The 72,089-nt window shown below is 36.0% G+C and overlaps 2 protein-coding genes across 2 annotated transcripts; one reads left to right on the forward strand and one right to left on the reverse strand.

Moving 5' to 3' along the window:
* Positions 1-255: 255 nt before the first annotated feature.
* Positions 256-8,745, reverse strand: TOP3B_3 (DNA topoisomerase 3-beta-1; the record flags this gene model as incomplete). The annotated part of the gene is made up of 3 exons (XM_035733176.2): positions 8,631-8,745; positions 1,991-2,777; positions 256-798 (listed from the first exon to the last, which is right to left on the reverse strand). Exons 1-3 carry the CDS (start codon positions 8,717-8,719, stop codon positions 256-258), a joined length of 1,419 nt encoding a protein of 472 aa, XP_035588469.2. The 5' UTR covers positions 8,720-8,745.
* An 8,092-nt stretch (positions 8,746-16,837) lies between these two features.
* Positions 16,838-54,381, forward strand: PDCD6IP_2 (Rhophilin, Rho GTPase binding protein). The gene is made up of 15 exons (XM_051219008.1): positions 16,838-17,075; positions 20,455-20,555; positions 20,592-20,719; positions 30,162-30,312; positions 30,352-30,458; positions 30,491-30,607; positions 33,418-33,761; positions 39,833-40,010; positions 40,746-40,889; positions 44,040-44,295; positions 46,894-47,213; positions 48,703-48,817; positions 49,439-49,585; positions 50,270-50,299; positions 53,918-54,381. The coding sequence occupies exons 1-15, from the start codon at positions 16,879-16,881 to the stop codon at positions 54,145-54,147; spliced, it is 2,565 nt and encodes an 854-aa protein (XP_051069458.1). The 5' UTR covers positions 16,838-16,878; the 3' UTR covers positions 54,148-54,381.
* The last annotated feature ends 17,708 nt before the right edge of the window (positions 54,382-72,089 follow it).

Below are 72,089 nucleotides of genomic sequence, written 5' to 3' on the forward strand. Positions count from 1 at the left end.
CATTCAATATATTAATATTATTTCTATAACACGCTTATCATTCGATAGATATCCCAAATACATTTAAAAGAAAAAGATATTTCAATCGTTCAATAGTTCATTTGTTTAAATGTTTGTTATTTTATATTTACTTTTAAAGTTAAAATCTTATTCACCGTATTTAAAAATACAAGTTTTTTTCCAAAACAAAAAGTAAATAAATAAATTGAATAAAATTTGAAAATTAATTCATTTTAAAAGTAAATTTTTTTATTATTATTTCACTGATAATTCAGATGATGAATTAAATGAACTTGAAGATGTTGATGATGTTGACGATGATGATGATGATGGACGATTATTGGAAGATTGTTGTTGTTTAACAATGATTGGTTTATTGAATTGTTTTGAATATTTCACTTGATGATTCAATGTAGAAGAATGTGAATCATGTGATTCATGTTTAAATTCAGAATTATAAGAATTTTCAAGTTTTATTTTTCCTTTCACATATTTGTTTGATCGCTTCAAATTATTTTTATCATTATTATTATTATTACTCGTTTGGTATTTATTGTATGATGAATTATTATTTACAGATTTAGATGTGAATTCATTTGGTTTTAAAGTATTAATTTGTTTTTTATTTTTAATAAGGTTTTGATTTATATGAGAATTTTTTCGATAAGAAATAAATTCAGATTTATAATAAGGATACAATGAGTTCGGTGTAATAAAATACTTTTTATAATCTCGTAATTGTTCTTCTTTAGTCATACCAGTTGTTGGTCGAATTTTTTGTAAGCGCTTAGCTAATTCCTAAATATTATTGAAAAGAAAAAATAAATAATAGTTAAAAATAAAAGAAGTTGTTAAAACAAATGTATATTTACATATTTCGTTCCATTGGTCATGGCTTCTCACTAGAACTTCGAGAATTCCCTCACAAAGCTAGTCACAAGTTAGCATGTCGTAATTATCAGTATGTGGTTGTGGAGATTATTAAGTTTTTGATTGAGATCATGAACTGATTGATGTTTGACCAGCATTGAAAACCTGGAAGCATTGGACGATCATTTCGTCCTATTGTGGAACTAGTCAGCAGTGTGCATTCACGATCCTGCTCGCGGGATTTGAACCCAGGGCCTTCGGTCTTGCGTGCGAACGCGAGTCATGAAAAACATGTTCTTTGTGTTTTCTCAAATTCCTACTACTATAGTACCATTCCTTTTAACGTGCTTTTAATGAAATTTATTTTTCCGTATCCTCAATATATTTCAATATAGTTCAAATCCATTTGTTTACAGATAAAGAAATAATAATAATACAACTCTCTTTTAAATGAGTAAACTTTATAACCAAATTAGTAGATTTACCGTAACAAGTTTAATTGCACAAATGCACGATTATAATACCTTCTTGTACTTAAATCTTACACATTTTTTATGTCATGTATTTTTTAAATACATCTTTTTGTGAATTGATTATTAATCTGTCAAAATCAAAATGGGAATAAAGTTTCATGGTTTGACGACATTTGCATGACATTTGAGGGACCACAAAGTGACCCTGAGAAAATTCACCTGCCTATTTCGATCTAAAAAAGGATATAAATGTGCGTAAGGAATCACTATCGGGATCGAGAGTCGAAAGCTAAGGTTTTAACCATGAACTCACATCAAATATAAGGCCTAAAAAGCCATTTAGCCATATGCATGAGTAAATCTAACATCAAAACCCAAGATTAGCCATCTTAAATATGGTTGATTCACTTTCAAATTATGGTCTCGTCATTTACAAACTTCACACTAATAGAAAAGAGAGCAGAAATTAGGAAAACACTGAAAATAATATTGAAGACCTAAGTACATATAGAGCGAGTAGGTATAAAGTAGAATTTCAATTCATTATTTCGTGTGTCCGTATCTCAATAGATTTACAAACATCCTAAGAAGACTTGATAAGCTTCAAATTGAAATAATAAACCATATTTAGTTCATGACGAACTTACATAGTTTTCCAGCTGTATTTTTTCATTTTGACGCAAACGATTCAGTGTTGAATGGTACAATCTACGCACAGCTATTTCGTCATTCAAACATTTTGTTGTTGAATATCCTAAACTTGACAATGGTCGCTGATTTCGATATTTTAAATAATCCTCGTACATGTTATAAAATGCTGTTGTTCGATCACTTGGAAGTGGTCTTGAATTCGGATCTTTCCATGGTGGACGAATATGTAAACGATGTATTTTTTTGTCAAAGCTTTTCAAAGCATCTGCAATTTGTGCAACATTAATACATTCATTGTTCATATTAAAAATATCAGAATTTGAAGCAATACGAAATGAGGGTCTGGTTTGCTTTTTCCGGTCATTATTTTTATTTGGTGATTGTCGTATTGGAGAATTTCTAGATGTTACATTTCTGTTTTTATATCTAGGAATATTAGAAATATCGCCAGATGAAATTGATTGTTCTTCTTCGTCATCATCATTCACTGAGTCACTGTCAATATCCTTCACTACAGCTTTATTTCTATTACTTTTATCAGAATTGTTAACTGATTTGTGAAATGTTGGACTTTTAACCCAATTATTTTCATCTTCTATCCCCTTCTTGTTCTTTTCTTCCTCTTCAGTGCTATGATATGTTTCATCGCTTAATTCAAGATCTTCATTCCGTTTATACAGGTCGCCTTCCTGTTTTTCTTCTACTACAAAAGTTTTATTGTTTGCTTTAACTAAATTTGAGTTATTGTTGTCATTCTTTTTCAATGATCCCGGTATAGACTCTCTTTGTTCGTACAAAAAAACGATACAAATTAAAATTACGAAACAGATGGTAGAAAGAGTAAGAATTGTTAGCTGTCAAAATATTAATTAAACAAAAGAAGCTTTTCTGAAGTTTTCGAAGAAAACTGTCTATTTGAAAATGGATGATATCACTTAGTTTTTAATGAATTAATTACTATCATCTAAATAAACTGATAAACAAATTAGTTCAGCAAAGAAACCTCTTTTCATTTAACCACCCATTCGTCTTTTCATCTTTAATGGTCATTTTTCGTTTCAGCCAACTGCTAAATTCAAAATCCTTTTAAAAGAATTCTAAATTTTTAAAATGAAATCACCGAGTTGTTCAGGTATCTATAACATATTATTATTGAATTTCCTTTACTGAATTTCTTCATAACCCTCTACAATATATATATATATATATATATATCGTGATTTCTGAAGTACCTGGATATATATTTTAAATTAAAATTATATACCAACATTATCATCCCGGATATTGCCTCAAATAACTATAAGAGTGTTAGCACTAAGGCCTCAGAAATGTATGTAATTTTATTAGTTAGTTTTCGTTTCCATAAACGTATTGAATCATGTACACGTCTTTTGTTAAACTGGACATGGGTTGTGAAGAGGCTAAAAAACTGTCTATAAAATGATTAATAGAATAAAATATTCTGATGCCTAGAATAAGATTATTTAAATATACAAAAAACTGAGTATGTTAGAAAGCTCTCAGAATAAAACATAACCAATCTCATTTTATGAAAAATCAAAGAAAAGAGACCCTTATACATACTAAATCATAAAGTTTAACACCCATATGAAATATAAGTACCTTATTTTGATTATTTGTTAAAATTTTATCAAACGTTATATATATATCACATTTTTAATACGTGTAAAGTTGGCACTTTAAAGTTTTTATTAACGGATTTTCATTTATTGTTAGAATTTCCTCTATTACTTAGATACAACAGAGAATTAGTTAATCTGATGGTATTATTCAAAAGAAGAATCCATAATACCCGAAGAGAATTGAGACTTAATTCCTCATCATTTTAGATATTCTCAATAGTTTCCACCTACGATCGTAACATCAAGTCAATAACAGAATTTCTAAACCTCTTAAAGAAAACAGTATCATTTAGATAATTAGTCGGAATTTAATGATCCAATGTCTGTAATGGTGTTTCACCTCCCATTTCAGTAGTGGATATCCAACCTAGAATTAGTTAAAAATAAATGGTGGAGTATTACTTTTTAAATTAAATAACTTTACAGCATGCAAGTACGACTGATCTTTCTTCATAGAGATAATATAATAAGTACTCCGATTTATTCCTATATCTTTAATCTCCATAAAAACCAGGCAGTTAATCTGTTAAACTGTGGAATTTTGTGATCAATAATAGAGGATGCACAAATATTGTTAAATAAACTAATAAAGTTGAAATTGATGCCGCCTAATGACAACTGCTCATGAGACCGAATTATTAACGCAAGTCACCGAATTTATAGATATTAAAAAACAACACAACTGTTGAACAAAACAAGTTATTTTGTTAGTAAATTTACGTGCTTGTATACAGAATATCAGACAAAACCAAACATGATTAAAAGTATGTTTAAACGTAGGTGATTTAAAAGTAAGTGTTTTTCAGATCAACTAAGTCTGAACAACACTAAGATCTGACCATCATGCTTATTTCTTGATTAACTGTGGCATTTGTACGAGCTAATGACTCCTTTGTACTTGATTGCCTGCTTATTACGAATTCCAAATGGAATACTTTCATTTGTGCTCATCTAGTTCTACTTACATCAAACTGCACTATTTTGGGAATTCCTTGTCAGTACAATAATTCGAAGAATTCTAATCACTATATCAACACTCAAAACAAAACGATATGGGATCTGTCTATTGCAATATTGATTAAGAAGTGATAATTTCGATTTATTTCACACCTTCCCCAGTTTTCACGTTTTATGTCTCATCTATGGATTCCAAACTCATCACTGACTCAAAGTTTAAGGCCATTCTCTGTCGGTGCGTGATTACCGAGAGTGAATAAAAAATAAGGTTCATTTGCTGCTCCATTGTAATAATGAAATTTTACTAAATAACTTGGTCTAGAACCACACGAACATCCTATTAGTTTTACTTTTATAGCTAAGTAAATCAATGGTTTTCATGAGTTTGTTTTAGGGGAAATACTTAGTTGAATATGCTGAGACCACACTTATGATTCTGTATTTGAAGTTGTATTTTTTTGAAGATTCTAAGTGTAATAATATGACTAATTTCAGATTATTAAAATTAAGACTCTCCATTAATTTTATTTTATTATTGCTTGTAACCAATCTATTATTGCATTAACTGAGCTTTTCAAATATAATGCATTCTTCTTAACTGCATTTGATACTAAGTTGATAACTTGTGACTGATATTCAGATATTAATTCATTTGCAAGTATATCTATATTTCCCATTTATGGTTCCTTAATCAGTAAATATAAGGATTTCTACCAATTGAATTAAAATATCATTTTGCCAGTCGATTCTTATCACAGACATAAGTGCTATAAATTATGATCTGTGACAACAAACAGGTCTTATGTTATTAAAATGAATGACTTTAATGTCTTGCTCCCGTATAAACAATGTTGCCTTGAAAAGTTTGAAGTTGTGAAGCTTGTAAAGGTCATAGTTTCAAATGGACATTTGCAACTAATTATAGGAGTCCGTGATCGACTAAATTGCATATGCATACAATTTGTATACTTATAGGAATAGTTACACAAATTCCCGTTACCATCATACCATAGTTAATACTTTAATTTCACTAAAATTTGCAGGAATTCGAAAATTGTATCTTAATAAAAAGAATTCGTATGACGAAGTTTCTTTCATTTTCGTTTGAAACTTCTCACCAGACATTTTTGAAAATAAGTATATCAGTTAAACTCTAACTAATTACTCAGTTAAAGTACTTATAGAAAAATATTTTTACGATGAAATTCAACATGGCAATTTACTCGGGTTACTATTTTGCTACCGTGTAAATAATTCCATATGCCGCTGTACTTAACATATGCTAAAATAGATTTGACTGATTTTGTATTACTTACTGGAGGTTATTGAGACAATGAATAATAGGAAGTAAAGACAGATAGCATGTCTCACGATACATTATTTTGTCAATTTTGTAAATACTTTGTGTACTAATATTTAGTGTCGATTAAAACTATTTTTCCTTATGTGTATTGCAGTACACTACAAAAAGTGAATTGATTTTTTTTCGGATTCTATATTACTGAGATTGTGATAGACACAACCAGTGATCTAACTGCTGATTCAAAGACTATTAACATTACATTCAGTCATACATGATTTAATTACGTGGTTATCAGGCAAATGTAAACAAACTAGACTGAGCAGTAGTTGATATAAATTAATAAACAGCCAGTTGAATATATAAAATTCACAGCATTAATAGATTAAGCAGCTCTAACTAAAGTATACATCAAGATCACTGGATTATGTGTTTGCTTGTTCTTAACATCAAGCATCTCAATTACTACCTGGTTAAAATTCAACCAAAGCCCTTAAAAAATGTGAAGAAAGCAAGCAAAGTACAATTCGCAGAATAAAATGAATTCATTCTATTTTACGGATTATCATCAGCTGCATACAACCAAAAATTACAAGCACATGGGAATAACAGAGAGTAGGACCTTTACAATGTTTTCTGAACACATTCCTAGGAACATACGGCTGAAAGAGAGCGAAATATTTACAAGTGTAAGCGCAAGACATTATTTGGGTAGTCGACGTGAAGTAGATGTGAGCAGTGTATTCAAAATGGTTAACAGACAAAAAGCATGAATTTTACTCCGTTAGGCAGAAGCATTCGCTATCAAACGTTTCAGACCTGACCTATATATACAGAAGGATAGTGTGATTAGACTTTTCTTCCCTTGGTAGTCATGGGTTCACCTAATTTATTTTAACTTTAATCTTTTTCAACCCTATCCCCAACCTTTCATAATTATTTCTATTTGATCATCTGATATTTATCTCTCACATAGTTTGATTGTCCATATATTTGTTTATTTCATCATGGGATTACTCAATCACTTACTGATTTTCTTAACTTTACGTGACCTCTAACTTATTACTCCCCGACTTATAAATACACATTGATCTTAAGTATGTCAATTCATATACTTTGTATCCCTGTTCTTTTTATTATTATGATTTTGGGTCACGTTTCGAACATTTATCTAAACTACACATACCAAAGTATGCTAAATATTCGTTAATAATTATATTGATATTATTAATTGTAATTTTGGGTTGTATGCGGCTGGTAAGAAACCATGAAATGGGATGAATTGATTTTATTCTGCAAACCGCGTTATTCTTGCTCTGTTTAAGTATTTTTTTGTTGCATAGCACAGTGTTTATTCAAAAATAAAATGCACGTAGTGACAGAAAATGTAGTAATTTTTATAGCCCTGGTAAAATAATTTGTCCTCTCTTATATTTGTGATATTTCATGTTTAGTTATATAGATGTTTAGCATAGTTCATTTGTACATAACAATTGCATTATACATATCACTTGTCATGTTTATCATACGAATTTTGATATCGCAATCGCGTGTTGAATACACCGTATTTTTCTTGCCTCAGTCTTCTGTTCAGTTAGGACTAGAGCCTGGCCGTACACTGACTACAGTGTCTCGGACATTTAATTCGCACATAACCTTTGAGAAATTCTTGGCTGAACGTGAATTAGTACGGTCTTGAAATATAAATCTGAAAATCCAACGTCATCTAGGCGCTTTTAAAAGCATAGGCAAGAGGATGAACTTATTTGTAATGTGCTTAAAGAAATATTCTACCAGATGATATTTGTTTTCAAATTCAGCATTATGTGATCATTTGCTGTTAGAATTTCATTTATATGTTAACCATTCCCGTTTTTTATGTAATTACTGATATTAGTGTACAAACTTTTGCTTAGATCTGGCCCATTACATACTCGTACACAAATTTGTAAAATCGTCTCAGAAACAAGGGGAAAGAAGTACAAAAAGTGTTGTTATCATAATTTAGGAATGTTTGGTAAGATAAGTAAAACTAATAGACGAATTTGGCTGTTATGGACGTTCATAAAGGACGTACTCGCAGTACCTCTTATTGTGCCGACATTGCGAAAATGATCTACGTTTAACAGACCAATACCCAAGTAAAGTATGTCAAGTATGGAAAATAATGAATTATTAATAATAGACTCATTCAAATAGTGAAATATATTGACATCTACCGCTTGAAGTGCTATGTCCCCACTAAAATGAAAATCCAAGGCAAACAGAGAGCTCAAGAGGAACGAAGGAGACTCGATGAAAAACTTAGACGATAAAAATGAGGAAACACTCCAAGATGATTACTTTGTAATCTGCTGGAGAGGAAAATCGAGTGGTATTATCCGTCAGACAAAAAGGCTATGAGATGCGCCGAAATTCAAACAAAATTTTTTCAAATATATGCATATGTTTCAAATCAGTATTTCTGGTGAAATTCCATCATGATTAGAATAATATTACCGATTGGTGATGTTATTCCATTAATGTAAAGACATTTTAGAAAATAATAGAAATTTGGGGCACATGACGACCAGCCTCAATGTCAGTGAAAAGGATTTTGTAGAAAAGTGGAATTACCTTAGTCATCATGTTGCATGATACTCACACACATATATATCACATGGTAATAATTAAATTATCTTTTTAATACTACATTTCGTTCGTATAGCTAAAACATTCGTCATTCCGATCACCTACCGGTGTTCTTCGAAAAATTCAAAGTCCACAGAATCTTCTTGATCACCTGGATTGTCACCAAAATTATCGGACGGTCTTATAGTTGACATGATGCTTGGATGAGGCGGGAGACTGTAAACACCGTTCGTATCGATGATTTAGAAAAGTGAAACAATACAGATATTTTTAATTTCCAAATAAGTAGATAAAAGACATTGTTATTCAGTATTCTCTGAACGAATCTTTTAAGTGAACATACACCACGTGTTCCATCACTAAAGTTTCCTGTGACTTTTCAGCGGAATGAGTTTCATTAAACATTAGATCATTTTACTGTTCAGCTAAAGTCAAAATATGCCCAGAAATTGAAAAATTTCAGCCTTTTATTTCTATGAACTCACATAAGCAATTATATTTTGGCCTGCTACAAAACTATATAATCCACCCAACGAAATGTGGTACCGATCCCAGATCTCAAGTGGTCATGCCATACTACGCATTCCATGCAACTGTCAGCTAGCTTATACCAAACGCTTCTCGACATATCGCTAGCCTTTCAAACATATCTTCGAACTTTTTTGTTTCCGACTTTTGATTTGATTGGATTGATATACATCGATTATAAAGGTGTCACGTGTAAAGGCGATATTAAACTTGAAATACACGTGACATTTTTAAATCGTTTGGAAATCCTGGAGAATATGAAATGCACACGAGAATGCCATGGCCATCTAACAGCGTACCTTGAGTTAGTTGGGTGTTCTACAGAAAAAGGTATCAACGTCTGTAAGAAGATGTATCGTTCCAATGCAACTTCGAAGACGGACGGAAATTTCCTCTCATCATTATTCACCATTTATCACGCGCTCATTTTGATCGGGAAGTTTAGTCCTAATTTGACTTGCATTTTTCAAACTTTTGCTGTTTCCTCAAGCAACGAAAGCACCAGTTCTGATCTGAAGAATCTGTCCTGAGTTTTACGTTCAGTAGATTACTTTTATTTTTCACATCTTAATAGCTAACTGTGGTTTTGCCTCAGCTTACTATTCGGTTTTTTCAGTTTCTCACTCCAAGGTTGGTTTCATTTTATCCTAACCTTTCGTACCACTCAATTTTATCCATTTTTGTCCGTTTTTAGTGTACTGAATTTTTTCGTTTTACGGTCGTGGACTTGTGCTACGACCTGTATGACAATTTACGTCAATAAAGTCATGAAAAATTCATGCAAGAGACGCGATCGCCTTTTTTCTGTTGCGTCTGGCTTGAAGTGTGACAGTTGCAAAGGTTAGTTCCACGAATCGTGCACAGATTTTACAGTAACCGCTTACATCAGACTCAGTAAGTCGGATCGTAGGTGTATATGCATCACGTGCAAAGCGAATGCTGAGGTTTTGCTGGGCAATATTATCATTCTCCTGACGGTTCTACGGAATAAATTGTGAGCAAACCTGAAAATAGGCAGTCTTAAAACGGGTGTACATACACACACGCGCAGTGAAAGCAAGAAGAGGGATCTCGACAGCGTTTCTATCTATGGGGCATGTAATAACGCTTGTGAAGACATGATGAAACTCTGCACCATCATAACACCAACGGCAATAGGCTCCCTCAGCAGATTTGGATCTCCCTGCACAGGATCCCTGAATGCAACGGTGGTTCCCAAAAAACTCTATAGGTGATTGAACCCAAAGTTAAAAAGAACTAGGCGTCACCGTCTAAAAAGCTGAACATTCCAAGTACTGTAGTGAACTCAGCTGGCGATTTGACCGCACAGTCTACTCCCAAGAACGTCCAAACGGTCAGCAAAGAGCGTAGGATTCGGAAACGCTCCTCGACTTCCAAACAACAAGGTCCTCAACCTGACCATACTTGAAAACCTGAGAAAACAATAGCAGTGAGTGCTGATTCTCTCATTATCATGGGCCATAAAGACAGCCCTAAATTCCTCCTCAGTTTGCAGTACAAACATGATAGGATGCTCTGAGAAGAGGCTCGAACTTATCGGAATAGAGCGTTTGACGGTCACACGGCTCACTCGAGGCAAGAACTCTAAGTATCAAAATCATCCCAAACTACTTCGTGAAACACTCATTAGCGCTACCGACACAGAGATATCCTGACCACACAAACTCGGATATTAGGGAATGGAAATTCATCAAGTAATCCTTAGAGCTCAAAAACGTACTGGCTCAACAAGTGATGAGACCAGCCATGAAGGACGGAGATTCTATATCCCGACTAATGAAGATAGCTTTCCTATTCTGTCACATAGCGACTGCAATGCTGGAAGCATTTCATGTCAACGGACGCTGGTTGCCAATTGGAGTTCATATGTATCCGAATGGCTGCCATTAAACGCAATTCAGTTTCGTAAATGTGGCCTCCAGCTTAGCAACCAATCAGAATGAGCCGGGAATTATTACACTCGCCATTTTTGTGAGCAATGGAGGTCGGCCTTCTTCGCTCTGTGCTTTTATCAGCCATTTCTTTTACATAGCTACAGAATTAATTGTCTGAGTGTGCTAAAATGCAGAAGTTCGTGTAATACTCTGAATGTTGGAGCAAAATTTGTCCTCATTTTTCTTTTTCTGGGTTTTGACTTGTTTTCTAGATATCCAAAGCCAAAGCTCGTTTTTTTAGCTAGGATAATTGTTGCTGCCGCCTGTGACTAACTGTCCGCATGTTCGTTCCTAACTGTCCTTTATGATGTTATCGGCAAAATGAAAGGAAACAATCTCCGGTTTTCAATTTTCTTCAGTACTATGGACAATACTATCCCACCAACGAATCAAACTAATATAGAGTGCCCAGCAGTATGGGATATCAGTATTGTTTTCGAAAGGACTCAGACTTCCGATAACCATAGATGAAGTCACAGATGCTACCAATCTATTGCAGAAGGTTTGTTATGAAAAATTTGCCATATAGCAGTAATAGAGGGGTTGTACTCATTATGTCGTGCATTAAAGTAAGCTTAACATTGAAAAGACGGAAATCTATCGGTGTGTAGTATATGTTTGCTGTTTTGGCCATAAAAGGAAGCAGAAGGGTCATGATCAGAGAGTAAAAAGGTAATTAACTGTTATTAAGCTCACTATTTTATACATCATATTTCACCACTCGCAAATTTGTTTTTTTACGGTATGATGTCAACCGGTACCTAATATGTTCACCCTTACGGTGAAAAGTACCTGCAAATTTTCACCTTCATATTCGAATTATTTTTGGAAAACTGTCTTACTGTTTGAGTGATTCGTACGCCCTGGTTGACTAGATTCCTACATTATTCACAGTTCCAGTGTAACTCTCTCATGTAGTAAGTTCAAAGTAGACACTAGTCTTTCTAAATAAGCCTGTTAAGCTAATATCCGTATTCTCTTTTTCAGTTAATCGATGAAGACATGTACCACGTGCATCTGCTGTATACTGCCATTTTACTCTAATTCTGACTTGTATCTTACTTCAGAAAAATAAAATTTATATATGCAGCAAATATAGACTTTTTTGTTTTGATGGAGATAGGGGGGTTCATGGGGTTTTTAGCAGAACTGTAGCAATATTCTCACTAAAGAGCTAAGCGAGTGCGTAGAAGAATGTTGGGCATCATACAGGGTGCCTTTGAGTTACTAGTGTTCCATTTGTGAGGGTAGGGGCATTGCTTGCTTACCATATAGCATTTGAATAAGGAGCTATAAGATTAGACGCAGGTACGGTTAGGATGTGTAACGCGTGTCCATCCATCAGCTGCCGTGACAACTCATGGTGGTTAGAATAAGTTATGAGAGGACCCGAGTCTGTAGGTTTCCCAACAAAATGACGAAGATATGTACTAAATCACTTAAATTTACTACATATGAACTAGATGCTGAGAGGCTCGTATATCACACGTTTCTTGCAACGATTAAGCAGATAAGACAAAATAGCATTAGATTCAAAAATTTCAGGAACTTTCATTAAAAATCGAATGTCAAACAAAGGTTTAAACCAAGTTCCCGTTTAAAAGTTGTATTGATAATGTTAAGCTGCAGTTTTTGTTGTTTTTTTCCAAACGAAAGAGTAAAAGAAGTCAAAAAAAATACTGGAAGTGGTTGTGAGACTAAACTGGACGTCCAGCATCCTTTTTATAATCTGCTGTTAATTGGGTCTCCCGTAAACAGTTCCTTAGGGCCATAGTTCCAAGGACGAAACAGTTTTTAGGGTCTGTGAAGGCTCACTACTGTTGCATTCTAAATGAAAAAATATTGAATTTAGTCAGAAATGTGGAATATATAAATAACCAAATCACATGTTTTTTAGCAAAGGATTTATTCAGTTGTGATTTACCTTGAGTTCATGAATATTAGATCAGGTCAGCTACTATTATTTGTGCAAAGCATAACATGGACTTGGTACCGTATCGCAATACTTTTATTATTTTGCTCTCATTTAAGTATTCCCATGCATCTGCGTCTAGTTTAACAGGAAGACATACAAACAGAGTTAGTGGTTGATAAACTAAAAGTCCCAGTTGTCAAAAAGATTCTTAACATTTGTCCACAGCCAGCTGCATTTAATTGAGACACAGAACACTCATCTTCTAAGACTGTATACTACTGTTTTGCGGGCAACTAAAAGCTCAGACATTTAGCTATCCTGTTACTGATATATATTGCTTTCAGACTGAAGACAACAGGCAGTAACATCATGCACTGATGGTCTGTCTGGAAACAATAAACTATGTGATTAAACTAACTATGACTTGAGATATCATTCCAGAGTGCAATCAACGTACAGTGTAACGCAGTCAGACGTGGCGAATAAAAATTAAAAACAGAGCAAAAATAACAATCTAGTTGTTTAATTAAAAACACATTGTGAAATGACAAAATCTGTGGTTACTTGAACGCACAGATGATCGTTATTACACTGGGCGATATATTATGTTTACATGGTTGCGTTGGATAAATTCACCCTATCCGAATAGACCACATGACGACGGGATCATGCACAAAGGCCAGTTGGAGCCGACCATTCCACTTGTGGACTGTATTGATCATAAAAACACATGGAAAGGACAGGAACTACTAACTTGGAAAACCTTCTATAGGTAGGCTACCTGTCCATTCGCATAAGGCTTATTCAGACAAACAAGAAGGAGAAGCTCACGCGTTTCAAATCGAAAGCATAAACTGCTTATACATGAATGCCGCGAGTTTGCCGAATAAAACCGATGGGTTCCGTGAACTCAGCAATTCTAATAATGCTTAACTGATATGAATATCTGAAACTTGGATATCTTCTCAGTTATCAGGCCACGAGCTAGTAGTACCTGGGATGCCCTTGTTTCGCGACGACAAAAAATCAGGAGGTGGGGGTGGAGTAGCTGTTTACATACGATCTTGCTTGGAGATACACCAAGTTCATAACCTCGAGTTTAACAATCTTGAGGAATCCATATGGTGCTCTGTAAGATTGTCTAGTACTTCGAGGTGTCTAGTCGGAGTCATATATAGGAATAGCATTGCCGACATCGAATATGACAGTCGTATGCTGGAAGGGCTATTCTGTTCTACTCGTCTCGGTTTCACTCATATCCTGATTCTAGGAGACTTCAACCTCCCTAGAGTCAACTTCGCGGAACATACGTGTAATGGAGGTGAAAACTAAACTGAAGCTCGGTTCTTCAACCTCATCGATGACTTGTGATTATACGAAAGTGTGAGGTCGGCAACTCGTTGAAGAAACAGTCAGACACCATCGCGCTTAGACTGTGGATTTACAAACGAAGAATTCCTAGTTGGCAACCTCTCAATCCTGGCTCCCCTGGGAAAAAGCGATCACGCCGTTGTAGCCTTCAGTTTCGTCAGTAAAACTGAGCTAAGATACCCCACCAAAAACTTGCGCTGGAATTTCAAACGGTTGAATGTGTCAGCTCTGCAGGACTATCTACAACAGGTGGATTGGTATGTTCACCCTCAAATCGATGTGAATGCTCAATGGGACTCCTTACTGCACACGCTCATATGTGCTACAAAGAGTTCCGTTCTTTAAATGGTCCCCAAAATCTACAAGCAACATACACTTATCAAGAACCGCACTCTTCGTTTGTTAAGTCGCGAAAGGCACTGTTGGGCAGAATACAAACGAACTGATAACAACGGCGCATACAGGCAATACAAACATAAAAGGAACATATGCACGAAGGCTATAAGAGAGGATTGGCTGCAGTACCAGATAAAGCCTATTGGTAAATTTGTCTCTAATCCGAAAAGCTTATTCCGTTATGCAGTCTCTCTTCGTCAAGCCAAAACTGGAGTTTCCCAACTGCTAGGTCCTAATGGCCTGAACAATAACGACAGCGACGCCGCTAACCTTTTGGCTGAACCATACTCTCGGACACTACAACCGACCCACATCAACTATACTGATGACAGCTTCATCTGCAACTGCACAGGACTTTCCGTAGTGAACCTGAGTACTTACTTGGTGTTCCGGAAACTGCAGCACCTAAAAAAAGACATTTCTCCTGGCCATTCTGCTATACTGAAGGAAGCAGCTTCAATCCTGGCAACGCCGCTTAGTGTGATGTTCTCACACTCGTTAGGCCGAGGCAAACTACCGGAAAATTGGAAACTGGCTCACATCACACGGATTTTCAAGGGAGGTAGATGCAGCGAACCTCCAAGTGACCGACCGGTGGCTCTTCTCTCAATACCTTCAAAAATCATGGAGTCCCTGGTATGCGATGGTTTGTTTGACTAGTTACTGTCCTCAAACTTCTTCTCACCCCGACAGCATGGTTTCAGGAAGGGTTACTCTTGTACAATCAACCTGCTGACTGCGGTGGACAGATGGACAGGCATCCTTGATCACAAGGGGAAGGTTGATATCATCTACCTAGATTTCTCAAAAGCTTTTGATAAGGTTAACCATACATGTCTTATCAATAAGCTCAAACGATTGGTTATCAGACCACCTCTAATCGATTGGCTCACTTCATACCTGAAAAATCGACATTTTAGGGTCAGGGTTAACTTCACTTTATCTCAGGCTGCGGAATGTCCTAGTGGGTTCCCCCAGGGCTCAGTACTAGGACCTTTTCTCTTCTTCATCTACAGAAATGATCTTCCTCAACAGGTAACGTCAGACTTATTACTTTTTGCCGATGACGTGAAACTTTGGTGAGAGATACGCAACCAAGACGGTATACAGGCGCTTCAGGCGGATCTGACTTGACTTCAAAGTTGGGCAGACGATGATGGACTTACCTTTAACACTTCAAAGTGTAGAGTAGTCAATCTGAGACATGTCGCAGACTGCAGTTACAACTTAGGAAACTCTTCTCTAGTAGTATATCGAGTCGAAAGAGATTTAGGAGTCCTGATGCCCTACGATTTAAAGTCTTACGCTGTGACAAAAATGCCTCCCGAGCAAATCTTGCACTGGCAACAGTGAAGCGCATTTTTGGTTAGTTTGACGGAAGGACTTTCCATATAATCTTCAATAGTTTTATCCGTCCCCATTTAGAGTACGGAAACACAGTATTTCCTCCGTCAATCCACAAGGATAAGGACACTCTGGAGCGTATCCAACGGCGAGCCACGAAATCGGTTCGAGGACTCAAGTTTGAACCTTATGAACAGCGCCTCCAGTTACTTAACCTTTATCTGTCAGAGTACAGGCGTCTTAGAGGTAACCTTCTAATGACTTACAGTATCATTAACACTTCTGGACATCCTCTTAAACACCTACTTAAGCTTAGTTCCAACACTAACTTAAGGGGTAACGCCCAGAAATTGGAAACACAACATAGCAGAACGGACTGTATACACAACTTCTATCCCTTAAGAGTTGTCAAACGCTGAGCTAGTCCAAGCGACTTCCCAGGAGTCCTTTAACAGGCAACTTGATCTATTCTTAAGGATAAAGGATAGTATCATACTATGATTTACCAAGTTCTTTCCCCCTTTTTTTGTTAACATACCTAGGTTCCTGCCTGGAGGTTTTGGTGATCCCCTGCTACTAGACACAGAAGCCCGCTGAGCGAAAGCTTCTTTTATTTCGTCCATAACCATTTGAACCATTTTGAATCAACGAAGCAACTATGACTTAAAATTTATAACTTTCTCTTACTATATAAAAATTCAACTGAGCATTGCAAGAAAACACCCATTTTGATGTCACAAATCTAGTCTCATGTAGGATTTCTTCTTGCTATTTCTGTAATACGTCTTATGCATTTGACCTTGGGTTTGCGGGCTATTCGTCTGAATTTCGGACCGGGCGGGTTATGAATTTCTTGAGTATTCCTTTAAAGAAGTCGGCTCCTGTTGATTTATCCAGTAATTTTCAACAGTTGATCGCCCTGCAATATGGTGCTCCAACCGCAAATGCGTGCCTTGGTTCACTCGGTGAGTTATCGTCAATGCGAACTGTCGCATGTGTCAAAGGCGATAACTACAACCCGACAGTCGAAGCAATCGCAGCGTAAGTTGAATGATACTTATAACTCTATTTGATATTACAGTTTTAATTCATACTGTTTTATCGTATAAAATAGGTCTTTTGAACGGTCTTTAGTGTTTAATCTCCATCATACCGTTCGCTATTGTCTTGTGGTTACATAGGCACTAATTTTCTATCCCAGCTTCCAGAGGTCGGCATGTTTCTCCCCCAACTGCCTGTCGGTTTTCTATGGATATTTCGTAATGCCTCTTAAAGTTTAACTTTGACTACTGGTCTTTGAGATTTAATGTCTGCTACATTATAATACTTGGCATCTTTCTAGTGTGACTGATATAATCAGTAAGTAGATGTGAAATCCTAAACTTTTTCTTATTGTCCGGGGATATTTGGTTAGGAATTCGAAAACGTAAGGTTCATGATCCCATTAGTAAGACGCTTTTTTGTAATTTTTGGGGTTGAAAGTTCTTATATAGATTGCTCTTATTCAAAGGAAGCAAAATACTATGGTAACAGTTGTCCTCATAAAGTTCATGATAGGTGTTTAAAAACCAAACGAAAAGCAATCCAACTGATCATTTAGTTGTGTTCTTCACCTAGATGTGTTCATTTTCGCTAATCAGAGTAATCTGGTCAACATGTACCATGTAGAACTATTATTGTCACTGCTTTGTGTCCAGCAAACCATTCGGAAAAGGCATGTAGTGATGTGTTGTAGGTGAATTACATTTTCCAAATATGATCTAAATCCGTACTCGTACACATCGCAAATGTGTATTTGTCAATGTTACCACATTATTATAGCGGAAATAAATAGTGTAAAAAGAACAGGGACCAGAAATTAGTAATTAAATCTTGTTGTTTGGGGTATTTCGACTGATTGGTTGATTTTACAAATTCACGGACATACAATCTAGCGAAATACTTACCTAATATACCTAAACCGTATGACGAGGTGATCAGTGATGGGATACTCGTAAGCTACTAGTATTTGACCACAGATGCCTTAGAAATATTTATCCCATCTGCTGGGAGTGAGGTTAGACGCAGGCTGTTACGGAATATTAGTGAATCACTTGATGAGGTTGTGAATCTCCATCGACTGAGATGTTTGGGCTACGTGTTACGTACACCGACTACCACGATGCTCAATGCTGACTAGTGTTGGGGATGGTTGGAAGAAAGCTAGAGGCGGCCAAACCAAAACTTGACATCGGTTCGTGAAGTCACTAACTTTTAGTCTTAGCCATGTTGGTAGATGCAGACTACTCGGTTGGGTCCGCGTGACTATCGTAGCCAATTGGTTGGAGACTCTGGGTGACATGGCTCAGAATCGATCACAATGGTATAGGTGTGTACACTATTTGTCTACCCTTAAACCGTGAGATTAGAATCGTTTCATATCTTTCTTTCTACGAACTAATTATTTCTTCCTGTACTATATCCAAATATGCATTCTTTTTATGTATTACCACCACTGAATTAAGTACTTCTATGAACCCCGTGTTTTGACGTATCGTCCTTATTTATTAATGTACCTAACAATGGAGCATTAGATGTTATCTGTGACTGTCTAGGATCCGACTCAGATTTGAACTTATGATGCCCATTAGATCCATCCGAAGTTACTAAGTGCTTGAAATTATGTTTACGATCTACCTTATTCACATTTTGGGGAGACCTTTACAGACAGAAAGAAGGTATAACAATGTGTTCACCAGTTTTTCCGATTGTAGTGAATTTATTCATGCATTCTCTAGAAACCAGTGCAATCACAAGATGTTTATGTCCACCAAAAGCCTGGCTATGGTATGTAGATGGCATTTTTATTATCATTAAACGGAATGGTTCGGAAGGTTTGTTTGAAAATATAAACACCATTACGGAGAGCACTAATTTAACAAAGGAAATAAAATGCAGTGACCACAAACTAGCGTTTCGATTGTTTGGTTGAACGAAGAAATAATAATAATAAGTTGAAAATGTATTCAGGAAATCAACACATTTTGAAAGATACTTAGATTTTGGTTCGGCTCATGCGTTTTGTACGGAAGTCACAGTTGTAAAAAATTTAATTAACAGAAGTATTAATCTCGTTACGGATAAGGAAGACCAACAGGTTGAATTGAATAGAGTTTCGCCTGTGTTTAGGGATAACAATTACCCCAAAGAGATTTTAAAGATTATTAGGAATGAAAGAAAAAGTAAATTGGAGTGTACTGAAAGGATAGAAGACCACCATGGTCATCCCTTACCGTAGGGAAACATTGAAAGAAATCAAGAGGATTCTAAACAAACATAATATCGGAGTGTATTTTCGGGCTAGTGACGCCATAAGATCAACATTAGTGAAAGTTAAGGATAGGTTTTCAAAGGAAGAACAACAGAATGTCGTCTACGAGATGAATTCTCATGATTGTAATACAGCTTATGTTGGAGAAACTTCCGGACAATTGAGTGTGAGGTTAAAAGTACACAAAAAATGTTTGAAAAATGTTCCCAAATTCTCGGTTGACCTAAAGAAACTTGAGAAGATGTTGGTGATCGTGTTACTTGCGTTAAAACGGGACATACGATTATTTTGGAAGGGACCAAAATACTTCAGAAAGGTTTTAACACTCACAAATAAAAATTGACAGCAGAAGCGCTGTATATATGGGCGAACATGAATAGCCTGAACCGAGAGAATGGTATTCAACTAGCAACTACGTCGCAAATATTCGTTAACAAGTATTTGGACCCATTCTTTATCCAACCTGTTTATTTCACATACGTCGTTATTCTGACTGAAATTAATGTTGGTTTTTTTAACAATACAAATGTGTATTTGATGATTCTCATGTTACATGCACATCAATGATGCAGTAACAATTTTTCAACCTTCAACTTGCACTTTTATTTTTTCCTTCATACAAAAACACATTAACACCTAGTATCAGCTATTAATATCTCAATCTTACACATACATACGCATACACAATTCATTCAGTCATTTATTTTCAGATCGTGAACTTTTTACATGATTCGCATTTAACTGACTCATGTTATTCTATTTACAAAAGTCAACATCCAAATATGATTGGGTTAACACAGTATAGATTTGATCTGATTTGATTGTTGAAGCGCCATATATTTTTTTGATGATTTTGATTATTACTCTGAAGAAGTCCAGACAAGTTTGCTGGATGAAACGTTGGAATTATTTAAATTTCAATCGCTTAGATAATTTCAAATATAATTTTCACCTACAGTGACTTCTCTGTACTCGGCGCCCAATTTTTATCGAACTATTCGTTCTAATATTGACGAATATTCGTATAAACTTCAATTTGTTTGCGTCTATTTATCCTATAGTAACGCTGATGTTAACTATTTCACTTAGTTTCTGGAATTATTTTTGTAGGTATCATGATGCAATATATCAATTAGAAGGACGTCTAAATGTGAATGTTGCTTCACGAGTTGATTTTAAGTGGAGCGATATTTCTGGAAAATCTAACAAAAGTAAGTTCTTACTTGATGTTAATTTTTTTTTCATAGAAGAAAGCTCTCTTAAATTTGAACGTTCAAATGTCTTGTTTTGTTATGGTGCTGCTCACAGTCAACTTGGTGAATCGTGCCGTCCCAATTGTGAAAATTCACTCCAACAAGCTTTGAAATCTTTCAAGGTATCAACAATATAATTTTTTAAATATGGATGCAATGTATAACTTATATATATATATATATGATAACGTGTCTAGCCACGGAATTTCACAATCTCTGGGACCCCAAATTTTTAGTTGCTTTGGATTAACAGATATCATTAATAAACTGGCCACCTCGGCCTTTTCCACTCAGTCCCGCAATTAGCAAACAATGCGCATTATGAAAACAGCTGGGATATCCGTAAAATACGATCAGACCACTAAAGTTGACGTTCTAAAGTGGTGAAACCAATGGAATTACCGTCATTACTCCTGAACGCATTCTGATGAATTTATCCTTTATTAACATGGTGTTGCCGCCTGATGCGAACAATCTTTCAAAGGCGCTGACGACCGAACCCAAAGCGTTACCGGACGTCATCAGAACTACCCTGACTAATTGGTTATAAACCAGACATTCCTCAACCTTACATTATGCTGGCTCCAAAGATGACCCAGATTGGTATAAACGACTCTGACTTTCTCTGTAAGCAGATTTATCTTATCTGTCACATCACCCACTAGACTCACAATTACTAAAGATACGAACTTTCCAACTTTATTACGGTTCATTACATTGAGTGAGTCCAGACACAGGTTCTTGGCAATCTTTCGGGAGTATTTCACACTTTGAAGTCATGAGGTACATACTATGCCTACGGATATTATTTATTTGTGATTTGGATAACCTGTGTATCATCACACGGTAAGATAATGTCACCTGCCTAACAGAGTTCGAAGTGTATCTGCGGAAAACATATCTACTCAACCACCATATATTTTCTTCAGAGGTGTTTCTAGAATGCCATTGATGTCAAAATGGTGTAGGAATAGCAGGTCGAACAACTCTTCCTAACCACACATGGTTCAAAACACTGATGAGTAATGAGGATAGAACCGTCCTATCGATGTTGCTGTGGTCATTGTTCAGGTAAGCCGTTTTCCAAAATGCCTTATTTGATTACCAGGACGTCTTTAGAGACTCTCGACCGAAATACCGCCAAATTAACCGACTGTTTCGTTGGTACCAAACTACTTGGTGACATTGACTGGGACAAGTTGAAACGGCCCCTGAAATTTTCCAGATGTTACTTCCAGCTGGTCAGGATTATACAAACACCAGGTTTCTTAGTCCGCACGCGAGTTTTGTGAAATCTCTTGAGTTAGGGACTTACTTTTACTTTTGGATTCTTGATTCGACACAATAGACCATTGTACATTCAAGAAGTTTTAGGAAACATTCAAGAACCTATATTTTATAAGGGGGACGTTTTGCGAAACATCAAGTGGCTTTACTTACAATTTCCATGGCGCTATCCAAATGCAGCCAGTGCTTATCTGTACTTTACGATGTGGCCAATTAGCTTTTATCAGTTTGTATGGGATCATAAATTTGTTGACCACCGCAGTGTGAGATAAGTTTAGAGCATACCTGATTATAATTAAGATAGGTACTCCAAAAAGAGTAGTCGACCTCAATGTGGTTAATCTGAGTCAAGGTTTGTGCTGTGGATGGGTGCACAATAGCACATCGGTAATGGTTGCGGTTGTCACTTGCTACAGAAGACGGTCACAGTAACCATCGCACCCCATTTAGCTATCGAAGCAACACCTTTGTGCCTAAACTTCCGGCCTGTTAATTTAAATCTTCAACTAGCACCAAGACGTCCATTTTAATACGATGTATTAAAAAGATCATTTGGCTGTTAGTAGAACTCGTCCTTGATTGGATCCGAACTGTAACCCGTCGGTGCGTAGGCGGAGATCACTAGGCGACTTCTTTTTCCACCCATGTTTTCTTTTAGTGTATCCTTGCAGTTAAAGACCATATCAGTGGTTGGTAATAACGGATCTAACTACTTATTGTTATGTCCACTCTGGCGTTTAGTGCTAGATGGGGTATCGAAACTGGACACTGACCTCACAAAGTCCTCAGATAATCGCACATGGAACAACAGTTTCGAATCTACAGATGGAGGGAGAGTTTGTGATGCCCTGATACGGCCAAGGGTGGGGAGAGTCAGCTCTCCCTCTCGAAACGCTCTCACATGGCCACGCGTATACAGCCACTGCCAGGAAAGTCCTACTTACTGCCTTCTTGCGGTGGTGTTGTTTACGGAATTGAGAGAACGATAAGCGAATGTCCGGCGCTTTAACCGGATCGGTGGACAGGGAGACTCCAGCTAGGGGAGTTGGAAAACTCAGATTCCAAACTAATAGTGCACATGGGCTCCAGGATCCTAAAGGAACGAATGGTGCATGAACCAATTGTTGGTGATCGGTTACCATGGGACTGCATCTCCTGATGTTGATCCACTGCCTTGTGGATCAGACCTGTAGGTCGAAGGCTTCGAGTGTGGCACCTTAAGAAAACCACCTGCTTCGGTCTGAGTGCTCGGGCAGTACAACAGCCCACAAACAAATCAAATGAAATGACAGTAAATACTGGAAATACAAGGAACTCCAACTCTTGAAGCTCCACAAATCACCGTGTCCATGTGACTTACCTACGGTACTTTTAAAAGATGGTGGTGACTTTCTGGTCAAGGAACTGTCTGAGTTAGTTACAATGCTCTGACAATTAGAGAGTGCTTCAACATCATGGAATTAGTCGATAGTTGTCCTTATCTTTAAAAAGGGTTCTGTAACAACTATCGAGGAATAAGTACACTTCCAACTGAGTCCAAACTATTGGCTTTAGTCATACTTCGTAGATTGTTCAAAACCCGAGAAAGATTGACTCGCGTGGAGCAGGCTGGTTTTCGTTCTGGTCGAGGATGTATCGATCATATCTTCACCCTCCACCGAATGTTAGAACACCGTCATACTTATCATAGGCCAACAATCATATGGATCTGTTGCCTGGAGAAAGACATCTCGACCTTGAGTATGCGGATGATATTGTGTTACTTTGCGATAATACCCAAGCCATGCAATCCGCACTTAATCAATTGGCAATTAGTGACCGTAGATACGGTATGTGGTTCGCACATTCGAAGTGCAAAGTACTTTTACAAGAGCAAGAACAAACATTGATGCAGAATAGTATGAATTCATAATATTTCGAGGTTTCTTGTCAGCTGCTTACAACCAAAAATGTGATAGAATTTTTAACATTGAGATAGTGTTAAACAATTGACATAAATGATTGTAAATAACTGGATTACAATAATAATATATATATATATATATATATATATATATATATGCTAGTACAGGTCAGAGGTTAAAAAAAGGAATTAATTTAGGGTGGGTGGTGTAATAGTTTAGTGAAGTTCATAAATTGTGTGATAATTTTAGCGATTAATGGAATTGAATGATCATAAGATGGGTTATGTAATAATCATTAAATATAATTTGAAAAGTTAAGATAATTTAAGAGGATCAGGTGGTGGAAATATGTGAATAAAATTTTTTGGTTTAAGAATTAGGTAATAGGGGAGGAGTATGAGATGGTGGAGAAGATTTGTAGCTCAGGTGGATGATTTTGGTGGAGTTTCGTTCTCTGAGCTGGATGGTTTGGTCGTGGAGCTTTCATCGTTCTTCTGAACGACATCATCAGCATGTTCTACCAACAAGTGTAAGATATAGACCTCCAATCAACTGCCCATTAGGATGGAAAATAGCTGAGCAAAGTGGAAGGAAAATGGTACACCTAATGATAACGGATGCACACTACAGAATCCGCAAATACCAACACGTCATAGAGGACCAAAAGATGAAGCTACACAGGACACTTACGTCAGAACACTTGGAAATCTTGACAACAGCCATCGAGATATCATGCAAACGACACAGAGAACAAAGAAGGAACGCCTCAAAGAAAAAACTGATCAAGATCTCAAAACCACCCATGGAAGAAAACACAAACAACTGCGTGATAAATTTGTCAAAACAACCATTAACAAATACGGAAGAGCACCTACTCCAAAAAGGATTAAACTACAATACAAGCGACGCCTCAAAGCTGGAATTCTTCGCAGCACTGGAGTCATCACTCAAAACTTCGGGAATCAGTGAAGAAACACAACAAGAAATAAGGCAAACTATAGTACCGCTAACTCAACGTGCGAAGGAAAACAACCAACTGACTCCACAAGAACAAAAGGCCTTAAAAGAACTCAAAAATAGAAAGGATATTGTCATAATACCAGCGGACAAGGGACGCACCACAGTAATCATGGATAAAGAAGAATACGTCAAAAAAGCCGAAGAACTACTAGAAGATCAGAGCACATACAAACTGATGAATACAAACCCCGTCAAAAAATTAGACAACCAAATCTCAAAGACCTTAAACAAGCTAGTCAAAGCAGGAGAAATAACAAAACAAGAACAATGGAGAATGAAATCCAACGGACCAGTACTTCCTCGATTCTACGGTAGACCCAAAATACACAAACCAAACATCCCACTACGTCCAATTGTAGCACTCCCCGGAACACCGACGTACAATTTGTCAAAAGAAATTTCAAGAATACTGAGACATTTAGTAGATTCAGCCAACCACTCAATCAAATCCCCTACACAATTCCTGGACCAAATTAAGGACATCCAAATCAACAACGACGAACTGATGATATCCTTCGACGTGACAGCACTATTCACCTCAATTGAACCAAAATTAGCAAAAGAAACTATATCCCTGCTGCTCAACAACGACACAAACCTCACTAAATACACGAAGCTTCAAATTCAAAGTCTACAGGAACTCACCAATTTATGCTTAACAACATACTTTCAATTCAACAACAAAATCTACGAACAAACGAAATGGACACCAATGGGATCACCAATATCAGGATTGATCGCGGAGGCAGTGATGCAAAGACTAGAAGCCGCTATACTACCAGTGATCAAACCGAAAATTTGGATTCGCTACGTAGATGACACCTTCGTCATCGTCAAAAAGAATGAACTAGAAAACACTTACAACCTGATCAACAACGTCTTCGATGGCATCAAGTTCACCATGGAACAGGAGTCAAACAACCAACTAGCATTCTTGGATATATTGATCACTAGAACTGATACAGGAAAACTGGAAACTCAAGTATATAGGAAACCGACCCATACGGATCAAATTCTCAACTACAATAGCAACAACCCCAGAGCTCACAAAATCAACTGCGTACACAATTTGTTCAAGAGTGCGAGGACACACTGCAGCACACTGGCAGCACGAAGAAATGAAGAGAAATACCTAAAGGATGTATTTCGGAAGAACGGCTACCCCATCAACTTCATCAAAAAATACCAACCGCACGCAGCATTAGAACTCAAGTCAAGCACAAAAATCAACAAAAGGATCACCCTACCATATATACAAGGAATATCAGAAACCGCGACGAGACTGCTGAAAACCTTCGGAATAGGTGTGGCACACAAACCGACAAAATCACTACAATCAATCTTATGCAAACCAAAAGATGAAATAACAAAGGAAAACAAATCAAACATCATCTACAAGATAAATTGTGCCAACTGCGAAAAACACTACATCGGACAAAGTAGACGCCCCCTTCACCTTCGTCTACATGAACATCAATTAGCAATCAAACGGCATGATATCTCTTCACTTATATCAATACACGTGGACAACTGCGGACACTCATTCGATTGGAAAAATGTGGAAATCTTAGACAGAGGAAACTCCAAAAACACCAGAGAATTTTTAGAAGCCTGGCACTCAGGTCAATCAGCAATCAACAAGCATATTGAAATCAATCCAATTTATCAACCAATCAGAAAAATCATGCACAAACATAAGAACAAAAATCAAAACAATGGGAAACACAACCAAAACAAAGAAGTAAACAACGACAAATTTAAGGTCAATAAGAACCAATCAACGTCGAGGTGCACAGAACAAGCTTTGAGACACATATGGAGAAATTCAAACACTTCACTTCTATCTGAAGTTTGTGCTGATGATGTCGTTCAGAAGAACGATGAAAGCTCCACGACCAAACCATCCAGCTCAGAGAACGAAACTCCACCAAAAAAGGGGAGGAGTATAAATATTTTAAAATAAATCAATGAATAAAATAACCCAAATAACCAAAACACACACACACAAAAGGGTTGCCAGGGTAATGATAAGTTTATTAAAGTATCTTTTTGAATGCATAAGTCCGGTTTAAGTTTTTTGATCGCAATGGCTTCATCAAAACGGAGAGTGGTCAATAAAGCACACAAAGATATAGAATTTACTATGGAACATGAAGTTGATGATAAATTCCATTTCCTAGATATTGGAATTAGACGAAAACCAGGTGGTACATTACAAAGACACATCCATCGTAAAAATACCTGGAGTGGAGTTTATCTCAGTTATATCAGCCTCTGTCCTATGAGTTATAAAAAGGGTGTTGTACTAAACCTTTTTGACTGCGCACGCAAAATCTGCTCAAAGTATTGCCTTGAAGAAGAAATTGCCTACGTGAAAATGCATATCCGGAGAAATTCATCCACAAATATGCTAATACCAACCCTCCGATTAAGCATGTTACAGTAGAAAAGAAAACCTGTTTCCTATACTTGCGCTTCAAAGGAGATGAAGTCACCGGAATTATCAATCACAGAATAAATTCCGCTTTGAAAGTGGCCTACCCGGCAGCCAAACTGACGACGTTATGGGTAACGAACTGCTCACTGAAACAAACCCAATCTCACCATTCCTCTTCAACTTTGCCATCGACGACATTCTAGCAAACAGCCCTGATGGATGTAAGTAATGGCGGTGTGGATCTGTTGCCTGGAGAAAGACTTCTCGACCTTGAGTATGCGGATACTATTGTCTTACTGTGCGACAATGCCCAAAGCATGCAGTCCGCACTTAATCAGTTGGCAATCAGTGTCCGTAGGTATGGTATATGCTTTGCACCTTCTAAGTGCAAAGTACTTCTCAAAGACTGGCAGGATTCTAATCCTGTACTCACCCTGGATAGTGAGCAGATAGAAGTAGTCGAGTTCGTGTATCTAGGTAGCTGCATAAGTGCTGGTGGTGGCGTGAGTGATGAGATCAATCCTCGTATAGTGAAAGCCAGAGCGGCTTATGCCAATCTGGGCCATCTTTGGCGCCTTCGTGATATTAGTCTGGTTGTAAAAGTTCGGATCTACAACGCGTCGGTGAGAGCGGTTTTGCTCTATGCTTGTGAAACCTGGCCTCTCCAAGTTGAGGATGTTAGACGACTCTCTGTGTTCGATCATCGCTGTCTCCGAAGGATTGCTGACATCCAGTGGCAACACCATATTAGTAATGCAGAGGTTCGACATCCTGTGTTCGGCACAGATACTGTTATGTCCGAGCGAAGATTAAATCACAAGTAACTTCTGAGACATAAGTCGTGTTTTGATTGGTGGATAGGTCACTTGATAAAAAGGCGGACATAAAGTCACAACAGATACGATAATTCAATTGGTGTCACCATCTTGAAACACCGACTTCGGTGGCTTGGACATGTTCTCCGAATGTCGTCCCAGAGAATTCCACGTCGTGCATTATTTGCCGACTCTGGGACTGGTTGGAAGAAGCGGAGAGGTGGTCAGTGCATGACATGGTGTCGTGGTATGAAAGAAAGCTGCAAAGGACTGGCTTCTGTTGGACCTTCACGACTCCCTGGTTGGGGTCTGAGAGATGGTGCTACACAGTGGCTAGAGACGTTATCAGATATGGCTCAGAATAGAAGCCAGTGGCGATCCTGCTGTAACCTTCTTTTACTTCTTCATAAAAAGTGATTGTGTCTCCTTTACCTGAAAGATTTCTTCTGATTGTACCTTTTCGTTCCGTCGTTACTACCACACTACCTTACTCCAATCTCTTCGTCATTGTTCTCTTTTTCTTTTGCGCTCCTTAGTTTTTTTTTCTACTTCTCTTCGAATTCTCATTGTTTTGTGTGGCGAATATATATTGGCGCTCTCTTGTACCAATATTCATGTGTTCAAATAAATAAATAAATAAATATTATCTATACATTCTTATGTTATAACTATTCAATAATTAGATTATGTATATTTATATTCCTCTTATTATACGCTTTATTTTGACGTATAATTTATTGTACGATTTACTGTTCTGAAGCTATGTTTAGTTTATTGACTACTGTCTCCTACGTTCACAGCCACTTTTTGGCTTTATTGTGCACAAATGTTATTTCCTATTTTATGGTGCGTTGAGGTCTGTTTGGTTGATATATAAAGCCAGTATGTCTGAAATAAATGATTCGATTCGATTCGCATAGTGGAAGCTGGTATTGGTGTTCTGGACTCAAGTGAACGGGCTAGGCGAACATAGGACTAATAAGGACACTAGGCTGCTCATACCGGTCGAACGTCATTTTTGTTTGGCACAGTGCTAAGATTGTATAAGTCGTGTTTTGATTGGTGGATAGGTCACTTGATAAAAAGCCGGACATAAAGTCACAACAGATACGATAATTCAATTGATGTCACTATCTTGAAACATCGACTTCGGTGGCTTACACATGTTCTACGAATGTCGTCCCAGAGAGTTCCAAGTCGTGCATTGTTTACCGACGCTGGGACTGGTTGCAAAAAGCAGTGAGGTGGTCAGTGTATGATATTGTGTTGAGGTATGAAAGAATGCTGTAAATGACTGGCTTCTGTTGGTCCTTCACGACTTCCTAATTGAAGTCCTAGAGATGGTGTAGCACAGTGGTTTGAGACACTATCAGACATGGCTCAGAATAGAAACCAGTGGCGATCCTGTGGTAACTTGTTTTACTTCCTTCATAAAAGTGAGCGTAACTTCTTTAACTGAAAGGAATCCTTCTGGTTGTATTTTTACTAACTGAACTGTTTCCGCCACTATTATTATTATTTCACCCTCATACACTAATTTCTGTTTGTTGTTGTTATTCTCTATATCATACACACTTTACATTCTGTATCTCCTCACACTCGTGGTTATTGTGTGGTGCATATGTATTTGGTGCCCCCTTGTACCAATATTTATGTGGTCAAATAAAGAAATAATTGTAATACTTCACTTGATTTTTGAAAAGGGTTCTCAGATTGCATATAATTTGTGGATTTTGATGCAAATGTGAAAGAGGGAAAGTTTAAACAACATCCATAAAATTCACTTTTGCTTCTAATTGTCTCTATGCACTCTGAAACCTAGATAAAATAATCAGCCAGAGACGTTATTCCTAATCTGTTTAGGTTTTCAGACACTTCCTAGTGGTATTTCTTATTTCAACTACATAGCATCAAGTGGATTGTGTAGCGGAATGTTATATTATTGGTCACACTGCATTATTCGATTAACAGGATTCAATGCTCATTAACGATAAGAGAACTTCGTGATAAATCTTTTTACATGTTAATATGACATGGAGATAATTGCGAAAACTTCCGTTTCATCACCATGTTTCACGTCTTTTTTTAATTTCCTTTACAGATTGCTTCCTGCACATTTGATTACATATCTTCAGATTTGATGTCTGGGGTTAAAGATCCTCTACCAGATTTAACTTCATCAGCACTAACACTGTTCAGTAATCTTATGCTTGCTCAAGCATATGAATGTGTCCTCTCGAAAGCTGAAAAAGGTAATGATACAGTATCATAATATGATATTTCTTCCTTAGATAAGAAAAAGCCTGCCATTTTAGCAAGAATAGCATCAACCTTGACTAGTCTTTACGAAGACTGCCTGTCAGATTGTTCAAGTGGAGCTAAAAATGTTGTTCCAAAAGTAGTGTAATTTTCTTATCATTCTTATCTTAGGATTGGTCTGGTGTATTAAGCATGAAAAAAGGTTTATATGAAGCTTTGACACAATATCATCAATCTAAAGCTTGTTGCGAAGCCAAACAGTACGGGGAACAAGTAGCTCGCATATCAGTAAGCTGCATTGCTTTTTTCAACGTTTCAATTATCTTTTTCAATTAAAAAATTAGAAAAAGCTACAGTTCATTTAAGCTAACTTCTTTCTTGCTCAGATCGCCTTATTGTAGTGATATAAGATGTAGCTAAATGTATCTAATATATTCTTATTGTAGAATTACTAGTTTGTTAGTTTTATAGACAGTCATGATAAGGTTGAGTTGTAAATAATTTGACAGTGTTAGAGGTGTTTTTTTTACCAAGGTCATTATAATGTATTCTGATCATATTCATTGAATGCCTGACTTGGGCTAAGATTTAATAAAGAGTAAAGTTAGTGCAAGTCACTCAATTATTCTTTGAAGCTAGTAATTGTTTCTCTTAGCCGTCAAGGGGATATGAAGGAAATACTGAGAATAGTTTGAAATCTATAATCAGATAGTATACAATCTATTTTGTGCTGTCTACTCTTGCAAACGTTTTCCCGGCCTTTCTATTTTATTGTGTTGTTAAGAATACGTTCATAATGCTCAATCACCAAATACGACACATTCTGAAGGAAATTATTCTTAAAATTTGCATGCTGATTTAAGGTGGTTTTTGTTCTATTGATTAATTCAGTGTTTTTCATTCATTGACTCTCAGTAAATTTCCAATTTTATTAGTTCTTTTAGAATGCAGTTAGTTTGATTCCCAATGCATTCTCATCTTGCTGATTAATTCACTGTAATTTTGAGATCGGTGAAAATCGCTGTCACTACTGATCATTTAGTTACTCAATACTTAATAGAATGAACTTGTATGTAATTCGATTCTCCCGGGGTCTCTGCCAAGAAAAGCTTTTATACAATCCTGAACTTGTCAATATAGTTAGCGGGCAGGAGAGATAGCTTATTTTATTGAATCCAGAGTTAAGGAAAATCCTTTTAGTCTACAAACATATCAGAATATCAGCAATTTTAAACTTAGTCCACTTTAACTTTTTAGGCAGTACTTTTTTCCATTAGATAAGGACAATAACTGTACCTGATCTATGTGAATTTACCATATTTTGTGAACTCTCTTCTAGTTCCTAAAACCTGATTCATATTGATATAGAACGTTCGTAATAGTGCATAATTAAAAGTGGGTACTACAAATAAAGAGATCGTCATCTCATTCTCAGGTGACTGACTTTTTAGTATCTTTAAAAAGTATTTCTTATGAATGATCTGTTTTTAGGATATTATGTCTAAAGTGTCGGGTCAATGAAATAAAGGCTTGCTTTTCATCCATTAAATCATAAATTGGTGCAACGAAGATATTGTCATATCGTTGAAGGATTTCTTTAGAAGAGCAGTATGGTTTTAAAGCTATTCTTTGACTATTCTTCATTACATGTCATCATATGCTAATCATCATTTGTCATTTTCCCTGATAACATTTCGTTTTGGTATGTAGAGAAGGCTCTCAGTATTATTTTTAGTATAGGATTGTGAAGACTATTGAGACCATAAAAGAAATCTAAGTTAGACCACTGTTCAGAACCTGGGAACACTGAACAGCCGTTTCGTTCTGGCATGAGACTTTGTATTAGCGTACACCCACAACCTCACCTCCATGAATCGAGCCCAGAATCTTCGGTCTCGTGCGCGAACGCCTAACCTCTAGATCACTGGGCGGGCATCCAGTGGTATGCAAGTCTAACTTCAATTAATCCAAAGTATTGCTCCATCATACTAATAATTATTATTTTCCCACTTATAACGGGCTTCGAAAGAAAATGCCCGGAGTTTAAGTGAAAAGCCATAGTGGGGTTCAACCGTATCAGGGTTAACTACCAAGCACAATGGAAGGTGGTCGCTTAGTATCGTGGAGTGATTTTAGCTAGACATGTACATCGTTGAATCCCAACTCAGTGGTCTAAAGGTTAGGTGTTCGTGCGCGAGACCGAAGGTCTCAGGTTTGGTTCCCAATTTTGTAGTCGTGTATCCTTACTTCTGGAAAGCCCCATACTAAAACAAAATGACCATCTACTACTTTCAGGTTTCCAATAGTTGTTTAACTTGAATCGGTTCCTGTTCTCAGTAATGTTTGATTTTGTTGAAAATTCTACCAGCAATTTTCCTATGTTATAGTAACCATGGCTTCGCCACCATAATCTTCCTGTTCCGGTTTCTCCATATACGTGAATCATCTCGGAGATTGTTAATAAGATAGCATATTCTGTCTGCTGGAAAGCATATAACTGATAATAGTGTGTCAAATTATTGTAATCACTTTTTGTTCGAGAATAATTCGAATTTTATAAGAGCTTCGTGATTAAGTCAGTTCTTAATTTAAACTGTAAAAATTCCCTATACTAGCAACGAATTTATTTTCAAAAATTATATTCAGAATAATTAAAACGTAATATTATATCTTAATCACTTCCTACATAAATGAATAAGTTCTTTTATTAATTCATTCTTTAAAACTTTCGGATGTATACTTTGTTTATATTTTGATGAATGTTTCATGCTATCCCATTGTGTAATTGTCATATTCTAACTTTGCTAAAACTCCTCATTGTTTATTCAAATATTACGGATTGGCTTTTGATATTGTTATAAAAGTATTCGTAAATGCTATTATTCGGCTCTTAATATAAATGAGGATACAAAGCCTAACACTGTCGATATACTTCAAAACCTATGTTACTGCTTCAGAAACAATTAGAAACATCTAGAAGAAAAAAGTTATAATGCATTACTCCATTTTTTTTTCAGAACTTTCTATTATATTAACACCTAAATTTTCATGTCTTAAGTTTTTGAGCTCTCATCTTATCCTACTTTTTCTTGATACAGTTTGCTTATGAGCTAATCAAATGTGTTGCTCGAAGTAGTTGTTTTCAGAGAAAGAATTTAGTGGAACAATTTAAACAAGAAGAATCAGTTGCAATAAAAGACAATGACCATATATATCACGAAAAGGTACCTCCCAGAGGAAGTCTTGCTCCTGTCGAAATTGTTGATGTCATTAAAAAAACCCCACTCACGTTCCCTTTGTCCTCATCGACTACCAAAGATTACTTCGAAAATCTACTTCCTATCGCTGTTACAGAAGCTGTTAACACTGCTAAAGGTGTTCGTGCATCTCTTATCGACAGCGAAATTTGCACGCTACGAGGAGCATCCACTAAAGTGAATGAGTGAGTGCATTTTTTTTACTTAACCCGTGTAATCACGGAAATAAAATAAAAAATTAATACCAAAACCAGACATCTGAAACCCAATTATGAGTGGCTTTTAAACTTCAAGCAATTTTGTGTATATGGTGACTGTCTCGATCTGGTCATCCCATATAAATATATATTCATTCAAGTTAACATTTCCAGTCAACAGATAAATAAAAACTTAGTGTCGAAGAAACTATAATATTAGAGAATCAGGCGCAAATAGAAACCATCCAAAACTGTTTCCAAATCAAGATTATATTCAAAACTTCTAATTTAAAACATCGATGTAGGAGTTGTGGTTGGACCTGCTTGGTGTATGTTCCATTTGTCACAATCGATATTAATTAACAGTCCCATTAACTTTTTCTAGTACTCAACGCTTAAAACTTATTATTTACCTGATGATCCTACAACAGATGAGCAACATTTTGAAGATGTTGAGTGACCAAATGCTGGTAATCTATGTCCACAGCAATACGGAGAGGGTTGTTTCAAATTTTACCCTTTAATAATCAATTATCTATCCCTCGCGCTCTACTGGTAAAATAAACGCCTTATTTATCCTTGTCTTGATCACGTCAAACATCACAAACACAGAAGCGTAATATAAATGACTATCTCAGGATGTCGCTTGTTCTACTGATCAGTCAGTCAGGTACATATACGCATCAGTCCAAGTTTCCACACCTCATTAGCACAAGATCAACGCCGAATTCATAAAAGTAGTTATTTTAATGGAGTCCCTCCGGGGGCTACTGCCGGTCCCAAGCCCGGATAAAGGAGGAGGGTTGGGCATGGGGTTAGCGTCCCCATCCCGTAGAAAACTAACTCGCTAAAAAAACGCTAACCAGAAAAAACTATTCAAACCTTTTAATCTCTGTCCTGGGAGTCAGAAGATCTTCATTTAGAAGAATTATGACGCCTCATGATGAAAGCCGAATCCCTTCGGAAGTTACGAGGCCGATGCCCCTTCTGACAACCAGAGCGACCATTTATTTAGGTACATGGAATGTTCGTACAATGTGGGACACCGGGAGAGCCTTCCAAATTGCTGCAGAAATGAGAAGATACAACCTAGAGGTACTTGGGATCAGTGAAACACATTGGACACAAGTTGGACAACAACGACTAACTACAGGAGAGTTCCTGTTATACTCCGGCCATGAAGAAGAAAATGCACCACATACACAAGGAGTTGCATTGATGCTGTCCAAACAAGCGCAAAATGCACTTATAGGATGGGAATCTCATGGACCAAGGATCATCAAAGCCTCGTTTAAAACAAAGAAAGAGGGCATTTCAATGAACATCATCCAATGCTATGCACACACCAACGACTACAATGAAGACGCCAAAGATCAATTCTACAATAGGCTGCAGTCAATAGTCGAGAAGTGCCCAACAAAGGACCTGACCATTCTGATGGGAGATTTCAACGCCAAGGTTGGAACGGACAACACTGGATATGAAGACATCATGGGACGACACGGACTGGGAGAAAGAAACGAAAATGGTGAGAGATTTGCAAATCTATGTGCCTTCAATAAGCTGGTCATAGGCAGCACCATATTCCCACATAAACGCATACACAAAACCACATGGACTTCACCGGATCACACCACGCAAAACCAAATCGACCATATTTGCATCAACAAAACGTTCAGGAGGACTATAGAGGACGTGAGAACCAAGAGAGGAGCTGATATAGCATCAGATCATCACTTACTGGTCGCCAAGATGAAATTGAAACTCAAGAAGCACTGGACAATGGGGCAGACAATATCACAAAAGTTCAATACGGCCTTTCTTCAGGATACTAACAAACTCAGTGAATTCAAGATAGTCCTCAGCAACAAGTTCCAGGCCTTTCATGATCTACTCAATGGAGAAGGAACTACTGCGGAGAGCAACTAGAAGGGGATCAAAGAGGCAATCACTTCAACATGTCATGAGGTCCTGGGTCACAAGAAACACCATCACAAGGAATGGATCACTGTTGATACACTGGATAAGATTCAAGAAAGGAGGAACAAGAAGGCAGCAATCAATACCAGTCGAACAAGAGCAGAAAAAGCCAAGGCACAAGCTGAATACACAGAAGTAGACAAGCAAGTGAAGAGAAGCATCAGAACCGACAAACGTAAATATGTGGAAGATTTAGCAACGGCGGCGGAAAAGGCTGCAAGAGAAGGAAACATGAGAGAACTGTATGACACGACAAAGAAACTCTCTGGAAATCGCCGCAAACCAGAACGACCAGTGAAAAGCAAGGAAGGCGAGGTAATCACCAACATTGAAGAGCAACAAAACAGGTGGGTAGAACACTTCAAAGAACTGTTGAATCGACCAGCTCCACTGAGCCCACCCAACATCGAAGCAGCACCCACGGACCTCCCACTCAATGTTGGCCCACCAACAATTGAAGAAATCAGCATGGCCATCAGACAAATCAAGAGTGGCAAAGCAGCAGGACCGGAGAACATCCCAGCAGAGGCACTAAAAGCAGACGTAGAGGCAACTGCAAAGATACTCCACATTCTCTTCAATAAGATTTGGGATGAGGAACAAGTACCAACAGACTGGAAAGAAGGACTACTGATCAAAATACTGAAGAAAGGCGATCTCAGCAAGTGTGATAACTACAGGGGCATCACTCTTCTCTCAATACCGGTAAAAGTCTTCAACAGGGTATTGTTAAACAGGATGAAGGACTCCGTAGACTCCCAACTTCGTGACCAACAGGCAGGATTCCGTAAGGATAGATCGTGTACAGACCAAATCACAACTCTACGGATCATTGTAGAACAATCAATTGAATGGAATTCATCACTCTACATCAACTTCATTGACTACGAAAAGGCATTTGATAGCGTGGACAGAACAACACTATGGAAACTTCTTCGACACTACGGCCAGCCTCGGAAGATAGTCAATATCATACGGAATTCCTATGATGGATTAAACTGCAAAATCTTGCATGAAGGACAGTTGACTAACTTGTTCGAAGTAAAGACCGGTGTTAGGCAAGGTTGCTTACTCTCACCCTTTCTCTTTCTCCTGGTGATCGACTGGATCATGAAGACGTCAACGTCTGAAGGAAAGCACGGGATACAATGGACATCTAGGATGCAGTTGGATGATCTAGACTTCGCAGACGATCTGGCCCTTCTTTCCCAAACGCAACAACAGATGCAGGAGAAGACGAACAGTGTGGCAGCAGCCTCAGCAGCAATAGGTCTCAATATACACAAAGGGAAAAGCAGGATTCTCCGATACAACACAGAATGCACCAATCCAATCACAGTTGACGGAGAAGATTTGGAAGATGTAAAAACCTTTACGTATTTGGGCAGCATCATTGATGAACAGGGTGGATCTGATGCAGATGTGAAAGCGCGGATCGGCAAAGTAAGAGCAGCATATTTACAACTGAGGAACATCTGGAACTCAAAACAACTGTCAACCAACACCAAGGTCAGGATTTTCAATACAAATGTCAAGACAGTTCTACTGTATGGGGCAGAAACCTGGAGAACTACAAAAGCCATCATCCAGAAAATACGGGTGTTTATTAACAGTTGTCTACGCAAAATACTTCAGATCCATTGGCCGGACACTATTAGCAACAACGTACTGTGGGAGAGAACAAACCAGATCCCAGTGGAGGAAGAAATCAGGAAGAAGCGCTGGAAGTGGATAGGACACACATTGAGGAAAGCACCCAACTGCGTCACAAGACAAGCCCTCACATGGAATCCTGAAGGTCAAAGGAAAAGAGGAAGACCAAAGAACACATTACGCCGAGAAATGGAGATAGACATGCGAAAAATGAACAAGAATTAGAAGGAACTAGAAGGGAAGGCCCAGGATAGAGTGGGTTGGAGAATGCTGGTCGTCGGCCTATGCTCCATTGGGAGTAGCAGGCGTAAGTAAGTAAGTAAGTAATATATAAAAGAAAGATTGCATATTTGGATATAGTACAGGAAGAAAGGTCTAGTATGTAGAAAGAAAGGTATGAAACGATTCTAATCTCACGGTTTAGGGGTAGACAAATAGTGTACACACCTATACCATTGTGATCGATTCTGAGCCATGTCACCCAGAGTCTCCAACCAATTGGCTACGATAGTCACGCGGACCCCAACCAAGTAGTATGCATCTACCAACATGGCTAAGACTAAAAGTTAGTGACTTCACGAACCGATGTCACGTTTTGTCTTGGTCGCCCCTAGCTTTCTTCCAACCGTCTCCAACATTAGTTAGTATTGCGCGTTGTGTTCTAATGGAATCTTTGGCGATTTCAAACTTCCTTATAGCTGCTCATTGTTACACTTTAGTTGCATATTTTTTACATATGTCATTTTATCGATTTATGTGCAAACATCGTCATTTATCTGCTACTGTTATTTTAGTGTACTTACTCGCTTACTTCTGTTACTACTTGTGAAGGAGCATAGACCACTCACCAACGTTCTCCATTCAACTCTGTCCTGGGCAATCTTTTCCAGTTGCTATTCATCCTCTTGATGTCTGCTTCCAGTCCTCGGCGCAGTGTGTTTTTGGTCTTCCTCTTTATCCTTACCCTCCAGGATTCCAAGTTAGGGATTTCCTCTTGATGCAGCTTGATTCCTGCAATGCATGTCCTACCGACATCCAGCGTCTTTTTCTAATTTCCTCCTCAGCTGGAAGCTGGTTTGTTCTCACTCTCAGTAGGCTCTTACTGATGGTATCTGGCCGACGGATTGATTTTTCAACGATGATCCGTAGTGTCGCGATTTGGTATGTGCGCGACCGGTCCTTACGGAATCCAGTTTGTTGGTCTCGATGTTGGACGTCTACTGAGTCTTTCATCCGGTTTAGCAACACTGTTGAAAACCTTTCCTGGTACTGAGAGTACTGTAATGTCTCTGTGGTTCTCACACTTGCTCAGATCTCCTTTCTTTGGTATTTTGGCGGTGTCCTTTTTTCTAATCTATTCTTCCCCCAAATCTACCTGAAGATAACGTGGAGCCTGTTTGCAGTTATTTCTATGTGTGACTTTAGTGCTTTAGCTGGTATATTGTCAGGTCCAGCTGCTTTTCCACTCTTGATTTGTCTGATGGCCATGTGCATTTCTTTGATTGTCGGTTTAGTGACATGTACAGGACAGTCTGTGTGTGCTGCTTCGATGTCCAGTGGATTCAATGAAGCTGGTGTATTTAAGAGTTCCTTGAATTGTTTCACTTATCTGTTCCTCTGTTCTTGAATCTCTGTGATCGTCTTGCTTTCTTTGTCCTTGACCGGTTTCTCTGGTTTATTATATTTCCCTGTAGGTTTCTTCTTTATCATATAATTGTTTCATATTTCCTTCTTTTGTAGCTTTTTCCACTATCTTCGCTGTCTTCCATGTGCTTCTGCTTGTCAGATGTATTGCCCCTCTTCACTTGCTTGTTTTCTTCTGTTTATTCAGCTTGTACCTTCACTTTCTCTGTTCCTGTTCGACTGTTGTTAATTACCGTCTTCTTGTTCCTCCTTTCTTGAATCTTGTCTAGGGTTTCGATAGTGATACATTCCTTATGATGATGCTTCTTGTTGTCCAGAACCATTTTATCTTCTACGTTTGTATTATTCCAGCTTGTCCCACTGACATTCGTATTTGTCTACTATGCTTTTTACTTTCGTTAAACAATTCGTGTTGTGTTTCTCTGAATACTTAAATGTAGGCATTGTCTTTTAAGTGGAAAGTGGAATATTACTTTAAAGCCAGACTTTCTTTTATGTGAATTGTAAGGGTTTTGGTAATTGGTTTATAAATTGCAGTTACACTTTTTCGGTTTCATCAACATTATAGTGTGTACTTCGACGATCTTACCGCGATTTTCCTATGGTTCTTGACCAAGAAAATCTTTTTGTTGCATCACTACGAAAGCGGCTTTTAGAAAACTTCTTTTCTTCAACCATCCCTTATTTTGGTTACGGTTTTTTTTCGTGAAAATGTTTTAATGTCTTCTATACCATTTTCTATGTAACAAGCTACTAATGGTGTTATTTTTCGATATTTTCAGAGTGTTAGCTTCATACAATTTCCCGGCAGCATTACTTGCTAAGGGATCAAACTCAATTACGGATAATATTTTATCCAAAGCTACTTCTATACGTCGAGATGGTGGGGCAGAAAAATTGTATCAGCAACTAATGTCGATACCTGAATGCGTTCAACGTAATAAAGAAATTATTGAGGCTGTAAGCTTTCAATACATTTGATCGAAATTGTAAAAACACTGAATTTATTTAGAGTTATAAATATTTATTTAAATTTATAATTCTGAAATTGAATCTGGGTTCGTATATTCTGTTTTTAGTCACACATTTATTTAAGCTTAAAATAATTATACTATCTGGCTGTCTATGTTTTTCCTCTCACAAAAGTATGCTTTAATCACAATAGCTCGAACAATTGATTTTTTATAATTATGTAACACACGTTTGTGTTGGTTTATTCAAGAGTACCTTTAGTCCGCGCATAATATGACATTTATCGTAATTTATTAACTTATACTCACTTATATAATTGTATGATTATTTCTTATAAAAAAATGGTGATAAATTAGTAGTTTTGTAGTTAGAGCACCGTTATTTCGAAACATTGGGCACAAAATTGAGTCCTGCTCCAATCCAATTTGTCAGGCAAGCAGTATCACTAACTTCCGCACCTAAGAGAAATTTGAAGACGAATACTTAAAACCTGTACGTGGTTACTGAGTTGTATTGAATAAATTTTAATTTCAATCAGTTGATTTTCTATCATCACTGTTTGAAAACCTAGACAATTGTGTCCCAGATTCATAATAACTTAAGAATGTATGTACTTAGTCGAGATGAACTTTTATTATTCCTAATTAGCGTAAATCTATTTCCTTGTTTTCTATACAAATGTATTTACTATCAAATCAATATTTTTCTATTTCAATTATTTAGGAGAAAAGTTCACTAGATGATGAAGAGAATTCTGATAATAGTTTACGAAAACAATATGGTGAACGTTGGTCACGGAAACCATCAAGTGAATTGAACAAATTATGGCGTTCTGATATACAAAAATGTTTGAATTTACTTGAACAAGTAAGCAATTCATTGTTCAGTAATCGGCTATTATTCTTTTGTAAAAAGAAACTAAAATATTAACATTCCTGAATAAAATAACCTTTTGAATAGAAAAGAAAAGAAGTCATGATGGTAATCACAAAAGTGGTACTGAAGGATAGTATCTATAAAATTTTACTAAATAAATGCGTTTTAGAGTTCATGTAAATGATATCTTTTTAAAATAATCTACATTAGACTTACCAGTCTCTTCTGTTTTTGATTTAAAGGCAATTGGTTACATGATCTGACAGACTTCATCTATTAAATTGTGTTGCATGAACAGAGATACCGATCTATTCCATCATTTAGCCCATTACAACATGCTATCATCTAATTACTTACAAATTTTCCAGGACTGATGAGACCTCCAAGTCAAATGAAGTGGTCGTCACTCAACTACATTACTCCCTATCATTAAATCAGGGCTTGACGTCGATTAGTTCTAAAGCAGCATTTTGAATTTAGAAAGAGAGTAACGCATCCAAAATGTATTGGCATTGTTACTGAAAGTGATCAAAAGACTTTAGGTAACATCTTAGTCCGCCTAACTGCTGAACTACCAGTTAATTCGTCAGGGCACACTGCTCTTCCTTGCTTTGGATCAGCTGTAGCTTCCTCAACATCACTAATAGTTGGGGAACTTGTGCCGATTTCCCGTTCATATTGACTGAAAGGTTAAGTTAAACTGTTCCCAAAAGCGTTCTGTCCATCAGTCTAATCGTATAAGCTAAGAGTAGACCATTGTATATACTTTTTAATACCTGCATTTTGATAAGCCTGAAAAGTCGCCTACCGCCACTACTTTTCCCATCTCTTTTGCTCCCGCTGCCCACCATTGCTCATGATCATTGAGTAAACGTTTTGTTAGTCTACGTTTGAGTTGTGCTTGCTCTTCATCGTTCCCCGAGCCTACCGAACTAAACATCACTCCTATGACTAAATACTTTTCTCTCTAGTTGTTTCTAAAATATACTCGACTGTTTCCTTATTAAGTTGGGCTCTAAAGGGACTTCTTACCTGGGCTTTTCGGCGTCCAGTAAACATCAGATAAACGCTCACTCTCACTGGAGGATGATCACTGTCTAACGACATATAGTTTCCTATTGATCCTCCTCGATGATGGCTGCTGGCAATATGGTTTATTTGCGTCGATTTGTTGAGTCAATTTTAGGGGTCATTATGTTAGAGAGTGCATCTCTTTATCCTTAAGGTTGGTGCTTGCTAAGTAGAAACGGTTGTTTAAGCATAGTGTCTGCAGACGGTCGCTGTTATTTGTTCATTGAACTAAGATACTGTAAACCTATCTCTATGTCTTTCACTTTAGTTTGGACTGCCGCATTAAGAGGTGAAATTTCCTACTATGATTACGACGTATGATAGTTTGTCTACAAAGTTCGTTCTTTGCTTCATCCGAACTGCAATTAGTGGAAACGGAGACACACAGTGTGTGTTGTACGACTCAAGCAACTGTGTTAAAATCCACTTTAGGAGCACATGATCCGCTTTTGCGCCTAATACTTGTGTACTCCAGCGAAAATTATCAGTCAAGACCCCAGATACATGGAAAATAAATCGCTCTGGTTCTCTATATTGACCAGGTAAGGTCAGGTAAATGATCGCATTTAAATCCCTTGTGCTTGTTACGTAGACGTAGCGTGTATCGGTGGAATGAGACTCTGGAGTTCCTAGGTAAGGAAACTTGTTGTCCATCTTTACATAAAGTTCGAACCGCGAAATCACCGACATGTAGGTTAGACAGAGTTTTCAGGATACCAGGAATGACGTTTCGTGAAATTGAATCGTTAGCATTAACTGCGCCTAGGGTAATGAAACACATAGGCGACGGATTGATGATGGGGACAGGAGGGTGGTGAGGGAATTTGGTTGTGAACGAGTGGATCTAGAGTGCTGTTAGAGGTATGATGTCAGTTGTCACTTCCATGTTACCCGCACTGTCGAACGACAATTCTCTCCGAGTTACTTGAAGATGAAGCTGAATTAGTGAGTGGCCATAGTGACCATGAAGCGTGACCACAGATTCAAAGGGAAAACTGCATGAGAAAAGTTGCGTACTCGGCCTGCTTTCAAGTAGTTGTAGATGAGTTAGCTCTATATTTTAGAGGTCTTGTCTCCGAAAACGGAAATTTATGGGATAAAGTGTAGTGTTTTTTTTAGAGCCGATGTTTTCTAATCCATTCCTCCTGTTGTGAAAAGACAGCATCTCAAGGAAACACTTAACTGCTGCCATACATACCAGTACAATCAGCGGTTAGATTTCGCCCTCATACCTTGAGTTACTGCCTTTAGTCCCACCGTTTACCAACCAACCTGCCTAGCAGTGTGGGATATAAGGGAATGAATATACTTAGCAATATAGCTCGATTGGGTTATTGCTATAGGTAAGCTCAACCACCACATCATGTCAAGAGCTACGATCGGATTCCACGAATAAAGCCTTTTTACCTCGATTCTTTGTTTGTTCTTTCTGAATCCTCGAACTTGCATAGATCTTTAGCATATACCGTCCAAGTATTAAATAACTTTCATGATTTGTCTGCCTTGATTATTAGGTGTCGGACGTTTTGACTCCAATCAAGTTAAGGCATATTAAGCTGTACTCCATGACAGAACTCCTAGAGCCAACTGAAATAGGATTGAACAAAAATTCTTTGTGTTGTTTGGCATCATATAGGTCATTAATTCTTGCAGTCATTGGCTGGTGGTCCAAGCTCCAAAACGATCTATGTTAGAAATCAATGGTTTGGGTACCCTCAGATAATGGTGCTCGAATTCAATTGTAGTAGTTCGGAAACAATATTAGACTCTTTCAACCTTGAACATTTCATAGTTTTTTTCAAATCATATCCCTCTCTGGGCTAAACAAACTATAAAGTATGTGGACTTTTACATAAGAGTGTACATCTTTATTTCTTTTTATAGATTAGATTTTAGATAAGTTTTTCCGACTTAACATTTGAATCACTGCATAATTCATTGTATCAAACATTGTACTACCTTGAAAATCTTATATTGTTGCATAATTTATAAAAATGAGATTTTTTTATTTGTTTAAAATTTTTATTTCAAAACTCAAGTATGCTCTTTTGATTCTTTTATTTGATCTAGACTACGAAAACTGATGCATCTCTTTTAGAACGATATGAAAAGCATAAAGAACATTTTGAAATATTAAGTAAACCAGAAGATGAACTTGAAACGCTTATTGGATCAGATGCAAAATTTGCCGAATCTAATACTGAAGCCAATAATGAAGAACTAAAATCTGAACTAACTCAGTTATGCAACAAACTAGAATTAATTAAGACGGAAAGAAATGATCTAATAGAACAGTTGAAATTAGTTGATTATTCACCGGATCTAGGTAAGATTTCTCGATTCAATTTATTATGGTAATCTTTTATTTCTCAATTATATTTTGACAATTTTTTAAAGTGTAGAATTATTATGCGGCTACTGAGCTTACTAATTTAGGTCTCAAACTAGTAAATCGCCGTGTTCATTCGAATGGTCTAAGCTGTTTATTTATCTTGAGAGTCTATTTATCCCAGATAAGTCGTCGATTAGCAAAATATCGCTTAATATTGACCAACCTACACTACGTGTAGTGAGCGAACTAGGAATCATTTCGTTTTGTATTGCTTTATACTTGCGAAACATTCCCTTCAAAGGTGAAGATCCACATGCAATTTGTGTTCATTTGATCATGGAAATCTTTGAGTCCTTATGCGCTTTTGATGGATCTATTGAGTACTAGATTGGAATTATAAATCGGTTGGTGAGGCCACGAACTTTCATGGACTCATGTGGTTAAATAAGTGGAAAGTAAGCTATAAATGATCGAAATATAATATGGCATCCGTTTGTATAGATATTGATTGTTAAACTTGAATCCTTAGTATTCAGACGTCCTGATTGTTGGGTGCACAAAATGTATGTAATATGTGAGTCAAGGCTTCGGGTAAGATGGCTGGAAATTATGTAGTTTTATTATAAAATGGCGGTATGTAGTGTAAAGTTGAAATACAAATTCACGTCTTCAAAAATCTTTGCCACTTTCTTGCGTATCCAGTATCGTTTCTAAGATCTTTACAGTTATGTGACGCTAATCGAATGCACCTGCTAGATTAACCAATCAGAATCCCGATTCTAACTTTCTATCTTGCTCCTACTATTTTGTCTGTAGTCTAATGTCCTAGACTTGACCAATTTACCTTTCTGACCTTGAGGCAACGTAAGTTACACTCCTATTAATGTATTTATCCACAAGCCTTTCCCTATCAGCCTTGAGTCTGGAGATCAGTCGGTTGCTAAGCTCATTTTATTATTGTTTCAATCACCCAGCCTATCCAGTCAACACAGTACAGCCAAGGGCTATCTCAAACACTCACTAACTTATATACGCGAATTATCAGATCGCATAGCACACCAAATAGGAAATCATACTTTAAATACAATCGTACCACCAGTGGTAAAGAGTGAAACAAACAGGTTTACTGGAAGCCTCAAGTGAGGGGAATATTGAAACACAATTATGCAGTTACCTATTAGCCATGTGCTGAGAATTCTATATTGTACCAAAAAGATAATATTGAATAAAGCCATTAATAATAATAATAATAATAATAATAATAATAATAATAATAATAATAATACAATAAAAGTAAATAATTCAAAAATTTCCAATTTTCCTAAAACTTTTTCAATTTATAATGAAGGCTTATATCATTGGCTCAAGTTTGAAGCGATATTTATCCTTGATGGAATTAAGGACAGCTGTTTGAACAGGAAAAAATTCCATTAATTCGTTTCACTTAGATAATTTTTGGTTTGTGTAGTTGAAGATAACTAGCATTAGACGAACTTTGTTCACATAGTTCGCGTTTAATTTCAGTATTTCGAGAAAATTAGCATTTCGTCGTTAAAACGATGTCGATCAATGAATTTTGTTAATTTACTGGGTTTAGAAAATATAAATTATAAAATATAAACATATAGTATTAGCCTTGTTCTGCAATGAAACCGAATAACACTAGGTTGGTTTTTTTCTGTTCCTCATCTTTTTTGGCATTAATTGAAAGCAAATATTTGCTTTCATTACAGTTAGCTAGAATAATCATTATTTTGCGTTTTGTTTACTTAAAGTGAACACATTTTCTTTTAGTCGCTGGACTATATACACATTTGTGCGTATGTGTTTGCATGTGTGTGCAATTTCATTATATTATTTTAGTAGTCAGTGAATATTTTTCTTCAACTTAGTTTCTTTTAGTCACTCACATAAAACTTTCATCATAACTATCGATTAATTCAATCTAAAATAGTAGTTTGATAGTTCGAAGTTGTTTTTATTGTCACTGTTACTGGATGATAGACAGTTTCTGTTAACAGGGTTTTAATTCATTCTTTTAGGCTAAAAGCATTAAAAGAATTAAATAGTTTATTAGTCAATAAAAAAAAGTTTAACGATTATCTGCTCATCAGATCAAATCAGAAAGTCGGAAATGAGTTGTCTACAAAACGTGGGAACTTATTATTTAGTTTACCAAGTCATTTTTGCATATTGGCGTTGCACGCTTATTAGTGTTGTGAAGAAGGGCTTCTCGAGCCAGAACAAAAGCATTTCGTTTGTTAAGTTTACGAATGAAGTCTTGATCGATAGATGGGAAGCTACACACAAGACTGAGAAATTGACACAACCCAATGAATGATTTCCAACACAGAATTGTATTTATTACACGGGTGATGCACTGTTACTCATTGTAGATACTGACCCAGTTCATATCTCAAGTGAAAATATTTGCGTATCCAAAAATTCGTTGTACGTGTTAAGTCTAATGCTAAAACCCATTATCCCACAGTATCACTTTCTGTAAGTGTGAATAACTCATGAATCAAGTCATTAATTTTGAATAGGTTTCTCTTGTATGGATACTTAATATGCATTTGTATTTTCCGACAGTTAAAAAGCTATTGACGTACTATAGAGAACATAATGAAACAGTTGATTTACAAATTGCTACTGATATGCTTGATGAAAAAATGGTGTCTGTGCGTGAACTTATTCAAGAAAATCTAAATAAACAAGAAAGTTTATTAAATGACTTACAAACAAAAGCTGATATGTTTTACGGTGGGTCCGATGGTAATTCAAAAGACAAAGGACTATTGACAATGCTTAATCTGGCTGCAGATGAGTATTCTGCACTTAAAGAAGCTGTTAGTGATGCCACGAAATTTTACGCTGAGCTTACTGAGATTTGTGTGAATACCCAGTGTAAGGTAAGTTGATGTGAAACAAATATCTTACAGTTTTATATTTCATATTTGTAATGATTAAGAGTTACTCTTTTGGGATCTTTAATGGGAATATATACAACTGATTCTGTACTTCATATAGTTTCATTGTAACCTTCAATAAATAAGTCATGGTGTTAAAGTAAATTATACATTATTTGGCTTTAACTTTATTTACTGACACCTTTTGTGCTATCATCTTCGAATTCTGATTTGTTATGGTGATGTTGTGTTTGTTATGTTTGGAAGTCGGAACTTATTGTTCGGTCATTATCATTTTAGTACAATTTACTTAAGAGTTTCATTCAACACGATCAGTTAAATGGTGTTGAATAATTGAATCTGTGTTTATTTAACTACTAAAGTTTATTTGATGTGATGTGATGTTAATTGTGGCAGGTACTTAAAAGCCTTAATTATCGTTTCCTAAATCTAGGTCCTAAGTGTATCCGTAAGTTGGATTTAGATTCATATATTGTTAAGGTAAGGCTTAGATATTTACCCTTTAGATATTTCAAAAGAGATTGATACAACCTCTTCTTCTACCATGCTCTTAATGTCTTATGATTTTTTTCTTCATAGCCATCTTCTACCCCCAACTGGTTTATTTCTGCTTCTACGATCTTCCTGATTACATTTAATCTCAATTTCAACATTTTATCTAATCATGCTGAGCCATCTTTCCCCAATGATAATTTTCCTATCTTTTGATGGATACTTAAGCCACTAACAATCAAACGATTATTAGTTTCCCTGTTTAAATTTTTTAATACCATTGTTTATTCTATCTCATTGTCACTATGTCTAACAGAAGTTTATTACCCTTATTATTGTAATTATTATCATCCTGAAAAAATAAGTATATATATTTGCGATTGTACAGCTTTGAAAATGGAAGCATTAGACAGCCGTTTCGTCCTAGTATGGGACTCCTCAGCGGTGCGCATCCACGATCCCGCACACGGGATTCCAGTTCAGGACCTTTGGTCCTGTAGACAAGTCCCAGAATTCAGTGAATTTAGCTGTTAATTATCTACAATTAGATATTCGCAGTATCAAACGATATGGATTTATACAGAAAATTTCACTATACTAATTTGCTTTCTTATATTAACCTAAGTTTTATAGTTTTTTTTGGTACTCTGCTTGTCAAGAGAAAACTATACAGATGTAAAATACTAGTGAAGTAAGTACTGATTCGTTTCTGAACTACACTTATATTACGTCAATGATAGATGTATTATTTCCTGGTTTCGACAGCAATAAATCGGACGACATTCTAACAACAAAAATCATTGACTAAAAATTTAAACAAAATTTATTTCTGGTAACTAAGTAATGTATGATGATTGAGTTGCTGATATGTCTAACTGGTATTAAAAATGCAGTTACAATTTTAATTTAGATTTTGAACAACTGTGCTCATTTCTTACTGTTGTTTGTATATTTCTTTCATCATTTTCACATTTGAAAGATTGAAGATTTCTGCGCTGCACGTACTACTGAGAAAAATGAATTAATGTCTGATATTACAACAAATATAAGCCGGGTTCGTGTTTCAGACCAACAAGTCTTTCCGAAACCATCTGGCAAGTTGGAAATTCTTTCTTAGACTTTTGTCGCTGCCTGTTTGTTTGTTTCTATCTTGATTACGTTAACGTTTGAGTTCCGTTTTTTCTTGTATTTCTAAAAACCTTTTGGTGAATAAGTTAATCTATTTGAAATTCTTCAGTGTTCTTTTTCGTATTACTTTTTAGGATAACTGAAAACTAGTAATTAGAGCAAAATTAGTGAATCATAACTGACGTAAAAGCATATCACTAATGTGTGTCAAACCAAGTTCCTACACCATATCAGCGTAGTGAGTTGAAATTAACTAGATAACCGTCGTAAAATTTGAAATAATTATAGTATCTGTGATAAGTAACACTAAGCATAGAGAATAGACTTCAGAAAGAAACAAAAAAATAAGGCAATCAGATTTATTAAATTTCACTGAAACTCATTTAATTTACTTGCATGATTTTCAATCTACCTGTGTATCCTATCTACCTATTGACTTCTTATTAAAGCTTCATATAATTTAATGTAAAATCATTATGAACTGTAGGTAATTGATGAAAGATAAAACTAACGGAATCTTATACAATACCTGATCATTTTATTTGAAATTAGCTAACACTATTTCATTTTCTGTTGTTTTTATTCAGTCCCTACTCGACCTGAACCATCTTATGCTAACCGTGTCAACCCTGTTCCTCCCGCTCATCCTCAAGTTCCAATGCCAACACCAACAATTCCCATGATGAATAGTACCACATATCCGATGCCTCCACAAGCATGGAATCCTCAAGGCTGTATGTTATGATTTTTCTCTCAATTTGTTTTAAGATTGTTTATTTTAGATTCTACCATTTACCGTAACAACTGATATCAGGCTGTTGCCATAGCTAATATTTTAAGATATATCTTATACATTAACCACTAAATATCATAAAGCTTAGTTCCTTCTGTCACAGTAGTGACCATAAATGAGATTCACACTTCCCTGAATCCTACCCCTCAAGATTAAAAGACTGATGAGTATATAGACCTTTGTTCCCTCTAATGTTATGGTAGACTGTGACTAGTTAATCATAGATTAGTTAGGTTTGGCCTTGAGAATTGGCTATTAAATCTACATTCTTCTAGGAGGAGGTGGGTAGATGAATTTAAGTTTTGCACGTAGTATAAAATTTTCAAAGTGACTGGTCAAAAATCTATTTTAAGCTATTCTGTATAGATTTTTGTCTAATAGAACATTTGGAAATTTAATTACATAATGCTGTAACTATGTCCGTGTTCATTTCATTGTTTACTGATATTAGCTGTGAGTGAAATAGAAGTATAAACAGTTGAATACAGTGCATTGTGGTTTTTCTATTACTCAATGTTTAATTAATGCCTTTTTTCTTTAAAATCATAATTTACCTGCAATTGTAGTTATCTGCTTAGTGAATAAATTCATGTATACATGGTCCATTATTTAATTTTGTTTCTAGATCCTGTGATGCCTCAACCTTCACCATATGGTAAGCATTAAAAATTTGATGTATATTGTTTTCAACAGAATGTGGAATGGAAGTTTTTTCTGTGGTATGTTGTTTAGTATGCTTTTTTGTTACTGAAAAAAAATCATATTTGTGTTTGACTAAAGTAAAAATAAGAAGTGTATCGGAATAAGATGAAATCATTGATTTTTTTGAATTCTTGTTAGCTACTTACAACCTAAGTAGCTAACAAGAAATTTGGGCAGCATCATTGATGAACAGGGTGGATCTGATGCAGATGTGAAGGCGCGGATCGGCAAAGTAAGAGCAGCATATTTACAACTGAGGAACATCTGGAACTCAAAACAACTGTCAACCAACACCAAGGTCAGGATTTTCAATACAAATGTCAAGACAGTTCTACTGTATGGGGCAGAAACCTGGAGAACTACAAAAGCCATCATCCAGAAAATACGGGTGTTTATTAACAGTTGTCTACGCAAAATACTTCAGATCCATTGGCCGGACACTATTAGCAACAACGTACTGTGGGAGAGAACAAACCAGATCCCAGTGGAGGAAGAAATCAGGAAGAAGCGCTGGAAGTGGATAGGACACACATTGAGGAAAGCACCCAACTGCGTCACAAGACAAGCCCTCACATGGAATCCTGAAGGTCAAAGGAAAAGAGGAAGACCAAAGAACACATTACGCCGAGAAATGGAGATAGACATGCGAAAAATGAACGAGAATTGGATGGAACTAGAAGGGAAGGCCCAGGATAGAGTGGGTTGGAGAATGCTGGTCGTCGGCCTATGCTCCATCGGGAGTAACACGCGTAAGTAAGTAACTTACAACCTAGAAACAATAGTAATCATCATTTATAACCACCTTTACATCATATTATTAAGGTTTAGTAGAATAATGACAATAATTATGAAAAAGTTTGTAAAGTGACCGAGCATTTATTTGTTACTGAATGTGAAGGTTTTAGAAATGTTTCTAATGAATGGAAATCGATGCTGCAGCGTTACGTAATAACAACCATAAAGTTGAATAGATTTACAGAATAAGATGAGTAAAGCTCAAAGGTTGACTCAAGAATGAATTTGTAATTAAGAATATGAAATGAGATATTATGTAATTGATTAATAAAAAATAGAACTTACTAGGATGATGAGAGATTTAAAACTGTGTCTATTTTTAAATGCATGAATTTGATTTCAACTTTTTAGTTGTGATTACTTCGATTAAGTCAATCATTCAGTTTTATTCTGTTATCCTTTCTGTTCTTGCTTTAGTCAAATTTATTAATGGGTAAAATTGTATAAAATACTGGTATGTTTGTGTGTGCCTGTGTGTTGAAGAATTTGTCGTAATTTTTATTCATATTTCTGTACAATATAAACGATTTAAATAAAATACAAGTTAGTTTTATTGTGTAGGTGAAGATTAAAATAAAAGGATTGTTGATAGATTTATACAATTTGATATTGCAAGTAGATACAAAGAAACGTGTTAGGGAGATCCGAATTATTCCTCAAAAAAGTCCAGAAAGGTCCTGAAAACGTTGAGAAACATTTTATCTAACCAGCGCTAAGTAGAAGCCTCATAGAAACATCTAGAAAGCGAAGAATCAAGTGTCACATTTCTGACTGGATATATACCTATTCAGTTACTTTATTTAGTGTGATTCTAGAATCTTCTAAGACCGTCTGAATCACTATAAATACTCTCGATTTTCTATACATAGAGGTACTTTGGAGTAAAGCGTTCTTCTAACACTTCGCACCTTTTCTCTCATGTTCAAGTTGCCGTGTAGATTTAGCCCGGTGTTATTAGAAGAGTTTAGAATACGGAATCAAGCGTTCAGTTAGACGACACCATAATTCCAGCATAATTCTCTATTTGAAATTTTGTTCCAAGATAATGACTAAATCATTGATAATAATATCTTGTCCCTTTGATAACTGTGATACACTTTTTTTTACATAAATTATGAATATCTTATACTGTTTGTTTATACTAACATATTGCAAGATCATTGGTCATTCCTTTCAATACGTTGATCCAGGTGCATTGTATTATTAATCATTTAACAGGATAAATGCTATTATTTCTTACATGAGTAGAATAAATCTGATACATAACTTAGACCATGGCAGACTATCAGCTTTGAAAATTAAACCAACATTAAATACACAGGTACTATAATTTCAGTAAACTTAATCAGTGTTTAGTAGATTCACCTCAGCGAAAATAACATGGTGTTACTATCTTTTGAAAAAATTCCTTTTTTATTAATAGGTTTATTTGCGTTTCGTTTTATCACAGTACCAGCTATTCTGTGTTATTAAGAAAAAGCTGTTAACATACTTTATACCTTTCCTTTTTCTTGTTTATGCATTACTGATTGTTACTACTGATTTATTCATCCTACATTTTATGTATTCCTAGTTTTAAGTCATCACCATTATACTTAGTTATTTCATTTCACTAAATTTTCCTATTGAGACACTAAAAAAATACGTTTAGAAAAGAAATATTTCTTTTCAATTAATTCTCCATCAAAGCTCTACACTAATTATATATGTTTTATAAGTGAGTAGAAAGTCGATGCCAGTTGGATTGTTGTGAGTCAGTTTAACAAAGTAATAATCAGTTAATTACATAACGTTTGGAAAATTAAGATTAAAACTGTAGTGAACTTTCATAATCGGTTATCATTACTAATGACTACATAATTAAAATTGGATGTAAATTTATTTGCATTGTGTCACAGAATAATCTCTTAAAGCTGATTTGTATGAAAGTACCTAGTTCGGCCTGTTGTGGGTTGAAATTATGAAATTACGACCGCGACCACTTTCTTCGTTCCAAGTCATGTTGACTAAATCTTTAGATTATGCCAATTAATGCATATTTGATAACTTGAACTAAATATTATGGAAATCACTAGGATAACTGATTCCTGAGTTTCGTTAAATTCCTTTTTTTTGTCATTGAAATAACTGTTAATTACACACCTACAAGTTCACTTCAAATGATTTCCAAACGTTTGTCAAATCGATTATTGTTCAAAGTAGAATATAATTAATTAGGGTTGTCGTCTTAAGACCTCTATTACAACACATAGGTTGTGATCAGTTACAAATTAGATGGTTGCCACAATCAATAATTAGTGTTCAAATTAATCGAGTGAAAAAGAGTGTATTTTCGTTTTCGGTTATTAAAAGCCAATTAGGAAAATAGTTTGTAGTCGAATGTCTTTTTGAACAGATAAGGAAAATTACTTTCTGCTTAATTTATATGATCGAGTACTGTAGCAATCTCAAACTTCATTGAATTCGTCTGGAGAAGAATTATTTGATTAATAATTTGGAACGTTCATTTTTTGAAATAGATTTTCATAGGTAAAATCTGGTACATTCTTTTTCAATAGATTTCGAAACAACGATCATTGTGATAACGTTGAATATTTCTACACATTTAGACATAGTCTTCCATTTTGGTTGGAAGATAAATTTTTTAAAAATGTAAACACAAGGAACAAGTAAAGTCAATTGAGCTATATGATAGGTTTTATTTATAGGTTTTTGTTATCATGTGGTTCAATCAAGTTGTTGCTTGAACTTTAATATTTTGTCTTATTACATTTAGGAATGGCTCCTTATCCAGCAATGTATCCATTCTATGGCGCTTATCCTACAATGCCAATGCCTCCAAATGCAGCATTTTCTCCCCCTAACATGATGCTTCCTGCTCATTCAATGGGTGGTAATGGTGCTTTTCCTAGTGTTGGTGGAGGCAATACTGACGCACATGCTCCCCTTGCTGGTGGTGGTCTTCAGGGACAATATCTACCTGGACAACCTTCTGCACAGCCTTAAAAAGATTTCTCTATGAACATTTGATTTTTGTTATATTCTCGATATCTTTGTTTAAGAAATGTTTCTTATGTCTGTGTTTTTGTACTACACAAAACGTGTATTTATTATAAGTATCCCATTTATTGATTTATTTTTCGACAATCTTTAAAATAAAAAAAGACTAATGATCTAAAATACTTTTATGTTTCTTTCTCATATTCGTCCTCTTCTATAAATAAAACGCTAAAAAGTGACTTTCGACTGCTTTTATTCTTTGACTTTTTTATGAAGGTCATGATGAACAAGTGTTTTATGTAAGCAATAATCGATTTTTTTCACGAATAGACACACCTAATTTAGCATTATGATTGCGAATTCAATGTATATGCAAATTAAAAATAAAACTTTTGCTATTCAATCAGTAGTCCAATATTTTGGAACTGATATAGTCATTTCTCTGTGTGGAAATTCCAACTATAAGACTAAAATAAATTAGCTCTCTAAGCATTGAACGAAATCGATCCAGGCACTGATTATTTTTGAAGCCCAAATGACACTGAATGTACAAATATATATGTTTAGTTAATAAAATGTTGTTTTTTGATTCATTCTTTTATGCTATCATTTTTACTTCACCTCACTTGCGTCTTCTACCACTAATGTAGGAGGATAGGTCGCCGACCATGATTCTCCAAACAACTCTGTCTTCTGCTCTCCTTTCCGACTTGCTATTCATCCTTTTGATATCTGCTTACAATTCCATGCAAAATATGCTCATTTGTCTTCAACTTTTCCTTTCCCCTTCAGGATTACGAGTGAGCATTTGCCTCGTGATGCAGTTTGGTGATTTCTTCAATGTATATCTTACCGACCACCAGTGTCTTTTTCTAATTCCCGCTTCAGACCTGGTCGTGGTTACATGGACCACAATTCACCATTCGTCAGATTTTAGAACACAAGCGCGCTTATCAGCGTTCGAAAATGATGGTCATTTTCACTTAAAAGGAGCATTTGATTCGGTAGACCGAGAGGTTCTGTGGCAGTGTCTATCATTGAAAGGCTTACTTCAGAAGTACTTAAACTTAGTGAAGGCTTTTTACTCGAACACTACCAGTTGATTCATAGCTTATGGTAAACTGTCATCTGATTTCGCAACCTCAAGTGGTGTCCGGCAAAGCTTCAGTCCATTGAGTCACTAACGTTTGGCCTGAGCCATGTTGGTAGATACAGACTACTTGGTTGAGGTTCGCGCGTCTATCGTAACCAATGGTTGCAGACTGTGTGACATGGCTCAGAATCGGCCATAGTGATGTAGGTGTATACACTCTTTGTCTTCCTTTAAACCGTGAGATTAAAATTATTTCCACAAACTAATTGTTTCTCCCTGTATCATATCCCTATATGAAATCTTTTTCACTACCAGTGTAGCAACTATCTTTCGAATTTGGTACTCGTCTTGTTCTAATGTGGTGTGGCAACTTGGACCGATGCATATATGTGCCTGGTCGTACGTTGTAGCTGACTGATTGAATGAGAAATACTCAATATAATTATTGAAGTAAACTCTAGAGATTGAGATCGTTTGTTTCTTAGAACCGTCACAATCGAATTGAGGAAAATTAACTATAAAACTGAAATTATTATACAATAACTGATAGTACCGTGGTGAAAGAATTAAGATGAGTAAATAATTTTAAGAATTATATGATCAATGACAGATATTGATTCCTTTGAATCGTATCCTCCTGACATATACATAACATTCATTCATCATGCTTAGATTCTTAATGAGTTTACTTTCATGTAAACCTTATTCAGAAATGGATTGGGATTTCGTTATAAAACTTATAAACTGCGTAAACAATACTGTGAATCAAAACAGCGTGCAGATGGCTATGAATCAGATGCCATGGTGACTTTTGCATTTCGAATAACAGCAGAAAATTGTTTTTTAATTTGTGAACAGTTTTCACGTACATGTGTACTATACTCCAACATGAACGTTATTACTGTTCCAGTTAAAGGACATCTAAATTTAGTTATTTTTCAACTTTATTTCCGAATTGATCACTTCGCCTACATAAATAATCTGATATGAATAATTTAGACAAATGAAAATCATATATATATTTAAGGTCATATAATTTTGATTATTTCTGTTCTCTTTATGTCGTTTTATGAGTCGCCTAGAAATAATCAATAATACACAAGTTTAGACATCATTTTCCTTTAATCAAATGCACTTATCAAACCATGAAGATGAATTCGTATGTATTATTTAGTGTTCACAAATAAGACAATGACTTTATAAATATTGTAGCAGATTGCAAATGTAACTACCAAAATAGTAACCAAGTTATTAAGTAATAACAACACATTACTGTATTTAGCGTTTGTTATACAAATATATAGTGTTATTATTATTATTTTAACACATAAATATTGTTACAAGGAGGCACCAATACATATGCGCCACACAAATCTCATTTGATATGTGTGAGGGCTGTGATACTGCCCGGGTGCCCAAACCGAGGCAGGTGGTTTTCTTAGAGCGCCACTCCCCGAGCCTTCGACCTGAAGGCCTGATCCACAAGGCAGTGGAGCATCGTAAGGAGATGCAATCCCATGGGGCCCGGTGACCAACAATTCGTTCATACGTCATTTGTTCCTTTAGGATACTGGAGCCCATGTGCGCCATTGGTTTGGAATCTGGTTAAAGCGCCGGACATTCGCTTTTCGTCCTCCCATTTTCGTAAACAACACCCCCACCACGAGAAGGCAGTGAGTAGGACTTCCCTGGCAGAGGCTATATACGCGTGGCCATGTGAGAGCATTTCGAGAGGGAGAGCGGACTCTCCCCACTCTCGGCCGTACCAAGGCATTTGAGGGCTTTAAGTAATAACGTTTATAATCATTTAAGGATATAAATACGCAGGTGAAATTCAGCCGTCTCTTGTTAGCTCGACTGATCGATCACCAGGGCCACAATTATAACGTGTAATTAGTAATTACAAAACGTAACAAATGGTCTAACATCAATTGGTTCAAGATCTCAATTAAAACTTAATAGTCTCCACAACCCCATACTAGTAATCAACATGTGCTCACTAGTGACTAGCTTCGTGAGGGAATTCTCGGAGTTCTAGTGAGAAGCCGTGACCAGTGGAGCTAATCCTTGTCGGGTAGAGACAGTTATCTACTTAAAAGACAATGGAAGTGGGTCGCGCAATTTCGTGGATTGGTTGATGTTAGAAACTATCACCACTGGATGCCGGCTCAGTGGTCCAGTTGGTTAAGCGTTCGCGCGCGAGACCGAAGGCCCTGGGTTCGAATCCCGCTCGCGGGATCGTGGATGCGCACTGCTGAGGAGTCCCACAATAGGACGAAACGGCCGTCCAGTGCTTCCAGGTTTTCAATTGTGATGGTCTAACATCAATTGGTTCAAGATCTCAATTAAAAATAATCCAAAGTTTTCTACTATATAAAATCTAGTATTTAGGGAAAGACTTTATCTTTAACTGTACATGCTAGTTATATTATTATTTAGTATAGAAGTCAGTATGAAATTATATAATTGATCTGATAATATAATATTTGGCCGAATGAGAACGAAGAGTAGTATGAGCACTTATGTATTTTGTGAATAGTAATCTATGGGCCATGCAATCGGTGTCGGAAAAGTTCAAGGTCAAAACTAAACAATTTTATCGTAATCAGTGATTGAATAAACTGCAAAAAACATGAATAATGTTAAAAATAATTTACAATGTAAGTCTATGTTAATCATCACAATATCAATCTATGGGAGATTTCAGTTAAGGTCCACTTGTTTTAAACTATTCGGTATTTAAACAAAACTTTGACAAACATCGAGTTATTAATATAGGGATTCAAGGTGATTATAGTATTTCCACCTTCGAAATCACGAACTGATCTAAGCTAGACTACTATTCAAAATCTGGAAGCACTGGTCGGCGATTTCGTCCTAGTATCAGACTCCAAATTAATGAGAATCTACGACCCCCGCCACGGAAATCGGACTCATAAAAAGTAGCATAGTCTTCGAAATTCCTCTAGACTAATAACAATCATGTGCTCGCTAGTGACTAGCTTCAAGACATAAATTCTGGAGTTCTATTGAGAAGCCGTGACCAACTATTATTCGGTATGACAAATTTGCCCACCGCAGGCAATGAATGATGGGTTGCACAAGATTATTAATTGACCAATGTTAGACAATAATACCGTTGGTTGCCGGCCAAGTGATTTAGAAACTGAGTATTCTCTCATGAGACCGAAGGTCATGAGTTGGATTACCACTTCCAAGGTCGGGAATGTGCATTGCCGATGACGAAATAACCATCCAGAAGTACCAGGTTTCTAATGATGATCTAACCAAGACCAATCCTTGATTTCAACGATGAAAATATGAAGTTGGTAAATAATGTTTACTCTGGGTCGTAAAGTCAATAAATATTTAGGTCTAGGTGACTTCAAAAGTGGCGTACCCAAAGACACCATCTTAGGTCTCCTACTTCTTCTCTACGTCAATGAATTACCGTCATTGTTTAAGTCGTCAACATTATTTTTTGTGGAGGATGTCAAAAACCGGAGAACAATAGGCAGCGAGGCTGGTCATTTTGATCTCCAAGCTGACCCTTACGAGTTAGTTAGACGGTTCAAAGTTAGGTAGTTGGAAATTAATTCTAGAAAAATTGTACTCATGCGTATTAGACACAGTGACAGTTACCAGTATACTATCGACGGTACATCTTTTCCATGCGTGCAGGAACATATAGACTTGGAGGCTACAGTGAATCACGACTTGAGAACAACAACGCATTGCATTGCAGCTGGTGCCAAAGGTTTTCGTGCGTTATAGTTACTTCACCGAGTATACAAATGCTTTGACGAGGAGGGGTTCCAAGTTTTTTTATACCATCTACGTAAGACCATATTTAGATTACTTTATCCAAGCAGCTGGTCCAGGTCTTGTTGAGGATATTTACTCGCTTGAGTGTGTTCAGTTTTAGGAACAGAATTAAAGTGTCTTTCTAAACTCCCTTACAGTGAGCGCTTAACACGCCTAAAACTTTTCCCCTTATCGTATCGTAGAACGCGAGGTGACCTCATATTGGCATTGCGTATCTTTAGTTACGATTTAGGTGTTAATACGTTTCATCTTTCTGCTCCGACCAGCAATAATATTCTTCGAGACCATAGCAAGAAGATTCATAAACCACAATTTAATAAATTCAGAGTAGAATTCTGTTTTTCTCATCGAGTGGTCAGTGACTGGAACGCTTTACCCAAACAAGTGGTATCAGTTCCATCAATATACATTTCCAAGGAGAAGATGGACCTTCATTGGAAAACAAACTGTAACACAGGTCCACCAACCTACTATACTTATTACTAAAGACTGAAGATATAAGAGATACAAAAATACATCTAAAAAATAAACTCATTGAAATGAATTACGTTTATTTATTATTCTATGAAAATATTTGTAGACATTCACAAAACATTATGTAGAGCTGAGGATTTTGATTTATTTATTTATTAGGAAACTGAAATAAACAAACATCACCGTATTTAGCAACTCAGCTCGTTTAGTAAAATGGTCATACTAATCAATAAATATATGATAAAAGTTGAAAGCACGAAAATCGATACTATGCATGTAAATTATTAATTTATTTAAAGGGACAGTGATGCTTCTAATTCGCAACTATTAATTCAACGTTTTTAAACTGCGGTATCCATCTATCTATCTATCTATCTATCTATCTATCTATCTATCTATCTATCTATCTATCTATCTATCTATCTATCTATCTATCTATCTATCTATCTATCTATCTATCTATCTATCTATCTATCTATCTATCTATCTATCTATCTATCTATCTATCTATCTATCTATCTATCTATCTATCTATCTATCTATCTATCTATCTATCTATCTATCTATCTATCTATCTATCTATCTATCTATCTATCTATCTATCTATCTATCTATCTATCTATCTATCTATCTATCTATCTATCTATCTATCTATCTATCTATCTATCTATCTATCTATCTATCTATCTATCTATCTATCTATCTATCTATCTATCTATCTATCTATCTATCTATCTATCTATCTATCTATCTATCTATCTATCTATCTATCTATCTATCTATCTATCTATCTATCTATCTATCTATCTATCTATCTATCTATCTATCTATCTATCTATCTATCTATCTATCTATCTATCTATCTATCTATCTATCTATCTATCTATCTATCTATCTATCTATCTATCTATCTATCTATCTATCTATCTATCTATCTATCTATCTATCTATCTATCTATCTATCTATCTATCTATCTATCTATCTATCTATCTATCTATCTATCTATCTATCTATCTATCTATCTATCTATCTATCTATCTATCTATCTATCTATCTATCTATCTATCTATCTATCTATCTATCTATCTATCTATCTATCTATCTATCTATCTATCTATCTATCTATCTATCTATCTATCTATCTATCTATCTATCTATCTATCTATCTATCTATCTATCTATCTATCTATCTATCTATCTATCTATCTATCTATCTATCTATCTATCTATCTATCTATCTATCTATCTATCTATCTATCTATCTATCTATCTATCTATCTATCTATCTATCTATCTATCTATCTATCTATCTATCTATCTATCTATCTATCTATCTATCTATCTATCTATCTATCTATCTATCTATCTATCTATCTATCTATCTATCTATCTATCTATCTATCTATCTATCTATCTATCTATCTATCTATCTATCTATCTATCTATCTATCTATCTATCTATCTATCTATCTATCTATCTATCTATCTATCTATCTATCTATCTATCTATCTATCTATCTATCTATCTATCTATCTATCTATCTATCTATCTATCTATCTATCTATCTATCTATCTATCTATCTATCTATCTATCTATCTATCTATCTATCTATCTATCTATCTATCTATCTATCTATCTATCTATCTATCTATCTATCTATCTATCTATCTATCTATCTATCTATCTATCTATCTATCTATATATATATATATATATATATATATATATATATATTGCATTGATCATATTTCTTAGTAATATTTTTAATTAGTAGTCGAATGACTCATGAAACGTTCTATCAAAGAGGGTAGTAACATAGTAAGTACACTCACATACTTGCAAACACGTGATTATCAATTAAATCAATCATTCTCTCTTAGAGCTGTTAAAAACAAATCACTCAGTAAATCATTATACTTACCATTACAACGAAATAATAGCGATTTACAAATACAAGTGTTTTATTGTAAAAACTATTGAAATTGAAAATGGTTGATTAATTAATGATCGATTGATTGATTTACTACGTAACTATCTTTTTAACTAAATTATGTAGTGATATAATACTGAAGACTCTTAAAATATGTATAAATGAATTTTGTATCTAAATTGATTGCCACTAGAAATTGAAGAATATTCCATGTGCTTCTAGAAATTTTCTAATAATCAATAAATAAAAATTAATGAATGTCAACAAATTCTTATTTATATCAGAAGGGTTTTGTGAATATTATAGTCATTTCAATGGTTTAGATCATGAGTCAATTGAAGCTAGACCACCATGGAAAACCTGGAAACCTGGAAGCACTGGTTTTCCATGGTGGTCTAGCTTCAATTGACTCATGATCTAAACCATTGAAATGACTATAATATTCAAAAAAACCTTCTGATATGAATCAACATATGCTCACTAGTGACTGGTTTGAAGAAGTGTTTCCTGGAGTTCTAGTGGGAAGCAGTGACCAGTGAAGTTCATCTGAGTCTATTGGAAGATGGTAACTCACTGAAGATAATGGTGGATATGTCACTCAATTTCGTGAATTGGTTGAAGCCAGACAATCGCACCGTTCGATGCCAGCTCAGTGGTCTAGTGGTTAAGCTCTTGCGTGCTTAGTTCATGGGTTCGAGTCTCGCGAGGTGAGGTCACGGATACACACTGCTGAGGGATCCCACAATAGGAAAAAATGGCCATCCAGTGCTTCCAGGTTTTCCTTAGTGGTCTAGCTTCAATTAACTCATGATCTCAACCACTGTTATCATTATTTATTTGAAAAAGTTTGAACCAGATTACCAGGTGAAACGTTGGATTTACTTCAAATTTATTCGCTGAAATTTTACAAATGCATACTTCCTCTTTAATATCTCACATCAACTTGACTCCCAAATACCGTGAAACTATTCGATCAAATTTTGACGAAAGTTCTTATATAATTATTAAACATAATGTAGAGTATTAAGTCAAGTAATTATTAGATTAATTACCATGGTAAATCTGTGATATCCAATAGAATCATAATGAAGTCATAAACATTTGATATTTTTTGAAGAGTGGATCACGTTATTCGTAATTTAAACAAGTTTATTAGAACTAAAATTGATAAACGGAAAGTATTGAAAAACCTGTTACGTTCTAGTTGATAACTCTTCATTAATATCTCTAAAGTTACTGACGCTTTCAAATTGACATTGATTAAAATTAAGTTTCTGTTGAATTAACTTCATTTGCTATTGATATAATAATTTCAGTATTTAGCGGTGTGTGCATTTCTAGATTTACACATTCGTGTATGTAACTCAGCAATGCTTGTACCAGATGGAGAATCAGTTCCCTCTAATTTGCAGATATGCCACATAGATGTTACAGTTAACAAACTAAACATCTAAACACTATACTTTGGCTTACTGAATAACAGATGACTAATCAAGGACAATATCGAAGGTTAAAAAACAATCAATCAAGATCCAGTCCAGTCGATCATAACAGTTTATATAACGTTTATGTTTCATTTATTCAACTTAAAATGAAATAAACAATATTTTGTTCATACTAAATTATTCATTGTATGAAGAGATACTATCCGTGGTAGTCATGACATTCTACCCCAAAAAAGTGTTGAATCAAAGGAAATAGATATTCCAGCATACATACATTAAAAATATACTAAAAATCTTGTTATTGATCTACACGTGATGTTATAAGTGTTGTAGTGTTAATTTCATGGCCACGATTTAGAATTTACGTCACAGATTTATAAATGTAATTGCATACGCTACACAGCGCCTACTAGAATATTTCTATTCACTTTTTTGAACTTTGTTCGTTTGTTAACATTGAAAAGAAAAATATCCGTTATCTATTCAATCAGTACGAACAACAATCACCATGATATATGAAGTTAATGAACATCAGGAGAGACCATAATTTCCGGACGAACCAATCAGATTTAGGATAACAGGTCTTATATTGTGGAGCAAAATTTATCTATCTATTTGGCTAAATAGCGTTTTGGCATTTTGGCTGATATCAGTTCGTGATGAAAACCCTAAATCTAATTCCTAACACTAACCATCAACTGTAAATCATAATTCTAATTCCTCACACTGATTTATAACCCTCATTTAGTCCTAGTTAATAGATGGACATTCCCAAGGTCACTTTAGCATCGCTCAAAGGTCATCCATAAATTATAGTCTCAACGGACATTATTATCAGAAATCAATGAACGGTTTATAATGATTGGGAATTCAAACTAAGATAAAAGTAGCACTTTTCTCATTCCGGTATTTTCAGTAGCATTACGATTGATATGAACTAATGACCAATAATATTGTCAACTTCATCAAGAGTTGAGATCGGACTACTTCGATTAGCAGTATGGGGTCGTGCAGATTATTAAGATTTTAATCGAGATCATGAACCGATTGGTGTTAAACCATCATTGAAAACCTGGAAGCACTAGACGGCCGTTTAGTCCTATTGTGGGACTCCTCAGCAGTACGCATCCACGACCCAGGATCCTCGGTCTCGTGCGCGAACGCTTAACTTCTAGACCACTGAGCCGGAATCTAACGGTGTTAATGTCTGGCTTCAACCAACCCACGAAATTGCGCGACTTCGACTAGATTTGAAAACAACTTTTGAACAATAAAATATATGACATTCATTAGTGAAGTTTAGACAAATACAAAATTATCTAGATCAAAAAGAATAGTACTGAACGTTTGGTGAAGTATCATTGACAGAGGGAATTATTTTACAAATTTCTATGATGACTTTAAAACTGTCATTATCTATATCCCAACAGTGTATAAAAGTTTGCTCCAAATACTTTCTGTAAATTTCCGTAAATAATCATAGGAATCGAATTCACTTGTATGAACGTCTCAGTGAATTAACGTCATAAACTCAACTTAATAGGGAATCTATAGAAAAGGTAACTATTATAATTTGTTTGAAGTATGATTTATTGATGTGGTATATTTGAAGCCTAAAGTAATTACCCTTCACTATGAATAGTCTAGTTAGTAGTAGAACATTTATAGACTATTCTGATATCTATATAAATTAATGATGTAACTAAATGAATTCATCCGTTTATTATTATAAAAATTACAATTATCAACATGTATTATAAACATTTTTATTTGTGTATTTAAAGTTTACACTTGAATAAAGCCAATTATAGTTCATTCGTTATATATAGGATCGTCTGAAAGAAAGTGATCTATTGATTAACTGAAATAACAAAAAAATAAACAGTAGGTAATTGTGGGTGTGTGTATCATTAATATTGTTATTAAATTAATTAAATTAATTTCAAGAGATTAAGGTGAAAGAATAGATTTGTGAAATTTTTATTGTGGAAACTAAACTATTCTATAAATAGTAACAACAATATTTGTGAATATTTAAATGATTGTACATTGAACTGATTTTTTAAGTCACATGTATTAATTATTTATACCGATTATATGTAGTACTGATCGATGATATTTGTGAAACAAATCTATTAAATCCTTAATAACATTTAAATGAAATACCATAATCATTTATATTGAAACAAATTATTCCTGTAAGATAATAATGAAAATTATCGATTTAAGTGTTATTAATGAAAATCGATCAAACTACTCATCTGATTTCAACCATCTAATGCTTCAATTCTATTAGTCTACCTTTCCATCTTTTTTATTTCCAGTACCATTTTCTTCCACAATTTGTCAATATTATTTCGTAAACATTTCTTAAGACAGTTTTTTCTCTGTATGTTAACATTGATGTGACGATTAATTAAATTCGTCCAATTTGTATGTACTGTTTGATAAATTTCACCAGTATTGTTGCTTCCATGAGTCTAAAGTTATACATCAGAATCTCATAAGATGATGTAAAAAAAAACAGAATCCCAAAGTGATTTTAGAAAATCTGATCAAGAATCGAAATTCGACACCGATAAAAAATCACAACAAATGAAGAAAATGAGATCAAATAACTTCGATGGAGACTTTAAACATTTTGGTTAAGATTAGTTATTATTATTTAATCGATTGATGCTGGTCTGAGGTAAAAATTGTGCCCAGCTGTCAATTTATAGTTTATTTTAAGAATTACCAATTTACTTACTCCAAAGACAAAGGTATAGAATTAGAATATACAATTTTTAGTGAGGCATAATTGTCCACACTCAAACATATTGATTTAGTATTCAATATTGAAAGCTGGCACGATGGGTCAACTGGAAGACCTTTGGACAGTTTAGCGATTCTTAATTTCATAGGTGATAATTATGTTTTCAGATAAATAACTCGTAGAAATAACATTTCATGCATATGAAAAAGTTTACATACGCCCAGTCTCAACTGACCAAAACGTTTACCTAGTGGTTATCTCAACCATATGAACATTCGATGAATAATTACTCGAAAATGGACTCAGTCAACTATTTTCATTCAAGAATTTCGTCTGTATTGGTCTATGGCTATCAAACATAGTCTTTGAAAGTAAATGCCATCTTCAGGCTTTTGATTACAAGTGCTCTAGAAACATTGTTCTCATAGAGTGAAACGACCGAGTGAGAAATTCGTAAAGTTGGGCAAAGGCTAATTCAGTTGATCAGTTTGTGAGTCATTGTCTACTAAAGAAGTTGGGACAGGTGTTACGTGTCTGGCTACCGCCTACTTCCATGGGGAATGCTAGTTGGTATGGGAGTAGGGTGGAAGAGGGTACATGAAATCTTATCTGTTAGTCTATGTTATGTTGGTAAACACAAATTACAGAGTAACAACCGAGATTAGTGGTTGGAAATATGATTTAGAATAGGTCACAGTGGTATAGTTGAATTCACACTTTATTTCACTCTCGATCTTGAATGTCATACCTACATACATCTTTCTACTCAATCCTTTCAAACTTTATTCTCAATCCTTAGTCTCATTCACTGCCGCTGTAACTAGATTATTTCTATCTCGTCTGCTATACATGTTAATTTTACCTCGTCGTGCTAATGTGATGTGACCACTTGGGTCTGAGAAGATTTGTGTGGCACATGATATCATGTGTGTCAGTAGTCAGTAGAAAACAATATGCTTAGGTCTAGTGCTACCCCTGAGTTGTAGTTGATTCAACTTTACAGCATATCAGTAACAATTTGAACAGGTCAGTGATAACCTATCAGAATATGGAGCCGACAGATTTGAGTTCAAATCTCACTAGGGATACCGTTTCTTCACACGGTTGCAGGTACATCTTGTTGGTACTAAACCCAGACCTCTTGTCGACTGTGTTCAACTATCTACAATGTAAACATATATTTCATCAGAAGTGATGATCAATACGTAGTAGGAAATATAAATGAATAGATATACTATTCGATAACCATTTAGTTAAGTATGTTGATGTTATGTTTTGACCAAGTTTTTGTCATAAACCCTTTTTGTAGAGGGTAGATGGCAGTTTTATCAGTTTACATTTAAGTAGGTCTACTTATAAGACAGAAATAAATAAGTAGATAATCAGTTTAGAAGTGCTTTCATCAAAATACCTTGATTAGTTAAAATAGTGTGATTATCCACAGTTGAAATCTTTGTTGTAACTTAATACCTAGAAAATAGAGTTACTGACTTAATCAGCTGACAGAAATAACTGAGATGAATTGTACATAACCAGTGTAGAACACAGATGAAGCTTTTCTTTAATGTATGTGATTGCTGTATCATATGGATTTTTCTATATTGTAAAATAAGTTTGAAGTTGTGAAATTATATAATGATATAATATAATCATGGTTTGCATTATTATTTTTAAATACCCTTACTTTGAACGTGAATGGTTGTTTAGGCTTTTTCATAGGAGAAAGAACTATTTCACGTTTCAAATCAACTTATCATTATATAAAGAGTTTTTCAAGCTAATCTATTTTTCTGTTTTTACATTCTTGATGTTAATAAATCATAAACTTTTTAGTGCATATTTTATCAAAGATGAGGTGTAATGCTCAAGATTTTACCTTTTACTATGAAGTTATAAGACATATAGAAGTTACTAATGTTGGACTGCAAATTTCATCAAGGAACTAGTCATAAATAATGAATCCATAAAGTTGATGGCAGTGACGTGTGGAGTGCTATATAAATATTGAAACAGGTTAGTGATACTGTTAACCTTCATTGGTTTAAATATTTGCAAAAGGTGCTTCGTAAACACAGCCACTGCAGCGTCTGCAGCTTAGATGTACATTGAAAGATAGCACGCTAACCAAAAGGGAGGATCAGTCCATAAAGTCATTGGCCGAGGGAATGCATACCGTTAAAAGGAAATTGAGTGATAATTAATATATAAGATTAAAGGTGGTATCCAGTCAGTCAGTCAGTAAGAACTTAGAACTTCGTACGTACGTACATCAGTTCGAGTTGCCATACCACATTAACACAGAGATACAATTGTCGATTCAAATCCCGTAGTGGTAGAGGTAGTGAAAGTACAAGCAGTAATCGGAAAAATTAGGGTTTGAAGATGTTATTCAATGAGTATAATCCAGTAAAATAAATTTGCAAAGAGGAAAAAAAGGGACATGAAGAATTCAAAAGATTAAAATTTGGGAGGACACAAACAGTGGATGCACCTGCGCCATTGCAAACGATTTTGAGCCATGTCATTCAGGGTCTCTAACCATCGGTTGCTATCATCTCGCGGTCCCCAACCAGGTAGTCTACACCTACCAACATGACTCAGTCCACTTGTCAGTGACTTCATGGACTTGTGCCATGTTTTGGTCAGGCCGCCCATAGCTTTCTTCCAACCTGCTCCTATACAACAAAACATCGCACATCGAGGCAGTCTGTGGTTGGGCATACGTAACACGTGTCCCAGTCATCTCAACTGATGACGTGTCACCACTTCATTGATCGATTTGCTATCCTTACCTAGTACTCGTTTCCCAAAAACTGTATTACTTACTCGATGGTCCCAGGATATACGAGCAATATTTGGAAGACACCTATGATCGAATACTAGTAACGTACGAATATCCCCTACTCTTACCGGCCATGTTTCACTGCCATAAGGTAGGACAGAACGAACTGCTGCACAGTAAACCCGTCCTTTGGTTGATAGACGGATATCTCGTCTACGCCATAAATGACGCAAGTTGGCAAAAGCTAGTCGAGCCTTCTGTATCCGTGCTGAGATTTCGTCACACACCAGACCACAAGGGCTGATGAGACTTCCAAGATAAGTGAAGCGGTCGACACACTCAATTACTTCACTCCCTATCACTAGTTCGGGTGTCGATGTAACCCAATCCTGAAGCAACATTTTGCATTTCGAGGGAGAGAATCGCATCCCGAACATGCTTGCATTGTTGCTTAGAGTGGTCAGAAGACTCTGCATTTTGTCAGCGTCTTCACCAAATAGAACTATGTTATCGGTATATTCTAAGTCAACAAGTGAACCTCCCGGTAGAAGTTCAACCCCTTGAAATTTAGATGAGGAAATTGTCATCTCTAAAAGCACGTAAACGGCAAAGTTAAACAAGAATGGAGAGAGTGGACAGCCCTGACGAACACCACTTAAGGTAATCAATTCTGATGACAGTTTGCCATAAGCTCTCGCTCGACCAGTTGTGTTCGAGTAGAGAGCCTTCATAAGGTTAATGTACTTCTTTGGTACTCCTTTCAGTGACAAACACTGCCATAGAACCTCACGATCAACAGAGTCGAATGTCGCCTTAAGGTCGAGAAATACTACCATTGTGGGGCGTCTGAACGTGTGTCTGTGTTCTAGAACCTGATGTAGTGTGAATATCTGATCTATACAACCACGTCCAGGTCGAAAACCAGCCTGATTTTCTCTAGTCTGCTCTTCACGAGCTTTGGTTAGGTGTAGAAGTATTATTGAAGCCGATATTTTAGACACTATATTAGTCAAACTGATTCCTCTGTGATTGTCACAAGAGGACTTTTGTCTTTTCTTATAGACTGGCACAATCAATGATTGAGACCAGTCAGATGGGATTACGTCCAGTTCCCAAATTCTACCGAAGACCTCAGTCAATCTCACTGCTAATACTGAACCACCATCCTTAAAAATCTCAGGAGTAAACCTGTCAGGGCCTGCTACTCTCCCCCGCTTCAGATTTCTTATGGCTTTTTCAACCTCGTAAAGAGTCGGAGGACCTAAATTAACTTGCCATTCAGGTTGACTGGAGATCGTGGGAAACCGAAGTGTGGCTGGAGGCCAGTTGAACTGATCCCTAAAGTGTTCTGCCCATCGATCCAATCTCCTGGATTGAGAATGTATAATATGTCCATCTTTCTCTGAGAGTGTTTCGCTGACAGTCGGTTTCCTAATACCGGTTTCCTTAACAAGTCTGAACAATTGTCTGCTATTACCTATTGCCGCTGCCTTTTCCATCTCTCTTGCTTTCGTTACCCACCACGGTTCACGATCATTGCGTAGACTTCTTGTCAGCTTGCGCTTAAGCTGACTCCGCTCTTCATTATGTTCAGAGCCACGTGGAATGAGTTTCCGAGCATCTATCAGTGCGATAGATGCTGCTGAGATCCAGTGTTGCTCCCTAACCTTATGGTTTACCGTACTAGCAGATATCACTGATGTTTCCACAGCTTTTCGGATATCATTCCACGCTGCCTCGAGATAGGCATCACATACATGGCTGCCTAACTGTTTTCCTATTTGTTCCTGAAATATATTCTTAGCTTGACTATCATTAAGTAGGACCCTAAGAAGTTGCCTTGCAGCGTCTTTCCTACGTCCAGTAAGACACAGACAAATACGCGCTCGCACTAGAGCATGATCTGAATCTAGGCATGTGCTCCAGAATGAGCGACAGTCTTCTATCGAGCCCCTCTATCGGTGGCTGATAGCGATGTGATCTATTTGGGTCCAACGTTGGGACGAATTAGGGGGTCGCCATGTTAATAGATATTTTTCCTTATGCTTAAAGTTAGTATTTGCAAGGAACAGGCGGTTATCTGAGCATAGCTGCAACAGACGGTCGCCATTATCTGTTCTTTGAGCCACGACACCATAAGATCCACCTAGGTGTCTTTCCCTATCGCTTAGTTTACCTACTTGAGCATTAAAGTCACCAGCAACTATTATTACGTCAGAGCGCCTAGCTTTTCGGAGAAGGTCCGAAAGCTTTCTGTAAAACTCATCTTTTACATCATCTGAGCTGCAGTCAGTGGGAGAATAGGCAGAGACGACGAAGAGGCAACGACGAGTGTCCCTATCTTTTCGGATCCTCACTGTTCCGTTTAGTCGGACAGCGCACAAACGACTGTCTACTGGGATCCACTCTAAGAGAGCTAGTTCTGCCCTAGGACTCAATGCTATACCTACGCCGGCGAGGCCACGAGAAGCAGCATCAGGGCTTCCAGATACACGAAGTGTGAATCGAGTTGGTTCTTTATTTTGACATGGTGAGATCAAATGAATGACGCTACTCGGATCCTGTATGCGCGTTTCGGAGACTCAGCGCACATCGATGGCAGTGTTCGGACGTTAAAAGCTCCTACATGTAGTTTAGAGCGTGGTTTCAGGAGACCAGGAATAACGTTCCGCGTACTCGAATCGTTTGCTCTAAGAGTAGTACTGGGATAATTATATTCATGTCGTATCCTTCTTATTTATCATGGATTTTCATATCCTGACTTACCATTTTTTTAAATTTTAGTCATTATTCTGAATTGTATCAGTAACTTTTGTCTTTTGACTTCATTGATATTATCAATATAACTGCTTCATTTCCTGTCATGTCAATTTAATTTTGGTGTGCTGATACAATGTAAACCTTCTCACGGTTCTGAGATGTTGATAACATTATTGGCATTGAATTCAAAGAAATTGTAAAAGACCATTGATCTAAGCATATACAGCCACGATACCGAATTCTGAAACAAAAAGTTATGTGTTGCATGCTACTTCTGTTGATAGATATTAGTATGTAACACCAGTCGGATGTGAAATGCATGTCAGAAGAAAATTGAGAAGACTCAGTTGAAGAGAACAGAAAAGAAAACACAAAGTAATTGTATTAACAACGGAATTCAAAAAATCAGGAAACACGTAAAAGGTAACTGACAGAAAGTGTACAAATGATGTATTTAATGAACGGTTTTCATATTTTACGAAAACACTGTAATTTTTCAATAAACAATAGACTGGTCTTCCCCATCTGAGCGTCCGTTCGCTACAGTTATTACTTATTTTACAGATAAAAATCTCTCTTTAGAATAGATATTTCTTACCTCAGTTGTGTCTTGGTATTATTATTATTATCATTATTATTATTATTAGGCATAGCTATTTAAATAAATAAATAAAAATATTTGTTCAATATTCCATCGAATAGTTTTAGATGGTTACTTAACTAGAACCAGTTCGTGATGTAAACTTGCTCTTCAAACAGAAAAGTCTCCAATCGAAATACGAAATTTAAGAGAAAAGCGTTATGTTGAGAATGATGAAACTCACAATTCAATAATTATCAATCTGTGTTGAGTACTTAATTAGTACTGTTAGTGAGAATAA

This window comes from Schistosoma haematobium, chromosome 3 (genome assembly GCF_000699445.3).
Source record: "Schistosoma haematobium chromosome 3, whole genome shotgun sequence".
Taxonomy (NCBI): domain Eukaryota; kingdom Metazoa; phylum Platyhelminthes; class Trematoda; order Strigeidida; family Schistosomatidae; genus Schistosoma; species Schistosoma haematobium.

Bases quoted from the DNA above. Each gene is read 5' to 3' on its own strand.
- PDCD6IP_2 (XM_051219008.1), top strand. From the start codon at position 16,879: ATGAATTTCTTGAGTATTCCTTTAAAGAAGTCGGCTCCTGTTGATTTA. The intron at 20,720-30,161 runs GTATCAACAATA...TTTCCTTTACAG, and splicing joins AAGCTTTGAAATCTTTCAAG to ATTGCTTCCTGCACATTTGA. The intron at 40,011-40,745 runs GTAAGCTTTCAA...TCAATTATTTAG, and splicing joins ATAAAGAAATTATTGAGGCT to GAGAAAAGTTCACTAGATGA.